This window comes from Leucoraja erinacea, chromosome 3 (assembly GCF_028641065.1).
Source record: "Leucoraja erinacea ecotype New England chromosome 3, Leri_hhj_1, whole genome shotgun sequence".
Taxonomy (NCBI): Eukaryota; Metazoa; Chordata; class Chondrichthyes; order Rajiformes; family Rajidae; genus Leucoraja; species Leucoraja erinaceus.
Window position 1 is genome coordinate 99,935,031 of NC_073379.1, and position 72,089 is coordinate 100,007,119.

Genomic DNA, 72,089 nt, shown 5'->3' on the forward strand with positions numbered 1-72,089 from the left:
CAAGTCACAAAACACACAATCTAGCCCAGAGCACCATTACCACCCTGGGCAACCACCAAAATACGTTTAGCTGTCTGGTGTCACCAGGTTGCAGTCTTTCTGTGCTGTGTACTCATGTTCGCGGTTTCTGCCAGTGATTCAGATTCAGATTCAGATTCAATTTTAATTGTCATTGTCAGTGTACAGTACAGAGACAACGAAATGCATTTAACATCTCCCTGGAAGACCGACATAGAAAACGATTTGAATAAATAATAATAAGTGTTCCGGGGGGGGGGGGGGGGGATGATTGGCAGTCACCGAGGTACGTTGTTGAGTAGAGTGACAGCCGCCGGAAAGAAGCTGTTCCTCGACCTGCTGGTTCGGCAACGGAGAGACCTGTAGCGCCTCCCGGATGGTAGGAGAGTAAACAGTCCATGGTTGGGGTGAGAGCAGTCCTTGGCGATGCTGAGCGCCCTCCGCAGACAGCGCTTGCTTTGGACAGACTCAATGGAGGGGAGCGAGGAACCGGTGATGCGTTGGGCAATTTTCACCACCCTCTGCAATGCCTTCCGGTCGGAGACAGAGCAGTTGCCATACCATACTGTGATGCAGTTGGTAAGGATGCTCTCGATGGTGCAGCGGTAGAAGTTCAATGGCCAATGGAGGTAGTGGGACTAGTACAGCTGGGATATGTTGGCAAGTTGGGCCAAAGGGCCCGTTTCCACATGACTCTATAAAGGCAGTTAATATTATCAAAGAACCACACCACCCTCTCATTTTACTCTTAACTTTGGGAAGAAGGTACAAGCCGGAAAATCATGATGTCCAGGATCAAGACAGCTTCTTCCCAACAACTATCAAGTTCTTGAACAATGCACAACACTAATCACAACCCTACCTTTTTAGTTGCACTACTTACTTCAGTTGGCACTGTTAAGGCCTGCTTACCTAATATTGGTGATTATTAGTTTATTGTATTTTTAATTATTGAATATTTACATTAAGTTATTGTGTTAATGGGCCTACAAAGCTGCATGATGTAAAGATGTCATTGCTCTATTACTGGTGCATATAATAATTAAACACTCTTGAGCTTTGAGTTTTGCATTTGTTCTTTCTATGCATCCTAAAACTACAAAGGAAGAGACTCCTAAAAGAAGCAGGGAATATGAGGTGGTACGCATGGTGAGGTGAAACATCAGCTCTTGGTCGCCTTTTCTCCAGGAATCCTCCCCTGTGTGTGGGTTTGAAAGTAACAGGAATAGATGTAAAAAACACATGATGCAGGAACGTCGACAGTATGGTATAAAATTATCTGCCTCATGGAATGATTGACGCCTCATGGATATGGATACTGAGGATTGACTGCACTGGCATCAAAACCGAGATGATTTTTTTCACACAGAGAGTGCCCAACGCTGTTGAGGCCAGTATCCTATATTTAAGGGGAGTAGATGGATGTGGCCAAGGGGATCTGATATGATCTGTCCATGATCAGCTATGATCATATGTGGCGGTACCTTCGAATAACTGAACTATGTTTCTATGTTACCTTAAGAGGAGTCACTCTCTGACTGATTTCTGTGCAAGTATTGCCTGTGTCTCTTGTGCTTATCTAACCCGACTTTTGTAGAAAAATCCCTACGATACATAGAAACATAGAAATTAGGTGCAGGAGTAGGCCATTCGGCCCTTCGAGCCTGCCCCGCCATTCAATATGATCATGGCTGATCATCCAACTCAGTATCCTGTACCTGCCTTCTCTCCATACCCCCTGATCCCTTTAGCCACAAGGGCCACATCTAACTCCCTCTTAAATATAGCCAATGAACTGGCCTCAACTACCTTCTGTGGGAGAGAGTTCCAGAGATTCACCACTCTCTGTGTGAAACATTGGACAATGGAAAGAGCCGGCTCTCTGCTGTCCAGAACTAATCTCAATCTGCTTGGTTATATCAACCTTACACTCAGCATAATGACAAGCAACTGCATCACTGCTGACCAGACACCAACAACGCTCTTCGCAGAAATCAAAAGGACTCAAGATCTCAGCTCCTGTTTAGATTGACAAAGCAAAGCTGTTCCACGGACTATCTAAATGGCATCAAGTTGGGAAAAGGGGAAGTACAACGGGATCTGGGTGTCCTTGTACATCAGTCTATGAAAGTAAGCATGCAGGTAAAGCTGGCAGTGAAGAAAGCTAATGGCATGTTCGCCTTTATAACAAGAGGAATCGAATATAGGAGCAAAGAGGTCCTTCTGCAGTTGTACAGAGCCCTAGTGAGACCACACCTGGAATATTGTGTGCAGTTGTGGTCCCCTAATTCTTGCTATTGAGGGAGTGCTGCGTAGGTTTACAAGGTTAATTCCCGGCATGGCGGGACTGTCATATGCTGAGAGAATGGAGCGGCTGGGCTTGTATACTCTGGAGTTTAGAAGGATGAGAGGGAATCTCAATGAAACATATAAGAGTCCAGGGGCCACAGTCTAAGAATAAGAATAAGAAGTAAGCCATTTAGAATGGAGACGAGGAAACATTTTTTCTCACAGAGAGTGGTGAGTCTGTGGAATTCTCTGCCTCGGGGGCGGTGGAGGCAGGTTCTCTGGATGCTTTCAAGAGAGAGCTAGATAGGGCTCTTAAAAGTAGCGGAGTCAGGGGATATGGGGAGAAGGCAGGAACGTGGTACTGATTGGGGATGATCAGCCATGATCACATTGAATGGCGGTGCTGGCTCGAAGGGCCAAAGGGCCTACTCCTGCACCTATTGTCTATTGTCTATTGAAAGAATATTTTGTGTGGAGGTCATGGTCATTTAAGCAACTTGCCAATCATCAGGTAATACTGGAATGTGGGAGCAATCTACTTCAAAAGTTGTATCAGGGATTTATTCATTGATGTTATATTCCTTGCAGATGTCCTCAACAAATAATTTTATTAAAAACGTTTCATATTTTGTTATGTCATTGAAGGAACCTATTCTGCCCCCTGAGTCTATGGTGTCTCAGAGCAATCTTATGTACCCTTCTATATCCTCCTGTCACCTACCAACTCCAAGGGGTTAAGTTACAGGGGCCAATTAACCTCCCAGCCGCCATATATTTAAGGTGTGAAGAAACCAGAGCAGCATATTTACCCATCATAAAATAACGAAGGGAATCAATGGGGGTGACTGCAGGAAACATTTTTCAGTATCAGGCATAGATAAAACGAAAGGACATGGATAAGTGCAAAGTGATTTAGAGGAGATCGGAGGAGGACATCGTTCACTCGGAGAGTGGCAAGTGCCTGACAGTCATGGAGCAGAGTCATTGACAGCATTTACGAAAAGTCTACATACTTAAATCACCCAGACAAGTCAAGTGAAAGGTGAGGACTAGGGGGACTCTGCCCTTGTTGCGAGTGCGGGGATGGGGAGAGAGAGCAGTGTTGCGGGGTATGGAAGAGACCCTGGTGCGAGCCTCATCTATGGTGGAGGAGGGGAATCCCCGTTCCCTGAAGAGCGAGGACATTTCCGATGCCCTGGTGTGGAACGTCTCATCCTGGGAACAGATGCGGCGTAGGCGGTGGAATTGGGAGTAGGGGATGGAGTCTTTACAGGGGGCAGGGTGGGAAGACGTGTAGTCCAGATAGCCATGTGAGTCGGTGGGTTTGTAGTGTATGTCGGTCAGAAGTCTATCCCCTGTGATGGAGATAGTGAGGTCAAGGAATGGTAAGGAAGTGTCGGAAATGGTCCATGTGTATTGGAGTGCCGGATGGAAGTTGGTGGTGAAGTGGATGAAGTCAGTCAGTTGTGTGTGGGTGCAGGAGGTGGCCCCAAAGCAGTCGTCAATGTAACGGAGGTAGAGGTCGGGGATCCATCCCCTACTCCCAATTCCTCCGCCTACGCCGCATCTGTTCCCAGGATGAGGCGTTCCACACCAGAGCATCGGAAATGTCCTCGCTCTTCAGGGAACGGGGATTCCCCTCCTCCACCATAGATGAGGCTCGCACCAGAGTCTCATCCATACCCCACAACACTGCTCTCTCTCCCCATCCCCGCACTCGCAACAAGGGCAGAGTCCCCCTAGTCCTCACCTTTCACCCCACCAGCCGGCAAATACAACAAATAATCCTCCGCCATTTCTGCCACCTCCAACGTGACCCCACCACTCGCCACATCTTCCCATCTCCCCCCATGTCTGCCTTCCGCTAAGACCGCTCCCTCCGCAACTCCCTTGTCAATTCTTCCCTTCCCTCACGTACCACCCCCTCCCCGGGCACTTTCCGTTGCAAGCGCAAGAAATGCAACACCTGTCCCTTCACCTCCCCCCTCGACTCCATTCAAGGACCCAAGCAGTCGTTCCAGGTGCGACAAAGGTTCACCTGTATCTCCTCCAACCTCATCTACTGCATCCGCTGCTCTAGATGTCAGCTGATTTACATCGGGGAGACTAAGCGGAGGTTGGGCGATCGTTTCGCCGAACACCTCCACTCAGTCCGCAATAACCTACCTGAACTCCCGGTGGCTCAGCAATTCAACTCCGCCTCCCATTCCCAATCTGACCTCTCTGTCCTGGGTCTCCTCCATTGCCAGAGTGAGCAACACCGGTAATTGGAGGAACAGCACCTCATATTCCGCTTGGGTAGCTTCCGTCCGGATGGCATGAACATTGAATTCTCCCAATTCTGCTAGCCCTTGCTGTCTCCTCCCCTTCCTTAACCCTTGAACTGTCTCCTCCCATCCCCCCCGCCCTCGGGCTCCTCCTCCTCCCTTTTTCCTTCCTCTCCCCCCCACCCCCTATCAGTCTGAAGAAGGGTTTCGGCCCGAAACGTCACCTATTTCCTTTGCTCCATAGATGCTGCTGCACCCGCTGAGTTTCTCCAGAATTTTTGTGAATGTTGGAAAAGGCGGCGCGACTCTCGTCAGCAGCGGCCTCTGCAGCCCGTCTGCGTTTTTATTATTTTTTGTCTATGTTTTTATGTAGTTTTTGTTATTTTTTTTAATCATCTGTGTGTGTGGGGGGGGGGGGGGTGGGGTGGGGGGAGGGGGGGGACTTTTAAATCTCTCTCCTGCACGGGAGACCCGACCTTTTCTGTCGGGTCTCTGTTGTCGTTGGGGCTGCAACGAGGAGCCGCCTCCAACAGGAAGACCAGGGGCTCTGGTGCCGACCACTCACCTCACCGTCGCAGAGCTGGCCGAGTCCGGAGCGGGTGGAGCGGTGGTGGAGCGCTGCTGCGGCCCGACCTCCGGAGATTCGGAGGCTGCAACTGCGGGTCTGGCGGACGGCGGCACCGGGAGCCTGCGGGTCCCTGGAGGGAGACCGCTTTTCAGGGCTCCCGCAATGGCGACTTCTCCCGCCCGAGTTGCGGGGTCGAAGAGCTCCTGGAGCGGGGCCTTACAGCACCGCCCCGCGCGGCTTGGAATGGCTGCGGGACTCTGCGAGCGCACGCCGGGGGCTCTAACATCAAGACCCGGTGTGCGACCTTGCATCACCCGACGTGGCTATAATGGCCGCGGGACAATCGCCATCGCCAGCCGGGGGCTTTGACTTTGACTCTGACATCGGGGGGGGGGGGTTAATTAGTGCAGTGAATAGATCTTCTTTATCCTTTTTTTATGCCTTCCATCACAGCAATGTGATGGATGTTTATGTAAATTATGTTGTGTCTGGGGTCTATGTGTTTGTAATGTATGGCTGCAGAAACGTCATTTCGTTTGGACCTCAAGGGGTCCAAATGACAAATAAATTGAATTGAATTGAATTGAATTGAATTGAAACTAAGTGGTTTGTTTTATTTTTCTATATTTAATTAATATTAATAATATAATTAAAATATATCAGTTATCAGTATTTAAACTATATTTGTTTCATTCTATTAGTTATTTAAACCTACTTCAGCAGATTTTAATCATCTCGGATTTGACAGCTTGAGCCGTTGAAAGGTCATCAGGGTGCTGTGGGGCAGAGCCTCAGGAAATCCAGCTGACTGGCTGTCAATCGCAGACTGTTTTATCTAACAGGATGTTAGGGCAGTGGGACTTCAACTCAAATGTACTTGTGCCGTTACGAGAAGTTAAAGGAGCGGTGAGTGCCGGGGTGATGGAGTGCATTGTGAATGAGAGGCTTGGGCCTTGTTGTGCCGTCTGTCCTGATATAAGTTGTTTACTGCAGAGTGAGGATACAATTTAAATTTCTGGTAATACTGCATTTATTGTGAAAGGGATTACTTGGGATTGCACTTCATTGCTTCAATTAGGTGATTATCATATGAAAGGGTTCAGTTTTTGAGCGTCAGCTATTGTATTATTATTAATAGCAGAAAGCACTGCCGCAGAATCTTAGAATTGGACTGCATAGGATGGCAGTAACTCATGTGTCCATACCTGACAAGAACAACTTATCCAATTCAATCCCTTTTCTTAGCTTTTGATCCAGTGTTTTGTAGGTTATAACATATCGTGTTAATTCATTCCACTTCTACCTTCCTAAAATATAATTTTACTCATATTTCCTAGTAGATTCCTTCCATCAATTATTAACAAACTCAACATCTAAGTTAATTATGCTAATAGTAATAGATCTTCTTTATCCTTCTTATTTATGCACATAAAGTCATAGAGTCTGACTCATACAGTACGAAAACTGGCCCTTCAGCCCAACTCGTTGATGCTGATCTTGATGTCCCATCTAAGCTGGACCCATTTGTCCACATTTGGCCCACAACACTCTAAACCTTTCCTATCCAAAAACCTAATTGTGTTATTGTACCTGCCTCAACTACCTCCAACGTTGCCCGTCAGGTTCCTATTAAATCTTGTTTAAGAAGGAACTGCAGATGCTGGAAAATCGAAGGTACACAAAAATTCTGGAGAATTCTCCAGCATTTTTGTGTACCTCCTATTAAATATTTCCTCTTTCACTTTAAACCTCTGTCCTCTGCTTCCTGATTGCCCCATGCTGGATAAAAGTTCACCGTATCAATTCCCCTCAAATTTTATATAGCTCACAAGTTCGCCCGATGAAAACCAATGTCCCAAAAGTCCTCTTGACCACCCTTGTGACATCACTTACAGGGAACTGTGCTCCTGTACTCCTAGATCCCACGCTCTACAACACTTCCCAAGGCCCTATCATTTATTGGGAAAGTTCCGACCTGGTTTGACTTCCCATAATGCTGCACCTCATGCTTATGTGCATTCAATTCCATTAACACCTCAATTGAATTTCCTTTGAGCCACTTTTACTTCAAAATAAACAATCCTGACCTGGTCGGTCAGTATTTACAGTTAAAAGTTTCTAGCCCTGACAATATCCTCATAAATTTCCTCTCTGGGTTTTCCAGTCCATTCATATGGTAACTAAGGTGCTGGGACCAGAGGAATGAAGTGTAGCCGGTAAAAGTCCTTCTCAATTAGCCGGGGAGATAAGGAGGTAATGAAATAAAACAAACAATCTCACTACTCCAAGTTAGTTGCGTTTTAAATATAGTCATTCATTCAGTATTTTATATATGATTTGCATCCAATGTGTAAGCAATTTAATTGTTTAACTTCTTATCTTAATAACAATCTTCATTTCAGCCCTTCAGCTGTCAATTCAACTTCTTACAAGTCACTAATTGGTAATTAACTGTATTTATGGAAACGCTCCATAACATGTTGGCTTTCACTTAAACCTTCCATCAAAGTCTGTTAAAATTTCACAAAATGCAAGTAGTTGTCACTAACCATTACTGCTGACTTCCATCAGAGTCAACGTAGTATTTATTGTATGGGTCTGGGGGTTGGCCAGAGCAATTGAAAGGAAAACACAATGCTCCCTTCTTTCCACTACTACTTTTCCTTTTCCTTGTCCAAGCAAATTTGTACTCTATCTTATCAAGAATACAGAGTTGTAAAATACCATAACATATTGAAGGCATGTGTGAACTTGGCAGTTAGCTGACCAATTGAAAGATGCCAGACCTAAACTTGTGCCCGCTGGTGTTTTGTTCACTGTTGGTGCAGAGGGGGTATACAGAGAGTCTCACATTCTGCCAAGTAATGCTTAACTTGATAGGATTGTACATATTATTTGTGGAAACATTTAGAATGCTTTTCTTATTAAAAAAAACACAAATAGCTGGTAGTGAGTTGGAATTCCAGCATATTCATCAACTACGAGAGTTCCCTTTGTGCTTCTCAACATCACAGGAACTGCTTGATTGAATTATACTCATAGAGCTCAAGACCATGTTATTTATTACCCCGCATCTGTTTTCACATTTGTGATCCCAAAGGTACAACTGGAACCTGGCACAGCCATATACCTCATTTTATTTCTTTGCGTGCTCTTGTGATGGAGACCATTTTGGAAAAAATAACTCCTGTGGGATATACAATATGCTATATTCCAGGATGAAAGTATTATCAACAGCTTTATTATTAACATACTTGCTGTTGGCCTATTGTATTCATAGCATTTTGACCAGCTGTGAAAATGCTTGAATGCATCTTTATATAGTCAACGAACTGAATAAACTGCAGCATGGGCTTCACCATAGCACACATCAACATTTTTCATTCTTTTCATCTTAAACTCTATTATCTTGGAACTCTTTTATAATATTCCCTTCCTCCAGCCCTATGAGAAAACTTCTCTTAAGCTCCTTCCTCACTAGATTTCTTCTATTTTTATGCCATACACCAAATATACAGAAGATGTCTATCCTCAAGTCTAAAACAATCCATCGAGCTCCCTCTAATAGTTTGTCCATTTTCTCACAATCTTTCATTGCCAAAAAAAATTAAGTTGTAGACATCTTCCCAATCATGCTCATGATTTACTTGAGACCAAGCCCTTTCTCCCTTGACACAATGGGCTTGTGGAGCTGTTGATCCTGTGACCCGGGTTTAAATCTGATGGATGTTGCCTATGTGGAGTTTGCATGTTCTCCAGGTTTTTTCCAGGTTCCAGTTTCCTTCCACATCCCAAACAGATGCGGATTGGTGAGTTGATGGACCACTATAATAAAACCTTCGTGTTGGGTTTATAGTAGAATCCAGGGGGATTTGAGTGGAATGTGGGAAAATAGAAATATGTTTTTCTAAGATTAGCATAAATGAATGGCACAAACTCTGTGGACCATGCTGTATAACACCTTGCAAATGCCTTACTAAGAGCCATGTAGACAAGATCCACCATTCTGCTCTATCTCCTCAAACTACACAATCAAGTTGGTAAGACACAACATGGTACGTCTAAAGCCATGCTGACTGTTCCTAAATAGCCCATACTCTTCCAAAACTTGTCAGGCCTATCCCTTCTCCCCACCTCTCACTCAAATCATTCTGAAGAAGAGTCCTGAAGTATCACCTGACCCACTGAGTTCCTCCAACACTGTGTTCTATTCAAGATTCGAGCGCCTCCTTGTGTTTCGTAATAACTAGCCTGGGTAAAGGGCTAGCAAGTCATTCAGTCTAAGGGCAATTAGTGACAAACAAAAGCATGAGTAAAAATGAAATCATTTTTTTGTTCAATCATAATTTCAATGTACCATCACATTGTACATTCTTACAGTTATGGAGATATAAATTTTCACTGCTTCATTAAATTTTGAGGTTGCCTGTGCGAAAGATGGAAGGGCTTCATGAGTTGGTTATTCTAACAATGGTCCAGGAATTAGTTGTGGTCCTGAGATCCTGAGAGCGATGCCGTCTGGAGCTATGTTCCTGGTAGGACCACCCGTGGAGGTAAGGTCGAGGGGGAGGTCTCTGACAAAGAGTAATCCAACCAAGACCTCAATGGTGGAACAGGCGGAGGATGATGGTTGACTTCAGTGGAGGGTCACAATAGCTGGGAAGGCGGATGAAGGCTGCAGCAGAAAAGGGTCTCCGGATGTCCATGCCACTGGATTCTGACCCAGATCTGTCAAGGACCGTGTGGTGGCTGTCTGTGCACCAGTCTCCTCATGTTAAACAAAGTCACCCACAGGCATCCTCCATGAGAGGACAGTCATACTCGTTTCTAGTGACCGCAGATTATTTGATAGTAAAATTTTTTTTAAAGTAGTAAAACTTAAAATTACATTCACAACACAATGAATTTGAAGCTTTTTCAAAACAATTGCAACTCAATGTATGGTGGAGTCAGACTCACAATCCAGATCAGGGCATTCTTACAACTTGATACCACCTTCAACATTTTAGGATCATTTTAATGTTCTTGTTTTTTGTTTAAAATGTCTTCTGATTTTGCTGCTGTTAACTCTGCAATTTTCTGAAGTCATCCATCTGCTAAATTAATTTTAACTTCATCTTGTAAAGGCGTCTCTACCCTCAGTCTCATTTTCAGTGGTGCAGAAATCTTAAACACATTCTCTTGAATTGCTTCTCTAGGTACGTGGGAATCCTTCCAGCTTTCATCCTTTTTGCAGGATCAAAGCTGTCTCAGTCAACGTTATAAGTTACTGATCATTCACTTTCTCATCTTATCCCCCCCATAATCATTTTGCTTAAAGCATTGTTCTTGCAACCTTCTCCTTCCAGGAGAAAGTGACCGAGTCTTCCCACAGGCCATAGATTTCCATGCTGAGAGCCTTGGAAATCCAGAGCCTGTGAATGCATTCTTCATCAGAAAGGTTTGGGATGGATGTGATGCTTTTGAGGATTCTCTGGAGTAGGTTCTTAGCTATCAGACACATCTTCGCTTCCTCATGGGAAACCTTTAACACAATGAAGTGGCCATCCACGTATATAAACTAATTCTCCAGGAATGGAGAAGTGTCAGCAATCTCACTATTGAGGCACCGTGGAATGAAAATCTCAGCAACTATTTGCTGGGGAAAATACTCTGTTACTTGAAAGATATGAAGGTCTCTGGAAGAAAGGTGAACAGCCAGCGAACAGTACACAGACACATAGAAACATAGAAAATAGGTGGAGGAGTAGGCCATTCGGCCCTTCGAGCCTGCACCGCCATTCAATATGATCATGGCTGATCATCCAACTCAGTATCCTGTACCTGCCTTCTCTCCATACCCCCTGATCCCTTTAGCCACAAGGGCCACATCTAACTCCCTCTTAAATATAACCAATGAACTGTGCCTCAACTACCTTCTGCGGCAGAGAATTCCAGAGATTCACCACTCTCTGTGTGAAAAATGTTCTTCTCATCTCGGTTTTAAAGGATTTCCCCCTTATCCTTAAACTGTGACCCCTGGTTCTGGACTTCCCCAACATCGGGAACAATCGTCCTGCATCTAGCCTGTCCAAGCCCTTAAGAAACTCACAGTTAGCTGCTCTGATGTCAGCTCAGTCTCCCTTTAAGTAGCAAGGAAAGTAGTGTGTTCCTACTTCCACAAAGACTGTTATGTGGAGCTTTGAGCTCCAAACTATTTTGGGTGGAGGGAAATGTGCAGTTTACTAATGACCAGTCATGAAGTGCACTCTGGAGTCTGGAAAACGATCAGGTGTATTAACATGGACGTTGCATGGAAATGCCTGAATCAATAATGGGGGCTGGCATTATTTCACCTGGAAATATTAGGTTTACATTTTCAAGTGCAACACAATGGCACAGCTAGTAGAACTGCCAACTTGACAGCCCCATTGGCTTGGTTTCGTCATGGCTTTTGATAGAAACATAGAAACATAGAATCATAGAAAATAGGTGCAGGAGGAGGCCATTCGGCCCTTCGAGCCAGTACCGCCATTCATTGTGATCATGTGTGATCGTCCCCTATCAATAACCCGTGCCTGCCTTCTCCCCATATCCCTTGACTCCAATAGCTCCTAGAGCTCTATCTAACTCTCTCTTAAATCCATCCAGCGACTTGGCCTCCACTGCCCTCTGTGGCAGGGAATTCCATAAATTCACAACTCTCTGGATGAAAAAGTTTTTTCTCACCTCAGTCTTAAATGACCTCTCCTTTATTCTAAGACTGTGGCCCCTGGTTCTGGACTCGCCCAACATTGGGAACATTTTTCCTGCACCTAGCTTGTCCAGCCCTTTTATAATGTTATATGTTTCTACAAGATCTCCCCCTCATCCTTTCTCTGTCAGTGTGGAGTGTGCACATCCTCACTGGGACTGCAAGCAATGTAAATAAGAGGTAGGACCTAGAAATGTTTTTGGGAATATGATGAGGGTTACTGCAAATGGCTAATTGGCTGTGCCAAAAATCAATGAGCTGAATGGCTTACTTCTATGCTACAAGACTGACTCAAAAGCCTAAAAATTGCCTCCAAAACAAACCGCTTCAAAAACAGTTTCATTCCCACTGCAATTAACATTTTAAACTCTGTACGATGAGGAATAAGAATAAGCATGGCCCTTAGTATTATGTAATGCGTCTGTTTGTATGTATATCTATGCTATATGTTTAATGTTTGATGAAATGTTGGAACCTGTACCGAGCTGTACTGATAACAAATTCCACCAGCCTGGCTGTGTGGTCATTAAAATACAATAATAATAATAATAATAATAATAATAATAATAATAATAATAAGTGATAGGAGCAGAATTAGACCATTTGGCCTATCATCTACTCCACCATGATCCAGGCTCTTGGCTCATGTTGCTTTATTTCTTGGCTCATGTTGCTATATTTTATCTGATCCAAAACTTCAAATTGCTTTTGAGAATGGATATTGAGTTTAAGACCAGACGGAATAAGAGCAGGATTCGGACAATTGGACCCCAGAGCATTCTCCATCATTTCCTAAGATCCAAACTTGGCCTGAACACCATTTTCCCACTATCCATCCAACATTCCCACTATCCACCCCTTTCCCTCGACTCCCTTGTAGCTTAAATGTCTATCATTATCCATCTTGAATATATACAATGATTGCCTCCACTGCTTGCTGGAAGAAAGAATTATGTCATACTCTGGTTACGACAGGATGAAGGGTTCATAGCCTAAACAGTTCACAAGTCAAAAATATGGCCACAAACATTCATTTGGATGAATGATCACATGACTGAAGATGCCTTTGAGACAGAGCAGCTGGCAAATTTATACCGCTGTTCTTCCAAACATTGTTCCTATCAATGGAATAAGCGGAGAAAAATTCACTATCTTCTAAGAAGAGAAGAAATTCCTCCTGCTCTTTGTCTTACATAAGTAAGCCTTTTTTTCCCATGAAACAACACCTCCTGGTTTAAGACGTTATCAGTAGGGAAAGCCATCTTCTTAGCATCCACCCTCATAATCCCTTATGTTTAGTGTCATTTCTTATTCTTCCTTGCTCCAGTATATTTTCATCCATCCAGCTTAATCTTTTAATTACATCTTTCATCCCAGAAACTAATGAAGCATCTCTGCACTTTCTCTCTTCCAAGCACGTATACCATTCTTTAAACATAGAGATCAAAATATATTCAATGCTCCCCACATTGCTCAGTACTAAAGTGTACAATGAAAAATCCCCGTCAAAACGTCACTATTTTATACTACTTTATTTCCACTTGCATTAAAAGCCAACACTCCATTACGCTTCCTAATTAGTTGCTGTACCCACATGCCAACTTTTTATGTTTCATCCCTTTGAACTACATATCCATTTGTATCATAACCTTTTGTACTCTCATCTCTGTTTAGTTGATAAGTTGCTTTTTTTTCAATTATCCTTCTAAAGCGGATAGCCTCATATTTTCCACATTACACTCCATCTGCCAACTTTCTGCCCACTCGATTAACCTATCTATCGATTTGCGAGCTCTTTATGTCCTCCTCATAACTTATTAGCACACTTATCTTGGTACTATCTGCACATTTGGCCATGGTATTACCTGTTCCCTTCAAAGAAATCCCATCAAAATAAATATAGTTAGCTGAAGCCCTGGCACCGGGTCCCTTTGTGCCTCATTAGCTGAAAATGACCTGATTATTTGATCTTTTATCTGAGAGTTAAGCCATTTCACTACCCATGCCAATATATTAACTGCAACCCTGTGTGCTCTTATCTGGCACTGCGACTTTTTTGTAGCATGTTATTGAATGCTTCCTGGAAATCCAAATGTGCTTTAACCATCCTGCTTGCTCAAAGTGCTCTGATACATTTGTCAATCATGCTTTCCCTTTCATAAAATCACATTGATTCTGTCTGAAGAAGGGTCTGAACCCGAAATGTTGCCTATTTCCTTCGCTCCATAGATGCTGCCTCACCCACTGAGTTTCTCCAGCACCTTTGATTCTGTTTGATCATCTGAGACTTTTCAAATGTGCTGCTATTATCTTCATTCTTAGTAGACTCCAGCATTTTCCCAATGGCAACGTTAGACGCAAGGGCCTGACCCACTTTGGCGACTTCAGGAGACTCTGTGCTCGCCTCATGATCACCACATGGTTGCCACATGTTCGCTGGTGGTCTCTGGTGAGCCTCCTTCATGGTTGCGAGGAGTTCCCGCATGTTGAACATTTTTCAGTGACCACAAATTGGTCGCCATGGAGAAAATCGATAATTCTGTAGTCATAGGTGCAGTGGTAGTGGGGTTGCCATGTAGTTGTAGGTAGTCGAGGTAGTAGTGGGTAGTTTTAGTTAATCTCCTTTGCTGAGCTGGCATTTTCATTGGCTAATTGAGGGAAAAAAAACGTAAGCACGAGTTTTTAGAACCAAGGAAAACCGACCGGTAATGTTAAATGCCCGCCAAACTTCACAGCTGTGTATCTCTGGCTTATTAAAAGTTGTCTGGCTTCTTAAAAGTGTCTCCACTCCTTCTCCCCCCTTCTCTCCCCCCTTCTCTCCTCCCCACTCTTTTAACGGACTCACCATACACTGTGCTAGACGTCTTAATAAACAATAGACAATAGACAATAGGTGCAGGAGTAGGCCATTCGGCCCTTCAAGCCAGCACCGCCATTCAATGTGATCATGGCTGATCATCCCCAATCAGTACCCCATTCCTGCCTTCTCCCCATATCCCCTGACTCCCCTATTTTTAAGAGCCCTATCTAGCTCTCTCTTGAAAGCATCCAGAGAATTGGCCTCCACCGCCCTCTGAGGCAGAGAATTCTGCAGATCCACCACTGTGAGAAAAAGTGTTTCCATACTAAATGGCTTACTCCTTATTCTTAAACTGTGGCCCCTGGTTCTGGACTCACCCAACATTAGGAACATGTTTCTTGCCTCTAGCGTGTCCAAGTCCTTAACAATCTTATATGTTTCAATGAGATATCCTCTCATCCTTCTAAACTCCAGAACGTACAAGCCCAGCTGCTCCATTCTCTCAACATATGACAGTCCCGCCATCCCGGGAATTAACCTTGTAAATCTATGCTGCACTCCCTCAATGGCAAGATTGTCCTTCCTCAAATTAGGGGACCAAAACTGTACACAATACTCCAGGTGTGGTCTCACTAGGGCTCTGTACAACTGCATAAGGACCTCTTTGCTCCTATATTCGATTCCTCTTGTTATAAAGGCCAACATGCCATTTGCTTTCTTCACTGCCTGCTGTACCTGCATGCTTACTTTCATAGACTGATGTACAAGGACCCCCAGATCCCGTTGTACTTCCCTTTTTCCCAACTTGACGTCATTTAGATAGTAATCTGCCTTCCTGTTTTTGCCACCAAAGTGGACAACCGCACATTTATCCGCATTAAACTTCATCTGCCATGCATCTGTCCCTCACTCCCCCAACCTGTCCAAGTCACCCTGCATTCTCATAGCATCCTCCTCATAGTTCACACTGCCACCCAGCTTTGTGTCATCTGTAAATTTGCTAATGTTACTTCGAATCCCTTCAACCAAATCATTGATGTATATTGTAAATAGCTACGGTCCCAGTACCGAGCCTTGCGGTACCCCACTAGTCACTGCCTGCCATTCTGAAAGGGACCCGTTAATCCCTACTCTTTGTTTCCTGTCTGCCAACCACTTCTCTATCCATGTCAGCACTCTACCCCCAATACCATGTGCCCTAATTTTGCCCACTAATCTCTTACGTGGGACCTTATCAAATGTTTTCTGAAAGTCCAGGTACACTACATCCACTGGATCTCCCTTGTCCATTTTCCTTGTTACTTCTTCAAAAAATTCCAGAAGATTAGTCATGCATGATTTCCCCTTCGTAAACCCATGCTGACTTGGACTGATCCCATTACTGCTATCCAAATGTGCGGCTATCTCATCTTTTATAATTGACTCCAGCATCTTCCCCACCACCGATGTCAGGCTAACAAGTCTATAATTCCCTGTTTTCTCTCTCCCGCCTTTCTTAAAAAGTGGGATAGCATTAGCTACCCTCCAATCCACAGGAACTGATCCTGAGTCTATAGAACATTTGAAAATGAACACCAATGCATCCACGATTTCTAGAGCCACTTCCTTAAGTACCCTGGGATACAGACCATCAGGGCCCTGGGGATTTATCAGCCTTCAGTCCCATCAGTCTACCCAACACCATTTCCTGCCTAATGTGGTTTTCCTTCAGTTCCTGGGCTAGAGATCCCCTGGCAAATACATCAGGAAGATTGTTTGTGTCCTCCTTAGTGAAGACAGATCCAAAGTACCTGTTCAACTCATCTGCCATTTCCTTGTTCCATAAATAAATTCACCCTTTTCAGTCTTCAAGGGTCCAACTTTGGTCTTAACTCATTTTTTCCTCTTCACATACCTAAAGAAGCTTTTACTATCCTCCTTTATATTCTTGGCTAGCTTACCTTCGTACCTCATCTTTCCTTCCCGTATTTTATTTTTAGTTCTCTTCTGTTGTTCTTTAAACTTTACCCAATCCTCTGGCTTCCTGCTCATCTTTGCTACATTGTACTTCTTTGCTTTAATTTTTATACTGTCCCTGACGTCCCTTGTCAGCCACGGTCACCCCTTTCTCCCCTTGGAATCTTTCTTCCTCCTAGGAATGAGCTGATCCTGCACCTTCTGTATTATTCCTAGAAATACCTGCCATTGTTGTTCCACTGTCATCCCTGCTAGTGTATCTTTCCAGTCAACTTTGGCCAGCTCCTCCCTCATGGCCCCATAGTCCCCTTTATTCAACACTAACACCTCTGATCTACCCTTCTCCCTCTCCAATTGTAGATTAAACCTGACCATGTTATGGTCACTGCCTCCTAATTGCTCGTTAACCTCGAGGTCCTTTATCAAATCCGGTTAATTACATAACACTAAATCCAGAATTGCCTTCTCCCTGGTAGGCTCCAATACAAGCTGCTCTAAGAATCCATCACAAAGGCACTCTACAAAGCCCCTTTCTTGGGGTCCACCAACCTGATTTTCCCAGTCTACCTGCATGTTGAAATATCCCATAACAACCGCAGCATTACTTTTGCTACATGCAAATGTTAACTTGTTCCTGTTCATTATGGTGTGTGTCTGTATCACCTTGGCTTTGCACCGTGTGAATTTCAGGCAGCGCTCCCCCGCTTTCCCTGGCCCCTGCCTTTGCGATGTGTTTGTGTTCCACTCTTGACACTCGCCGTTCCACTTCCCGGTTGTTCAGCGAGAGCCACGAACTTGACACTTGCCGGCATTCTGCTGAAAAATCGCCCAAGTGGGACAGGCCCTTAAGAGGTGCAATTTCCCATTTTGTGTCTCCTACTCGACATGAGAATAGTGGTCGTACATTTCTGGTTTCCCAATCCTCTGGAACTTCTTCATATTTCAGTGGACCCAATTTATTTTCTTCATCAATCTATTCATTACATTCTCAAGGAATTTAATTAAATTTGTCAGATGCAATATGTTTTCTTTCACCAAACCTGTGCCCTTTTTTACCATTGTCCTTCCAACTATGTAACTAACACTATGGGCTCTTAGCCACAATAACTTTTTTATTGTTTTTGTGTGTTTTAAAAGGATGATTTTATCTTTTTCTTACAAAAATCAATCCTCCTGGCCAAATGCCACTTCTAAGAAACATTGAAAGATTTTCTGTTCCCTTCTGAATTCCCTCAGTTATCAAGGATCCATGCTGTCAAAGTAAATCTCCCCCCTCGAGTTACAGCAAAGAATATAGTTCTATGTCTTCATCAAATTGTTATGTTGACTCCGCAATTTTTTCCCCCACAGCAACTCTAGTCTCAATCTGTGAAATATTCCCTTTGTTCTATCCATCACTCCTCCATTTCCACACAACATGACATTTTTATTTTGTCTTCCCTGCTGTAACAAAGGGTTCTTGACCTGAAGTGGTAACCCTGTTTCTCTTTCCACAAATGCAGCCTGATTTGCTCAGTGTTTCCAGCATTTTTCGTTTAGTTTACAGATGCAACATGGAAACAGGCCCTTCAGCCCATCGAGTCAGTGTCGACGAACCATCACCCAGACACTGGTTCGAGCCTACACAATTTACAGATGCCAAGTAACCTACAAACGTACATGTCTTTGGAATGTGGGAGGGAACGGGGGCACTTGGAGAAAACCCACATGCCACAGGGAGAATGTACCAACTCCAAATATATAGCATCCAAGGTCAAAACCCAGCTGAACCACTCTGCCACCCATCTTTCATCTGCTCTCTCTCTCTTTGTTAACCTTGATATTTAACTTAAAAATTGAAATTATGTCATGTTAATTATTCCCTGAATGATTGCTATATTCATGACACTGCAGCACAATAGGGGAGTGCTGTTGCTTTAGCTCTAGGGAGCTGGGTTAAATCCTGATCATGGGTGCTGTCTGTGTGGTGCTTGTATGTTTTGCCTGATAGAGTAGGCTTCCTAAATTATAAGGTGAGGAAGTATCAGCTTTCTTCCCCACATTCTTGCTGGTGGGTTAATTGACTACAGTAAGTTGCTCTTTAGTGTAGGTAAGTAGAAGTAAGTGCACGTTTATGGGCATGTGTGTGAGAGAGAGAGAGAGATTAGGCTGCAAAGGTAGGGGAATAAGATGAGATAGAGGGAGATGGGATTGGACCCGTTGGGCCAAATTGTCTCCTGTGCCATGTGAGTTTTGTCCCAGGGCCTGTCCCAGGCGGCGAGCGGGACCTAACGTGGTCGCTTCAGCCATACGGCCTCGCGGGACCGGTCCCACTTCGATCGCCGGAGCCGTATGGAGTTGTGCGGGGCTGGGCCCGACATCGCACGGGGCTCCAAAAAACTGACACTGTCCAAAAATTCCGTGCGGCAGCAGCCTGTCGGCCTGCAGCCGCATTAAGGCCGTACGCAGCGCCTCGACGGGCGTACGCACCATCTCGATGCCGTACGCACCGTCTTGACGGCGTACGCCTAGCGCGTGGCGTTGCGTGATGTCGTCACCGCCTGGCGCCATGCGACGTCCAAATTCAGTCGGCCCGCCTCCTGCCCAGCTGTTTGGTGAATATGATGTTGGGACCAGCTCCTGACGGCTCCGCGGTTGGAAGTGTGACCGGCCGCGCGAGGCCGTACGGCTCAAGTCACCACTGATCATGGGAACCCCCAGAAGGGATGTGACATGATTATGATTCTGCCCTTATCCCTTTTCCACCTCCCTTCTTAAGCAAGGGCCATGCATTACTGGTTTTATTGCCAATTGTCATTGTTGCTGCTCCTTTCAACTTTTCTATGTCATAGTGGAAGTTGTTTATGGGCTTCATAAACATTGTACTGATTAATCTAATAAATCTTGTGCAATTAAATCAGTGCTATAAGGAGGTGGAATGCTCCCAGTAAAAAATAAATCTCCAGTCTACAGCTATTACACATCACTTCCTTTCCATTTCTAAAAGTTCTACCACACTAACTACGAGTTTTGTTTTACAAGTCAAGTCGAGTTTATTGTCATATGCACAAATACGATGAGGTGCAGGTCCAACAAAATTTTTGCTAGCAGCAGGATCGCAGGCAATGCACAAAACATAAATTATATGCATAAATTATATATAAACTCTTCAGTGCGGAGAAAAGAAAAATATAGTGCATATTTTTGTGGTAGCGGTGTCTGCGGAGGGAGCTCAGCATCGCCAAGGACTGCTCTCACCCCAACCATGGACTGTTTACCCTCCTACCATCCGGGAGGTGCTACAGGTCTCTCCATTGCCGAACCAGCAGGTCGAGGAACAGCTTCTTCCCGGCGGCTGTCACTCTACTCAACAACGTACCTCAGTGACTGCCAATCACCCCCCCCCCCCCCCCCCCCCCCCCCCCCCCCCCACTTATTATTATTTATTCAAATAATTTGCTATGTCGCTCTTCCAGGGAGATGCTAAATGCATTTCGTTGTCTCTGTACTGTACACTGACAATGACAATTAAAATTGAATCTGAATCTGAATCTGAAATATAGTTGGTCTAATTTCGGAGACATCCACCTACCATTTACTTTTTCAAGGACAAGATATTTATCCTTGGATGGTTACCTTTCTTTGTTTTAATACCAAAATGTTCTCAAAAGCAATTGGCCAATATCATTTTAATACACAGTGTTTAAGAGGGAACTGCAGATGCTGGAGAATCGAAGGTTACACAAAAAAGCTGGAGAAACTCAGCGGGTGCAGCAGCATCTATGGAGCGAAGGAGATAGGCAACGTTTCGGGCCGAAACCCTTCTTCAGACTGATCGGGGGCAGGGGTGGGTGGGGACAAGAAAGGGAAAAGGAGGAGTAGCCAGAAGGCTGGGGGATGGGAGGAGACAGCAGGGGGGCTAAGGAAGGGGAGGAGACAGCAAGGACTAACAAAATTGGGAGAATTCGATGTTCATGCCCCCGGGGTGCAGACTCCCCAAACGGAATATGAGGTGCTGTTCCTCCAATTTCCGGTGCTGCTCGCTGCGGCCATGGAGGAGACCCAGGACAGAGAGGTCGCACCCGCACTCGCAACAAGGGCCGAGTCCCCCTAGTCCTCACCTTTCACCCCACCAGCCGTCACATACAAAAAGTAATCCTCCGTCAGTTTTGCCACCTCCAACGTGGCCCCACCACTCGCCACATCTTCCCATCTCCCCCCATATCTGCCTTCCGCAAAGACCGCTCCCTCCATAACTCCCTTGTCAATTATTCCCTTCCCTCTCGGTCCACCCCCTCCCCGGGCACTTTCCCTTGCAACCACAAGAGATGCAACACTTGTCCCTTTACCTCCCCCCTCGACTCCGTTCAAGGACCCAAGCAATCGTTCCAGGTGCGACAGAGGTTTACCTGCATCTCTTCCAACCTCATCTATTGCGTCCGCTGCTCTAGATGTCAGCAGATCTATATCGGTGAGACCAAGCGGAGGTTGGGCGATCGTTTCGCCGAACACCTCCGCTCGTCCGCAATAACCAAGCTGACCTCCCGGTGGCTCAGCACTTCAACTCCCCCTCCCACTCCGCCTCCGACCTCTCTGTCCTGGGTCTCCTCCATGGCCACAGCGAGCAGCACCAGAAATTGGAGGAACAGCACCTCATATTCCGTTTGGGGAGTCTGCACCCCGGGGGCATGAACATCGAATTCTCCCAATTTTGTTAGTCCTTGCTGTCTCCTCCCCTTCCTTAGCCCCCCTGCTGTCTCCTCCCATCCCCCAGCCTTCTGGCTACTCCTCCTTTTTCCTTTCTTGTCCCCACCCACCCCCGCCCCCGATCAGTCTGAAGAAGGGTTTTGGCCCGAAACGTTGCCTATCTCCTTCGCTCCATAGATGCTGCTGCACCCGCTGAGTTTCTCCAGCTTTTTTGTGTAACCATCATTTTAATACAGCTTAGTTTACATCTCCGAATACAGATTTGAAAAATTCTCTTTTAAGGGGCCTTCTCTTCTATTTCTACTTTCCACTTTTTCTTTTATTTTTTATTTTTTATATACACACTTCACGTTTTTCTACTCTCTACCATCTATTTTTCCATTTTTTCCTCTTTCTATTGTTTTCTTTCTCTTGTCTTGCTTACTTCCTTTTCATAACATAAAACTAGAGGTTGTACATAGAACGGATTACGGTATGACATAGTTGGCACCTAAAATTAGGTTCCACTGTACTGTTTTGTACTGTATTAACTTCTAATAAAATAAACAAAAAAAGAAGAAAAAAAAGAAATCACAAAATAGACTTGCTCCCTCGTGTAGATTGCATGTGAATAATAATCTTACATTTTATCAGCAAATAGACATATTCTTGTTAGATTACAATATAACTGATTGCTGAAGGTGATGTGAGAATTTGAGATGATTGTAGAATGATAAGGAAGGAAAGGACTTGCATTCATATAGCCTCTTCTACATGTCATCAACATATGTTTAATTAAAAATATACTGCCATTAGTCAGCAGGTTAGGCAGCATTTATGGAGACAGAAACATTTAATATCTCAGGGCGATTATCTTGTGAGTTCTGCTACACCTTAATTTTTTACTCCTTCACCTGGAATTTAATGAGAAAAGAGATGCATAATTAGAGTTTAATGAGAATAAATCTGACTCCTTTTGGTTCATGCCTATTTTGAATGGATAAAAGATTTACTCTTTCAAGATTATCTTTTTTTTGGTCCATATGTATCGATATTTCAATAAATCTATAAAACTACCCCATATTGGAATGACACTGTGATTAGCACCGATGGAACAAAATAAATCAGATGCCGAATGCATACATCAATACAAATTGGAAATCGTATCGAATGATATGCCTGTTTATTGAGGTGGGGGTTTGTAAAAATATTTTGTGCTTGATAATAGTACCAGATGTAGCAAGTTATTTTATTCCATATAGAGTTGTCCAAGTTGAAGGTTTATAGTGTTGGTAAATTGTCTGGAGCTCTATAGATACATAGATCTGAAGCTACAGCCTGTCATGGATTTTGAATGAGATGTTGTAATAACATTGCAAAATATATCAATGAAATGTCAGCATATGATGAAAACTTTTCATCTTGGACTTTCATATGAAATAATTTTACAAATTATTACAGAGCAGCTGGTGAGCTAAGTCAGAGTGCAAGGAAATAAGATCTTGTCTTCAGGAAGAAGTTATTTTTAAAATTAGATGTTTTACAGGCCAACCTGAAACTGTAAACACCATTCACTTGTCACTAACATTAGAATATCAGTAGTTCGAACAGATGGTATAGATGGAAGTTAGATACAAAATGCTGGAGTAATTCAACGGGACAGGCAGCAACTCTGGAGAGAAGGAATGGGTGACGTTTCGGGTCAAGGCTCTTTTTCAGACGGTAGAGATATCTGGATAATATTGATCATATTGAATGGTGGTGCAGGCTCGAAGGGCCGAATGGCCTACTCCTGCACCTAATTTCTATGTTTCTATGTTTCTATAATGGTAAGCCAACAAAAGAACACACTTTTGTATGTAAAATGCATCTATAATATATCCTAATATAACTTTAGTTTTGTGCAATAGAATTATCTTGTGTTAAGAAAAATAATGGTGCCTAAACACAGCTCTATCATGGAATCCAAGTTATCTTTAAACTTTCCCACTCAAGATAATAGATTTAAGACCCATGACATTGACAGGAGTTTGTCCTTGTAAGTGTGCCCCCTTGCACAAGGCCACAGAGCAAATAATATGTACAAAATCAAAATACAACAATGCTGGAAATCAGCCAGTCAGATATTGTTTTACGCTATCCCCCACTCTTTGTCTCTGCTGCATCTGCTCCCATGATGAGGCTTTCCCTTCCAGGACATCTGAGATGTCCTCTTTCTTTAATCAAGATATTCCCCTCCACAGTCATAGGTGGATCTCTCACTTACATTTCCTCTGTAGTTCTGCCCTCGCTCCCAGTAGTCCTTACCCTTCACCCCACCAGCCACCGCATCCACCACTTTATTCTCTGACATTTCCCTCATCTTTAACATGATCCCACCACCAGTTACATCTTCTCACCCCCTCTCCTCTCCGCTCACTGCAGGGACTACTCTCTCCGCAACTCCTTGGGTTGCTCTTCCCTTTGTACACAAACAAGCTACCTATCCTGCAGCCACATTAGATTAACACGTGTCCATATCTGCTCCCTCACAGTCATGCAGGGATCTCAGCAGTCATTCCACGTGACAGGGGCTCACTTCCTCTAACCTCATCCATTGTATTCAGGATTCCCGATGTGGCTTCCTTTACATTGGTGAGACCAAACGTAGACTAGGCAACCATTTTGCCAAACACTTGCACTCTGACACTTTTACACCCCTTCCCAAAGTGACATTTCTGCCCTGGACCTCCTCCATTGCCAGAATGAGGCCACGTGCAAACTGGAAGAGCAGCACCTTGTTTTCCATTTGGGCAGCTTACAATCTAACATTAATTTCCCCAATTTTAGATAACAACCCCCCTTCCTTTCCTTCCACTTCCCCACCCTCCTCTTCCCTGTGCCCCACCTGAATTTGTACGCATTTCACCCCCTCCCCTCCCATCGAAATTCCTGCTGCTGGCTTCACAATTCACACTTTGTCTTTTCATCTCTGGTCTTTGTCCAAAAAATTGCCTATTAAAGCCCCTCCTCACCTGTATCAACCTGTCATTTGTCAGTTTTGGTCCTGCTTCCTCCTTGCTTTGTCAGCTACAATCATCTGAAGGACCACAGTCTGAGAATAAAGGGGAGGTCATTTCAGTAATGTAATGTTAAAATTGTACAAGGCATTGGTGAGGTCAATTTTGGAGTATGGTGTACAATTTTGGTCGCCTAATTATAGGTAGGATGTCAACAAAATAGAGAGAGTACAGAGGAGATTTACTAGAATGTTGCCTGGGTTTCAGTAACTAAGTTACAGAGAAAGGTTGAACAAGTTAGGTCTTTATTCTTTGGAGCGCAGAAGTTAAGGTGGACGATAGAGGTCTTTAAAATGATGAGAGGGATAGACAGAGTTGACGTGGATAAGCTTTTCCCATTGAGAGTAGGGAAGATTCAAACAAGAGGACATGACTTGAGAATTAAGGGACATAAGTTTAGGGGTAACATGAGGGGGAACTTCTTTACTCAGAGAGTGGTGGCTGTGTGGAATGAACTTCCAGTGAAGGTGGTGGAGGCAGGTTTGATTTTATCATTTAAAAATAAATTGGATAGGTATATGGACGGGAAAGGAATGGAGGGTTATGGTCTGAGTGCAGGTAGATGGGACTAGGGAAAAATAAGTATTCAGCATGGACTAGTAGGGTCGAGATGGCCTGTTTTCCGTGCTGTAATTGTTATATGGTTATGTATGGTTATAAGACTGAGGTGAGAAAAAATCTTTTCACCCAGAGAGTTGTGAATTTGTGGAATTCCCTGCCACAGAGGGCAGTGGAGGCCAAGTCACTGGATGGATTTAAGAGAGAGTTAGATAGAGCTCTAGGGGCTAGTGGAGTCAAGGGATATGAGGAGAAGGCAGGCACGGGTTATTGATAGGGGATGATCAGCCATGATCACAATGAATGGCAGTGCTGGCTCGAAGGGCCGAATGGCCTCCTCCTGCACCTATTTTCTATGTTTCTATGTTTTAAGAAGGGTCCTGCTCTAAAATACTGCATGCCCAACTACTCCCCAGATGCTGCCTGACCTGCTAAGTTAGTCCAGCACCTTGTGTTTTACGCTGATAGTGATTTACAGTAGCTAATGAATGGGCCAATGAGTACATCATTGGAACGTGGGGGAAAACAGCTGCATCTAGTGAAAACCCATGCTTTCATAGGAAGAACATCCAGTTGAAACCTATGTTTTCATAGGAAGAAGATGCAAACTTCATACTGACAACACCCAAAGTTGGGATTTAACATGAAACATTGGAGCTGCAAGGCAGTGGTACTACCTGCTGTATCACTGAGCCATGGTTCAAGGGAGGTGGATCTCACTAGCAATAGCAGCATTCATTCTCAATGCCCAGTTGATGCTAAACCAAGCAGGCTGTCAAATGCCAACCACACTGGCGAATGGGGGATCACATAGAAATAGAAATTAGGTGCAGGAGTAGGCCATTCGGCCCTTCTAGCCTGCACCGCCATTCAATATGATCATGGCTGATCATCCAACTCAGTATCCCGTACCTGCCTTCTCTCCATACCCCCTGATCCCCTTAGCCGCAAGGGCCACATCTAACTCTCTCTTAAATATAGCCAATGAACTGGCCTCAACTACCCTCTGTGGCAGAGAGTTCCAGAGATTCAACACTCTCTGTGTGAAAAAAGTTCTTCTCATCTCGGTTTTAAAGGATTTCCCCCTTATCCTTAAGCTGTGACCCCTTGTCCTGGACTTCCCTAACATCGGGAACAATCTTCCTGCATCTAGCCTGTCCAACCCCTTAAGAATTTTGTAAGTTTCTATAAGATCCCCTCTCAATCTCCTAAATTCTAGAGAGTATAAACCAAGTCTATCCAGTCTTTCTTCATAAGACAGTCCTGACATCCCAGGAATCAGTCTGGTGAACCGTCTCTGAACTCCCTCTATGGCAATAATGTCCTTCCTCAGATTTGGAGACCAAAACTGTACGCAATACTCCAGGTGTGGTCTCACCAAGACCCTGTACAACTGCAGTAGAACATCCATGCTCCTATACTCAAATCCTTTTGCAATGAAAACTAACATACCATTCGCATACACATACAAGCAAACTGAGTACAGATGGCAGGATTTCCTCCTCTGAAGGATATTGATGAAGCAAATTGGTTATTACTATAATCTGGTGGTTTCATGGCCCTCATTACAGAGAAAAAGCTTTTTATTAAATTCCAGATTTTAAGGTAATTATTTGTATTCCCCAGCTGCCACTCTTGGATTCAAACCCTTGTGCCTGAATCAATGTTCCAGGACTCTGGTTATCAGTCCAGTGAAACAAACATCACATCACTTTATCCCTGGCATTCCAAAGATTGACATAGCTACTTTTGGCCAGAATACTGTGGTCACATTTTGTAAGGTGAAACAGAAAGCTGCAGCTCAAGTTAACCAATACCATAAGAGAAAGGTTGAACAAGTTAGGTCTTTATTCTTTGGAGCGCAGAAGGTTAAGGGGGGACTTGATAGAGGTCTTTAAAATGATGAGAGGGATAGACAGAGTTGACGTGGAAAAGCTTTTCCCATTGAGAGGAGGGAAGATTCAAACAAGAGGACATGACTTCAGAATTAAGGGACAGAAGTTTAGGGGTAACATGAGGGGGAGCTTCTTTACTCAGAGAGTGGTAGCTGTGTGGAATGAGCTTCCAGTGGAACTGGCAGAGGCAGGTTCGATTTTATAATTTAAAAATAAATTGGATAGGTATATGGATGGGAAAGGAATGGAGGGTTATGGTCTGAGTGCAGGTAGATGGGACTAGGGGAAAATAAGTGTTTGGCACGGACTTGTAGGGCCGAGATGGCCTGTTTCCGTGCTGTAATTGTTATATGGTTATATGGTGGAAATATTAAAGACTCTGACTGTGGTGGATTAATTTTTGTTAGAATGGAAAACAAACTGCTTTTATTAAAACTGCAATTCTTTTGTACTTCTTAAAAATAATTTTCAAAGCATAATTTTTCAAAGACATCAATAAATGAAGATCAATTTGAAAGGATGAACAGATGGCTGTCAACCAACAATGCTACAGGTCACAAGCTAAATATGGTGTGAAAATAATTTTATTCAATATCTGTCAAAGAGTCCGTTAAAATGTTTCAGATTTAAGGATGGCATGGTGCCAGAACACAGTGGGAAGGAGCTCATTTTACTGTTTTTCTGAGGTCTTGTCCAACCCATAACAGAGTGGGACATTGTCAAGGAGACTGAGTGTATAGTGAAGAGTGAATTGTGAATTGTGGAGGGCACCTTTTATCTACTTCATACCTCAGAGGGGAAACTGGTGAGGGAATGAGTGAAAGCTGACCCGCTGAGTTTCTCTGGCACTTTTTTGCTCAAAATTCCTAAAACTGCAGTCTCTTAATAAAATACAATCTCTCAAATAAACTGACAAACATTTCCCCAACATTTGACAAGGCCCCGCATGGTAGGCTGCTATGGAAGGTTAGATCGCATGGAATATAAGGAGAGCCTGCTGACTGGATAGAATGTTTAAGAAGGAACTGCAGATGTTGGAAAATCGAAGGTAGACACAAAGGCTGGAGAAACTCAGCGAGCAAGGCAGCATCTATGGAGCAAAGGAAATAGGCAACGTTTCAGGGTCGAAACCCTTCTTCAGACTGATGTGAGGGGGGGGGGGGGGGGGGGGGGGGGAGAGAAGAAGGAAGGAAGAGGTGGAGCCAGTAGGCTGAGGGAGAGCTGAGAAGAGGAGGAGAAAATAAGGACTATCTGAAATTAGAGAAGTCAATGTTCATACTGCTGGGGTGCAAACTGCCCAAGCAAAATATGAGGCGCTGCTCCTCCAATTTACAGTGGTCCTCACTCTGGCCATGGGAGAGGCCCAGGACAGAAAGGTCGGATTCGGAATGTAAGGGGGAGTTGAAGTGCTGAGCCACCGGGAAAATAGGTTGATTAATGCGAACCGAGCGGAGGTGTTGGGTGAAACAATCGCCAAGCCTGCGCTTGATCTCACCGATGTAGAGCAGCTGACACCTAGAACAGGGGATGCAATAGATGAGTTTTGAGGAGGTGGAGGTGAACCTCTGCCTCACCAGGAATAGACTGCTTTGGTCCTTGAATGGAGTCAAGGGGGGAGGGGGTAAAGCGTCAGGTGTAGCATTTCTTGTGGTTGCAAGGGAAAGTGCCCAGAGAGGGGGTGGTTTGGATGGGAAGGAACAACTTGACTAGGGAGTTATGGAGGGAGCGGTCTCTACGGAAAGCAGACAGGGGAGGAGATGGGAAGATTTGGCAAGTGCTGGGATCACATTGGACGTGGCAAAAATGTTGGGGGATTATTTGTCGTATGTGACTGGTGGGGGGGTGGAAGGTGAGGACAAGGGGCACTAAATTGGCTTCATGGAAGGAAGCAGACTGGAGCCCTGTTACTAATGCCGTGCCTCAGGGTTCGATGCTGGGTCCACTGTTGTTTGTCATCATTATCAATGATTTGGATGAGAATGTACAAAGCATAATTCGTAAGTTTGTAGATGACACTGAAGTGGGTGGTGTTGTAGATAGCAAAGATGGTTGTCAATAATTGCAGCAGGTTCTTGATCGGTTGGACAGGCGGCTTGAGAATGGTTAATGGCGTTTAAAACAGAGAAGAGCGAGATATTGCGTATTGGGAAGTCAAAACAGGGCAGGACCTTCCCCATGAATGGCAGTGCTCTGGGACGTGTTGATGGACATAGAGCAGATAGACATAGGAGTGCAGGTACACTGGTCCTCGAAAGTGAGAGCGCAGGTAGACAGAGTAGTCAAGGTGGCTTTCAGCCATTGGCCTTCATCAGTCAAAATATTGAGTATAGAAGTTGGGAGGTCGTGTTACAGTTGTACAGGACATTGGCAAGGCCACGTTTGGTGTTTTGTTCAGTTTTGGTTACCCTGTTATAAGAAATATATTGTTAAACTAGGAAAGGTGCAGAGAAAATGAATGAGGATTTTGCCAGGACCTGATAGCCTGAGCTGTAGAAAGAGGTCGTGCAGGCAATGAGTTTATTTCTTGGAACTAGGTCTTTAGTTTAGTTTAGTTTAGACAGGCCCTTTGGCCCACTGATTCCGCTCCGACCAGTGATCCCCGCACACTAACACTACCTTACACACACTTTTACATTTGTAACCTAAGCCAATTAACCTACAAATTTGTACGTCTTTGGAGTGTGGGAGGAAACCGAAAGTCTCGCAGAAAACCCACGCAGGTCATGGGGAGAACATTCAAATTCCGTACAGAGAAGCACCCATTGTCAGATTTGAACCCGAGTCTCCGGCGCTGTAAGGCAGTAGCTCTACCACTACGCCTTTGTGCCACCCTAGAGCGCAGGAGGATGCAGGGTGATCTTATAGACGTGTACACGATCATGTGAGGATTAGGGTAAATGCACAATCTGTAACCCAGAGTAGGGACATCAAGAACCAGAGGACTTAGGTTGAATATGAGAGGTTGAAATTTTATAGGAACAACTTTTTTTTTTACACATGAAAGGGTGATAGGTATATGGAATGGGCTGCCAGTGGTGGTAGCTGAGGCAGGTCTGAAGAAGGGTTTTGGCCCGAAACGTTGCCTATTTCCTTCGCTCCATAGATGCTGCTGCACCCGCTGAGTTTCTCCAGCACTTTTGTCTATCAGGTACTATCACAATGTTTAACAAATATTTTCATAGGTACATGGATAGGAAAGGTTTGGGCCAAACACAGGCAGGTGGGGCTGGTGTAGATGGGGCAAGTTGGTCAGTGTGGGCAAGTTGGGCTGAATGGCCCATTTTCATGCTGTATGACTATGATTCTAGCATCTAGAAATAAGACTGTAAATTCTTGCGAGGTTTCCAACAGCAAGCAATGTTGGAGGCTTTCAGATAGATATCTGGCATAACAGCAGTAGGTTTGTAGGACAAAATAGCCCTGAAGAGGCTCTATTGTATTACAGCCCTTATTAGCATGGAAACAAAGCCAATTTCCCAATAGATCCATGTCTGTGTTTCAGATGCACATGAACCTCTTTCGTGCTGCCATTATTCAACCATTATAAAGCATACAGGCAGCCCTTGGTTTACACAAGGGTTCTGTTCCTGAGAACTGTCCTTAAGCCAATCTTTTGGAGTGAGAAACATCTGTTTCCTGTAGTTACCCATAATGTACCACTCCACACACACTTGCTACCATTCTTTAATTTCACGAATAATCACCCCACACTATCACAATTAAACAAATAGAATATATTCTGTATTCAGTCAATAATGAAAACCACAAATCATTTATTATTACTATTACCACTAGACAAATGTTTTAAGATTTATGTGAGAATTTGCATAAAGTAAGATTTCCAGAAATCAGATCATCCATAATGCACAGAGCCCATGTACTTTATTTCAGAGGATCAGAGTAGTATAACAGAGAAATGCTCCTATTCACCATCTCCTCCATGCTGACAGTGATGCCTGTCTGGGTTAATTCCCTTTGCCTGCATTTGGCTTGTGCTCTTATCCAATCTAATTCAGTTCAGTTAAGTTTATTGTCACGTGTGCCGAGGTACAGTGAAAAGCTTTTGTTGCACGCTAACCAGTCAGCAGAGAGACAATACACGATTACAACCGAGCCATTTGCAGTGTATAGATGCATGATAAGGGAACAACGTTTAGTGCGAGATAAAGTACGTACACATGCCTTTTAAATGTGGTAATTGTATCTATCTCTCCCACCTACTCTGGCTAATTTCTCCATTCTCAACTTAAATGTGTGCCCTCTAGTCTAGCTTTCCATATCCTGAGAAAAAGAGGCTGGCTATCTATCCTCCACTTAATATTACCTTGGCATCGAAAACCTTCTAGCATCCTGATCAGACAACTAATTGTTTCTATTTCAATGGATGCTGACTGACCTGCTTAGCTTCTTCATTTTTTTTTTTTTTACTTACTTCTGTGCCTATGACCTTATTAGCTTCCTTCTCTTTCCTTTGATCCAAGTATGTCAAGCATGAGGTAAACACAAACTTTTGCAGGTGCCATATCCATGGTTATCCATTTTGGATATTATGTTCAACTACCCCACACGATACACAAAAAGCTTCAAAAAGCTGGTGGCCGATTAGGAAAAGGGGAGATGCAACGAGACCTGGGTGTCATGGTACACCAGTCATTGAAAGTAGGCATGCAGGTGCAACAGGCAGTGAAGAAAGCGAATCGTATGTTAGCATTCATAGCAAAAGGATTTGAGTATAGGAGCAGGGAGGTTCTACTGCAGTTGTACAGGGTCTTGGTGAGACCACACTTGAGTATTGCTAACAGTTTTGATCTCCTAATCTGAGGAAGGACATTCTTGCCATAGAGGGAGTACAGAGAAGGTTCACCAGACTGATTCCTGGGATGTCAGGACTTTCATATGAAGAAAGACTGGATAGACTCGGCTTGTACTCGCTAGAATTTAGAAGATTGAGGGGGGATCTTATAGAAACTTACAAAATTCTTAAGGGGTTGGACAGGCTAGATGCAGGAAGATTGCTCCCGATGTTGGGGAAGTCCAGAACAAGGGGTCACAGTTTAAGGATAAGGGGGAAATCTTTTAGGACCGAATGAGGAAAACATTTTTCACACAGAGAGTGGTGAATCTCTGGATTTATCTGCCACAGAAGGTAGTTGATGCCAGTTCATTGGCTATATTTACGAGGGAGTTAGATGTGGCCCTTGTGGCTAAAGGGATCAGGGGGTATGGAGAGAAGGCAGGTACAGGATATTGAGTTGGATGATCAGCCATGATCATATTGAATGGCGGTGCAGGCTCGAAGGGCCGAATGGCCTACTCCTGCACCTATTTTCTATGTTTCTATGTTTCATGTAGGTACAAGGCGACAGATACATGGATAGGCAAGGTTTAGAGAGATACGGGCCAAATGCAGGCAGGTGGGACTAGTGTGGCAGGGCAGGCTGGTCTTATGGGCCTGTTTCCAAGCAGTTTGAGACTGACTCCAAGCCAGAAATTTGAGGGGAATGTAAAGATGTAAAGCTCTAAAAAGATGGAAAGCCTCATGTATATCCCTCCTTTTATCCTAGAACTGACTACTTTGAAGCCACGGTGGACTGTTTCTATTGAAGCATATGGCTGAAATTCAATTTCATCCTTAATAACCATGCAAATAATTCTAAATAAAACAAAGCAACATATTGTAATTGTATATCAAATCCCTCACAATTAAATGCAAGTTGCAATTACAACATTGGCCTAAAATAATATGCCTGTTATGAAATTAGCTGTAAGCACTAGGGCCCCTGTGTATAGAAAGCTTAGTGCTGCAAACTCTGTAGAGAGGCTGTGTTTCTTCGCATCAAAATAACATCAAGCACTGACAAAAGCCAGCAGCTTACACATTGTTCCAACAATACTTCTCCTGTCCAGTCATGCAACAGTCCCTTATGAAGCATAAATTATGTATTTCTGTTGTCTTTCAAAGTGGGATTGCCAATGAATGGTGAAGTGAGGCAATATTTTATGCAGTGAGAATTATTTAAGTTGACTGGTCAAGCTCTTTTGATACACAGTTAACAGAGAGGAGCATTGAGATTTCATTCTGGGCTGGATTCAAACCTGGGTCACAAGAATAAATAGGGTGAAACTGCAGCATGGATTTCACATAGGCACACATACAATGAATTAACATTTGAGTGGCACTTCCATTGAAAAGTTCTCTGCAGCAAAGAAGGGTGCCTTTGGATTGTAATGCTAGTTTACAATCTTTGCACACAGTCTTCAAATGTCTAGTCTTGCTGATGAAATGCAAAGTTAGACCTGCTTTTGAAGTTGTTCATCTGACACCAAGTGAGAAACCACACAGATGGAATGGTTTCAGCTATTTGTAGTGAACAGTGCCAGCAGTTCTTTACGGCAACAAAGCACTCTTGTCAGCCCATCAAACAAACAACATGCAAACAAAAAGGCTTGGCTTTAAGCTGGAGGCAGAAAAAAAACTCAGGAAGATTTTTCACAAAATGTTAGATAAAATTAACACAGGCAATATTGTAACTCTGTGGGGGAAGCGTGGGCTTGGTGAGCTTGTTTCCTGCCTTGCATCTGGGATTGAATCTAGGGACCCATTGTGACTCTCAGGACCAGTCCTACCTCAGGTCAAATGTTAGATCGGTCATACATAAACTCTACATAACTACACATCTGTGCCAGAAATGCAGCTTTTGTGTTAAACATAGTGTGGCAGTAATTTCCCGATTCACTCTCTACAAAAATGGAAATAGTTGCTTAAGATACTTCATCATGAAACATTGGAGGAACTTAGAGCCCATGGGCATCCTTATAGCAGCATTTTTCCCAACTAGCTGAGCCTGTGATGTTGTACATGGTGAAATGAGCACTAGATGAGCCATAGATCTAAATGAAATTAGATTTGTTTGATATTAATGTTTCGATGCCTAGAAATTACATTTTATGTCTCTCTCGTGTGCTAAAATATTGTTGCTTTTGCACTACCTGGTCCTGTCAATAAACACCAAATTTGGTCAAAATGTTCGGAGCAACATTAGAATCATATGTACCCAAAATGAAGATGTGTAACAATCACACAAGGAGAAGCCCATGAAGGTACATTCCCAAGGCAGTCAGACTCTTGAAAGTGAATCTTTAGCCTGAGGGTAGTGAATCTGTGGAATTATTTGCCACAGAAGGCTGTGGGGGCCAAGCCAATCGATATTTTTAAGGCAGAGATAGATGGATTCTTGATTAGTATGGGTGTCAGGGATTATGTGGAGAAGGCAGGTGAATGGGGTTAGAAGAGAGAGATAGATCAGCCATGATTGAATGGCGGAGTAGACTTGATGGGCCAAATGGCCTAATTCTGCTCCTATCACTTATCACCTTATGACAGTAAAAAGGGGCAGGAGAAGACGATTCCACAATTTGCAGAAAATGACTTACAGAAATGTTGGTTCACAAAGCGCATGCCATTATCGTTCTTCTGTAGTGGATTGAAGAGTGGATTGGGTGACACCATCAGAAGAATCTGGCAGAATGAGATTGGTCATTTTCTCCAAGATCCCCAGACAATGAGATGAAATTTCATGAGTTAGCATGATGTGGGTTACATGTATACTCGCAAACAAACAGCTGAATATATACATCCACATCTCTGATACAAGTTAAGTCAATTCAAGAGAGTTTATAGTCATGGGATTTGAGTATAGGAGCAGGGAGGTTCTACTGCAGTTGTACAGGGTCTTGGTGAGACCACACCTGGAGTATTGCGTACAGTTTTGGTCTCCAAATCTGAGGAAGGACATTATTGCCATAGAGGGAGTGCAGAGAAGGTTCACCAGACTGATTCCTGGGATGTCAGGACTGTCTTATGAAGAAAGACTGGATAGACTTGGTTTATACTCTCTAGAATTTAGGAGATTGAGAGGGGATCTTATAGAAACTTACAAAATTCTTAAGGGGTTGGACAGGCTAGATGCAAGAAGATTGCTCCCGATGTTGGGGAAGTCCAGGACAAGGGGTCACAGCTTAAGGATAAGGGGGAAATCCTTTAAAACCGAGATGAGTAGAATTTCTTTCACACAGAGAGTGGTGAATCTCTGGAACTCTCTGCCACAGAGGGTAATCGAGGCCAGTTCATTGGCTATATTTAAGAGGGAGTTAGATGTGGCCCTTGTGGCTAAGGGGATCAGAGGGTATGGAGAGAAGGCAGGTACGGGATACTGAGTTGGATGATCAGCCATGATCATATTGAATGGTGGTGCAGGCTCGAAGGGCCGAATGGCCTACTCCTGCACCTAATTTCTATGTTTCTATGTTTCTATGTTTCTATGTGTCCCAGATAGAACAATGAAATTCTTGCTTGATGCAGCACAACAGAATATTGTAGGCATAAATACAGAACAGTTCAGTTCAATTCAATATACACATAAATAAACAGATAAAGTGCAATAGGCTGTTACAGTTCAGAGTCTGTTTGTTAGCGAGTTTAATAGCCTGATGGCTGTGGGGAAGAAACTGTTCCTGAACCTGGATGTACCAGTTTTCAGGCTCCTGTACCTTCTACCCGATGGTAGCAGAGAGATGAGTGCGTGGCCAGGATGGTGTGGGTCCTTGATGACGTTGGCAATCTTTTTGAGGCAGCGACTGCGATAGATCCCTTCGATGGTGGGGAGGTCAGAGCCGATGATGGACTGGGCAGTGGTCACAACTTTTTGCATTCTTTTTATTTCTTTTTTATTTTTTATTTACGAGAAGCAGTGTACAAAAATGTAACCAGCAGCATATGACATAATACTGTTATTGTACAGCTTCAATTTTAATTTTTAGCTAAAGTTAAGAGAAAAGGAGAGAGAGAAAGCAGGAGAGAGAAAAAGTGGAATGTGCAAGGAATAGGACCCCTAGACCACCAAATTGGTGTAGCCAAAGAGTGAGTAAGTAAAAGAAATAAGAAAAACGTAGAGAAATAAAAAGACAAAAACGGAAAGAAAATAAATAGTGATGATATACCAGCCTCGCATCCCTCCCCACACATCATCCGGATGAGCCAGCTGAGAATAGTGAATATATAATTTAATATCCTTGTGGAAATGTCAGACCTGATTGAGATGGAGAGTCAGGGGTTAGGGAAACGAGAGATATAGACGGTGATATAGAGAGATATAGAACAAATTATTGAAAGATATGAAGGAAATAAGTCATTGTTAGCTAAGGGCTAGGTGAAAAGGAATTACAGACAATTAAACTCATCAGGGCTACATTGAAACTAGTACAATGATAAGGGTGAGGAAGGGACAGAGCAGGGAAGCAAGGGTTTCTTGAAATTAGAGAAATCAATATTCATAAGCTGCCCAAGTGAAATATGAGGTGCTGCTCCTACAATTTGCGTTTGGCCTCACTCTGATAATGGAAGACGCCCAGGACAGAAAGGTCAGTGTGGGAATGGGAAGGGGAATTAAAGGAATTAAAGGAATTAATAGCAACCAGGAGATCAGGTAGGTCCAGACAGACTGAGCAAAGGTGTTCAATGAAACAATCACCCAGTCTACGTTTGGTCTCACCGATGTACAAGTCAATGGTTCAATGGTGTTTCAATGGTTCTTTATTGTCACATGTACTGAGGTACAATGAAATTTGATTCACCATACAGTCATACCAAAAAAGCAACAAGATACAAAACTACATAAAGATTAAACATAAACAGCCACCAGCGGCTTTTAGAAAATCCCCAGGACACACAGCATAAGTGGAGACCCACAGCCATGAGTTCAATGTCCGGGCCACACACACGCTCCTTCACTGTGATGTGGCCAGAGTTGTACCGACCACTGTCACTCTTTCTGCAGTCCCTGTCTGCCCGAACAGTCAGAAAGCCTTCCACACTCGCACCAGACTCCGGGATGTCCTCATGGCGCGATGTCCCGCAAACACCGAGATCACTGCACTCACGGCACTCCCTCCGAGACCTCACCAGTGCAGGCAGCACGTCCATCTTGTTTTTCAGCGACCTCACATTCCCCATGTGATGGAAGGTGAATAACTTTTAACTTCTTCCTCCTTTTCTCCCACATTCAGGGCGATCGAATCATCCGCCGTCGGGGCGATCGAAGCTCCCGCAGTCGGTGATCGAAGCACCCGCAACGGGGTGATCAAAGCTCCCGCAACGGGGTGATCAAAGCTCCCGCAATAATGGTGGTCGAAGCTCCTGTAGTTGGAGCTCCTGAAGTTGATCCTTAACAAAAGGACTGCCAGCTCCACAATGTTAGACGATACGGATAAAGTCCCATCTCTGTTGAGGGAAGAGATCAAAAAAGTTTCCCCCAACCCCCCCACATAATACAAAACTAAAGATACACTAAAACATACAAATGAAACGGACTAAAAACAACAAAAGAAGAAAGGGATGAGACAGGCTGTTGGCGAGGCTGCCACTTATGGCGCCACCCGGTGGTCCACACCTTGTGTGCAGTTTTGGTCTCCTAATTTGAGGAAGGACATCCTTGTGATTGAGACAGTGCAGCGTAGGTTCACGAGATTGATCCCTGGGATGGCGGGACTGTCATATGAGGAAAGATTGAAAAGACTAGGCTTGTATTCACTGAAGTTTAGAAGGATGAGGGGGATCTTATAGAAACATATAAAATTATAAAAGGACTTGGCAAGCTAGATGCAGGAAAAAATGTTCCCAATATTGGGCGAGTCCAGAACCAGGGGCCACAGTCTTAGAATAAAGGGGATATCATTTAAGACTGAGGTGAGAAAAAACGTTTTCACCCAGAGAGTTGTGAATTTATGGAATTCCCTGCCACAGGGGGCAGTGGAGGCCAAATCACTGGATGGATTTAAGAGAGAATTAGATAGAGTTCTAGGGGCTAGTGGAGTCAAGGGATATGGGGAGAAGGCAGGCACAGGTTATTGATAGGGGACGATCAGCCATGATCACAATGAATGGCGGTGCTACTCGAAGGGCCGAATGGCCTCCTCCTGCACCAATTTCCTATGTTTCTATGTTTCTATGAGGTTGGAGGAGGTTCAAGTGAACCTCTGTCTAACCTGAAAGGACTGTCGGGATCCCTGGACAGTCGAGAGAGGAGATATAGGGACAGGCGTTGCATCTCCTACGGTTGCAGGGAAAGTACCTGGGGAGGTTCCACACTGACCTTTCTGTCCTGGGCCTCCTCCGTTATCAGAGTGAGGCTAAACGCAAATTGGAGGAACAGCACCTCATATTTCACTTGGGCAGCTTGCAACCCAGCAGGATAAATATTGATTTGTCTATCTTCATGTAACCCCTGCATCCCCGCCTCTCCATCCCTCCCCACCCCAGCCATTGTACTAGTTTCAATGTCATCCTGGTAAGATTCAATGTCTGCAACTCACAACTTCTAGCCCACAATGAACAATGGCCTGTTTCCTTTATCATTGGTACTTTTTTGCATATCTTTCATTCATTTGTTCTATATCTCTATCCACGTTTATATCTCTTATTTCCCTTTCCCCTGGCTCTCAGTCTGAAGAAGGGTCTCGACCCGAAACGTCACCTGTTCCTTTTCTCCAGAGATGCTGTCTGACCACTGAGTTACTCCAGCTTGTTGGGTCTATCTTCGGTTTAATCCAGCATCTGCAGTTCCTTCCCAGACAATATTCTATCAGAACTGGACAGATTAGATGCAGGAAAGATTTCCCAATGTTGGGGATTCAGAAGCAAGATTCACAGTCCTTTCTTCCCCCAGCAAGTGAAACACTCTCAACACAAAGCAGCCAAAACCGAAACTGTTAACATAATACAAGTTGATTGGTAAGTATTTTCAGACAAGTGTAATAAAATGTTGTTTACCTAGTGCACCTCAAAACAAACCTGATGTGAAAAAATTAATTAAACAGGCAAATTTAATTTTATTTATAGCATTATAGCAAGATCAATATTAAGCTTCCCATATTTGCTTTGAGAGTCTCTATTTAGTTATGTAAATGACTGTTCTCTGTCTAACTAAATATTTCAACATTTGCTGACAGTTTAATCCACACGATAAACTATGTGCAGTGCCAAATCACTGATAAAAGTAGTAAAAGTCAACATTATAATAATATTAACGACAAAGACATTTGCACTATAAATTGAAAGAGCTAGATAAGCAAGTGAGTACGTTCTTGGTAATGCTAATCTCCATACCTTTCTACTTATCTCTGTTGGCTTCTAATTACTCAAATGACCCAGTTTATTTAGTGTTGAACACGCTGTTTGCATAAGAATTGTATTAACAGAAAAATTGAGTGGCGGAAGAATTATGAGTTTGTGATAGCTTTTGATTTAAAAGGTAAGGAATTATTGATGATATATATTCATCATGACGATGAAGTCTTAAATTGCTATATTTAAAAGTGTAAGCCAATAACACTGTAGCAAATTGTGTAATAAGCTACTTAAATATATAATTGTGAGGAACAGTTTAAAAGCATGTTAAATAGTTTTTAATTAGATACATTAAATGTATCTTTCTCTTGCTTTGAATACACCAAGACAGTATAATTACAGATTAGACGAGATCGGGAAAAAGGCAAGAAAAAAATGTCTTATTTAATCACCAGGAATCATTTTCCTTGCAGGCTTCCCAATTGATTTTAATTTTGAAACATCTTTCTGTCCTAAGTAGGACTTAGCCTTTGAGTTTAGCAACCATCGAATAGAAAGGTAAAACACTTCTCAATCAGTTGTCACCGCCAATAAGGAACGATTCAAACAGCAGAACGATTATTGTGAAGGGGTTGCAAAGTTGTTTACCGAACAGAATTGTTATAGAATTGGGCGAGAAATCTCAGTTAAAATGTGTGACTGAAGATCTTCGCTTGCAACTCAGCAGTGATTGGTGCACATTGGGAAATGGCAGAAAGATTGTCCTAATCGCAGTATGGGAGATGACTGGTGTGACATCCTCAGAGGAAGGGTTCACACTTTCCACAACCCAGGGTTATCTGTAGTCTCTAGAATCTTATTAGCTTATCAGTGAAACCCTCCAGCCAGCCAACAAGGGTTTCACTATCTTCCACTTGGGAATAAATTAAGAGGTGTTTCGGCATTGACATAAAATGGTAAAACTGAGATAAAAGCATATGTCATAGCATGAACGTATTGGAGATTTTACATATGACAATCTAAATTATTGCGCATCTTTCAAAAAGGAAAGTATCTACAACCCTTACCCAGTTTGTCCTGTCTGTCAATTGTCTTCTGAAATCACTTAGCGAGCAATTAAGTTAGAGCGCCAGTTAGCATGGCAATAAACATTGGCCATGACAGAGGTTCCCAGATGCCACAAAGATAAATAAATAAAATAGATTTAAAAGGGAAACTGTACATTGCAGCACCATTACCAATGGAGATGTAAATTGTAAATTCCAAGTTCACCTAAAAATGAAAATGGGCAGGAAGCGTTTTTCTTTGGGTGGCAGTTCCAAAAAGAAATGTTATAGAAAGCCAGAGTCAAAGCGAAACGGGTCACGGAAAATGTTTCAGCATTCATTCAGAAAATAAATTGGATAGGTATATGGAAGGAATGGAGGGTTATGGTCTGGGTGCAGGAAGATAGGACTAGGGGAAAATAAGTGTTCGGCAGGGACTTGAAGGGCCTGTTTTCCGTGCTGTAATTGTTATATGGTTATATGTTAGTCCAGACCCCCGCGTCCATCACATCACTGGCCGGTGCAGACGGGAGGGTGGGGGTCATTTTCCCACACAAGCCAGGGGTGAAAAATCGCCTAAGTGGCTGTGTCCCTCTCTGCTCCGACGGCTGAGAAGTTTCAAAGGGGGGAGGAGGGGTAGGAAAGCGTGCAGCATTTGTGTCATTTCTAACACCGGAACTCTGCCCCCATACTGTTTTACCCAGAGCAAGCGGTGAGGTCCAAGACATACCTGGTGTGGCTCAGCAAGGATCTGAGGAGGTTCAGAAGGGGACAGGGGAGGTTGAACACAGGGGCCGAAAAGAAGTAGATGGCAGTGTGGAGGTGGAGGACTCTTCCTTTATGGGGGTCACCGCACCGCCGCATGCCAGCGGGACTAATAGAAGGATGTAATGTTAAAATTGTACAAGGCATTGGTGAGGCCAATTCTGGAGTATGGTGTACAATTCTAGTGGCCTAATTATAGGGAGGATGTCAACAAAATAGAGAGAGTACAGAGGAGATTTACTAGAATGTTGCATGGGTTTCAGCAACTAAGTTACAGAGAAAGGTTGAACAAGCTAGGTCTTTATTCTTAGGAGCACAGAAAGTTAAGGGGAGACTTGATAGAGGTTTTTTAAATGCTGAGAGGGATAGACAGAGTTGACATGGATAAGCTTTTCCCATTGAGAGTAGGGAAGATTCAAACAAGGGGACATGACTTGAGAATTAAGGGACAGAAGTTTAGGGGTAACATGAGGGGGAACCTCTTTACTCAGAGAGTGGTAGCTGTGTGGAATGAGCTTCCAGTGGAAGTGGTGGAGGCAGGTTTGATTTTATCATTTCAAAATAAATTGGATAGTTATATGGACGGGAAAGGAATGGAGGGTTATGGTCTGAGTGCAGGTAGATGGGACTAGGGGAAAATAAGTGTTCAGCACGGACTTGAAGGGTCGAGATGGCCTGTTTCCGTGCTGTAATTGTTATATGGTTATCAGGTGTGGGCCCGGAGAGGGAGAGCAGTGTCGTGGGCCCAAAGTAAGGTGGGCAGCCTACTTTGAGACCTTCCACCCATGTTGAGGATGGTGGCCAAGAACTAGTGTCCTCTGGGCCAGAGGTCGGCCTTTTGTTTCAGGGACCTTCTGAGGGTATTACCATACCAGTTACTGTGGTTGAATCCCCTGGAAATGTGTCCTCTGGGCCAGTAATTGTCTCCTTGTCTCAGGGACCTTCCGAGGGTGTTATCTCACCGGTTGTTGGGGTTGGCTCCTCTGGGAGTGTGTCTTCTTAGTCGCAGGACATCCCTTCATTGCAGGGGCTTTCCAAGGGTGTTATCACACCAGATTTTGGGGTTGGCTCCCCTGGAAATGTGCCCCCCCCGGGATGGGGGATGAGCAGAGACAACCCGAAGGGGTAGTCTCGGCAGTAGGGGCAGTTTTCCAGTCTATGCTCCTTGTTAGAACCATGAGAGTTGCTGTGGGGCGTGCTGTCCCACTGGCTGAGGTAGTTGAGACTCCAGAAACACCAGCTCTTTCTATGGAACCTTGTAGCAGGGATCCTTGCGGTGTTGGGAGCCGGGATTTCCCCTTTGAATGCACCCTCGGTTTTGGGCTTCCCCCGAGCCGGCGAGGCTTAGTAAACGGGATTTCCCTCTTGGTCCCTGATAAAGGGCTTCCCCGCGATCTGTGATCGGCTTCGGATATCCCCGCAATTCGCAGCCGGGAGCATGTCTGAGGAACAGGTGCCGGCTGGGAGTTACCATGCACCTGGAAAGACATGGGTCCACATACACCAGCAGCCCTACGACCCAATCAAGGATGGAAATCGAACCCACATCGGGGGCCTTTAGGCCTTACCATAAAACCACTGGTAACCATGACGGTAGGTGGGTCTGGTTCTTTCCGAAACGTGAGGTTGTGGACCATTTACAAGAAGGTTGGATGAGATAGTTTATACTGCACAGTACAAGTGAGACAGTGTAGGAATATGGCTGGAGTTGCCTCTTTAGGCAGGCTTGCTATTATGACAAATGAGGCCTGTTTATTATCAACAAGCCCAACTCGCATGTGCAGTATAGACATTGAAACTTCATGACTATTAATTCCCATGGGGTCAGCTTCATTCACAGGGCATCGGAAATATCTGAAATTTAACTGGATGGGCAATGATACAGTTAAAACATTGCAAAATATGCTAACTTCAGTTCCCAGGTTATTTACTAAATGAGTGCTTCGGCTGCTCAGAGTTAACAAATATTGTTAAGAACTATCTGGATGAGATTAAATGATGTATTTTGCTAAGTTAGCTGTATCAGCCACAAAACCCATTTGAGAAATTAGGTTCTCATCTGTCCAGATAAATTTAAATTGATACCAACTGAATTTATTGATGATTGGGATTACCTTTAACTCTATTTAATCGTCTGGGACTCCGCCCTGAGGTAAGGGATTGGAATTAATTGAAGCCCGTAACAAAACTGATCAAGCAACCTTCTGTTCATCAAGTATAATTGGCTTAAAGCTGTACTATTTAGGTCTTTGCACAATCAGAACTATACAGCATGCAAAAGAAGTAAGCACTCAAGTACCATGTGGTCATTGTTACCAGCTCTATGCTATTCCACTAAATCAGTAAATCTTCAGTTAAATTACAAACTAATGCTATTGTTCAGGATGAGAAATTGCTCATGCCATCTAGTTACAGATGTGGATGGGAGAGTTACCAATTCCTCAGTTACATGGTATCAACTACCTATAGACACTGGGTGCATTCTGTGGATTAAAGGTTTATGCGAATATGCCTAATCTGCATGTTCTAGTCCAGGTTGGTACACTTCGGTGGTGGCAAATGTCTGTTTACATGGGTTCAAACAAGTCAAAATATCCGGTGATAGTTTACCCAAACCTCATTACGGTACACAATATGGGTGTTGGATGACAAAGTATTAAAATACATTGTGAACATTAAAGACCAAGAAGCTTGCATCCAGGCTCAATCACCAGTGGAGAATATATGGCATATCGGTAGTGTTGGTTACATTCTAGCTACACTAAGGAAGAATGGTCTTTTATGTCTTCCTCCATTTCTAGCTCATCAGAAAAATTCAGCAAGTTCCCGCCTCAGGCATTTTTATAGTGCCTGCCAGGCTTAGCCAGCCATGGTTCCCACCGATGTGGGGAATGATAGACCCATATATGGTTATTCTAGACACAAGTATTGGTCTAGCCGTGACACGGGAAACCATCCTCAGCCTCAGCATGATATAATCAATTCTTTGACTTACAGAGACTGAGAAGACCGTTCCTGCGGCTGGGGTTGTTAAACCAACCATGAACGTGCTCGCTGCAAATGCAGGGATAGCACCAAAAAATATCAATATTTCCTCATAAGGAGATGGGAGGTATTTGTTTTATAATTATATTACATATTCGGCACGGATGACTGACGTCTTGTAGTTCAGGCTCATATGAGGGCTTGACAAATCATGATGTCTAAAGTGCCATCTACCATACCTAAGTGCTTCATCATACTGGCTGAGAGGAGTAGAATCCACTCTGGGGGGTCACCCTCTGAGCTCTAGATTATGAAGGAAATCTGCAACTCGAAAACTCCCAGGCCTAGGGACGCAGAGATATGGGGTGTTAACGTTGTGCTACGTCGCTTCGCTGAAGGGCTCCAGCTACATCCCTGTCCTTGGGCTAACTCACTTATAAGTGGTTATGCTCATAGCCCTGCATGCAGCACTACGGGTCCAGTCATTACATAAACGTTGACTGGATAGGATGATTATATCTGCAGGCTAAATAACACTTATGTTATGACTTAGTCAAGCAGTATAGACCAGGGGCACCAGATCTCAAACTAGATGTTCACATATCCCATGAACCTTCGATTGTGTATGATCACACATCTACACCAGAATGTTAGATCACTAGAGCCTAGAGACTCTGAACTAGCAATATTGTTAGTTACATCTACCCTCAAAAGAAGGTATCACTTCAGACCATCTTCAGGTGGTTATGGGTCTGGCTTATACAAGAGTAAATACTGACATTTCAAATCACTCCACCAAGGCTGTAACAACCTAATCAGCAGGGTTATGGAAGTTAGCGGGACCGCATCCTAGCGGTTGCAGGATGGTCAATCTAGCAATTTTCCACACATTTAGCACTAACCCATTGCCAGATGGGGGGGTATTTACAAACTCTATGTTAAGTTCTGTTCATAGTTCCTCCCGGGTGAGGGAGGTTACTATTGTCATTATTCATGTCTGAATACGATAACATACTTCCTCCCCTGGTCAACTAAGGCAGTGAGTGAAGCATGGACTCGTTCCACGGCATGAAATCACAGATCTTTAAAATCTTCACTTAGTCACTCACGTGACTCCGAAGTAAAATAGTAAGATTAAACGAGAACTTACCAGTTTGAAGTTTGATCTTTATTTTATGAGGAGTTACGATGAGGGATTAAGTGCCCTCCACTCCCGCCCTCTATCATAAAGGTCAGCTGGTATTCTAGTTCTTCTTATCTTACTATGTTTATTTCATCTACTGTTGTCTGTGATTTCACACCGCTGCTTTGAAGATTGTCGCGCATGCGTGCTGTCGGGGTCTTCACATAATCCCTCATCGTAACTCCTCATAAAATAAAGATCAAACTTCAAACTGGTAAGTTCTCGTTTAATCTCTATCTTGCCTCTCACACACATACAAACACACATTTATACATATATATATAAGTAACATTTGTGCATAGTGTGTGTTAAAGCAATGCAAGGGAAACTGCACAAAGGAGGGGGCTGGGGAGGAAGGATTGGAGGGAAATGGTCAGAAACAGATAGATTAAGCAGGGGGAAAACATTTTAAAAGAAAATTAACTAAAATATGTGAATTGATAGATGAGCTATAACACACCCATACTGTTCCCCTACAACACTGATTACACTGCGAGATGCATAACGGAAGTCGTGTTTTGTATTCCAGGATGGCGGCCGTTAAGCTGCGTTACGTACTACACCTCAGTGCGTTAGATTACGCAGGAGTGCAGTATCTTGCTCCGCTCTATTATCTTTGCTCCTGGCAACATCCTCGTACATCTTGCAGCTTGAAAACATATTTCCTATAACATGGTGCCCAGAACTGAACACAATACTCTAAATGTGGCCTCACCAACATCTTATGCAACTGCAAAATGACCTCCCAACTTTTATAATCAATACTTTGGCTGAAGACGGTCAATGTGCCAAAAGCCTTTTCGACCACCCGATCTACAGTGGATTGCAAAAGTATTCATACCCCTTGAACTTTTCCACATTTTGTCACAACCACAAACGTAAATGTATTTTATTGGGATTTTATGTGGTAGACCAACACAAAGTGGTGCATAATTGTGAAGTGGAAGGAAAATGATACATGGTTTTCAAATTTTTTTACAAATAAAAAACTGAAAAGTGTGGCGTGCAAAAGTATTCAGCCCCCTGAGTCCATACTTTGTAGAACCTTTTGCTGCAATTACAGCTGCAAGTCTTTTGGGGTATGTCTCTACCAGCTTTGCACATCTAGAGACTGACATTTTTTCCCATTCTTCTTAGCAAAATAGCTCAAGCTCAGTCAGATTGGATGGAGAGCGTCTGTGAACAGCAATTTTCAAGTCTTGCCAGAGATTCTCAATTGGATTTAGGTCTGGACTTTGACTGGGCCATCCTAACACATGAATATGCTTTGATCTAAACCATTCCATTGTAGCTCTGACTGTATGTTTAGGGTCGTTGTCCTGCTGGAAGGTGAACCTCCACCCCAGTCTCAAGTCTTTTGCAGATTCAAACAGGTTTTCTTCCAAGGTTGCCCTGTATTTGGCTCCATCCATCTTCCCATCAACTCTGACCAGCTTCCCTGTCCCTGCTGAAGAAAAGCATCCCCACAGCATGATGCTGCCACCACCATGTTTCACAGTGGGGATGGTGTGTTTAGGGTGATGTGCAGTGTTAGTTTTCGGCCACACATAACGTTTTGCATTTAGGCCAAAAACTTTAATTTTGGTCTCATCTGACCAGAGCACCTTCGTCCACATGTTTGCTGTGTCCCCCACATGGCTTGTGGCAAACTGCAAACGGGACTTCTTATGGCTTTTTTTCAACAATGACTTTCTTCTTGCCACTCTTCCATAAAGGCCCAATTTGTGGAGTGCACGACTAATAGTTGACCTGTGGACAGATTCTCCCACCTGAGCTGTGGATCTCTGCAGCTCCTCCAGAGTTACCATGAGCCTCTTGGCTGCTTCTCTGATCAATGCTCTGCTTACCCAGCCTGTCAGATAAGGTGGACGGCCATGTCTTGGTAGGTTTGCAGTTGTGCCATACTCTTTCCATTTTCGGATGATGGTGGATTGAACAGTGCTCCGTGAGATGTTCAAAGCTTGGGATATTTTTTTATAACCTAACCCTGCTGTAAAGTTCTCCACATCTTTATCCCTGACCTGTCTGGTGTGTTCCTTGGGCTTCATGATGCTGTTTGTTCACTAATGTTCTCTAACAAACCTCTGAGGCCTTCACAAAACAGCTGTAGTTATACTGAGATTAGATTACACACAAGTGGACTCTATTTACTAATTAGATGACTTCTGAAGGCAATTGGTTGCACTGGATTTTATTTAGGGGTATCAGAGTAAAGGGGGCTGAATACTTTTGCACGCCACACTTTTCAGTTTTTTATTTGTAAAAAAATTTGAAAACCATGTATCATTTTCCTTCCACTTCACAATTATGCGCCATTGTGTGTTGGTCTATCACATAAAATCCCAATAAAATACATTTACGTTTGTGGTTGTAATGTGACAAAATGTGGAAAAGTTCAAGGGGTATGAATACTTTTGCAAGCCACTGTACATGTGACTTCACCTTCAGGGAGCTATGCATCTGCACTCCTAAATCCCTCTGCTCTACACTACTACCTAGAACCCTACCCTTCACTGTTTAGGTCCTGCCAATGTTAGACTTCCCAAAATGCAATACCCCATATTTTTCTGCATTAAATTGTAAGGCAAATGTTTAAATCTGACAACAAAGATTAATGTAGACTTTAAATATAAATTGTTATGTAAATAAGTTGTGGCAGGTTTATGATCACGCCAGGGGTGCTAGATGCAGCATGGGGTAATCTAAGCTGTTACTTTAATGAAATTGCTTGATGGGAAGGCAAATGGCCTTTATACTTCCAACTCATAAATCTTCTAATTATTTGTATGTGCATCACCCATTTATTTTGTGTGATGGTGGACCGTTTGTGAATTTATGATCAACTTTCCTCTGGATGTTATAACCATATAACCATATAACAATTACAGCACGGAAACAGGCCATCTCGGCCCTACAAGTCCGTGCCGAACAATTATTTTCCCTTAGTCCCACCTGCCTGCACTCATACCATAACCCTCCATTCCCTTCTCATCCATATGCCTATCCAATTTATTTTTAAATGATACCATCGAACCTGCCTCCACCACTTCCACTGGAAGCTCATTCCACACCGCTACCACTCTCTGAGTAACGAAGTTCCCCCTCATGTTACCCCTAAACTTTTGTCCCTTAATTCTGTTATGACAAGCACGTCAACCACAACTGCATTTTTTAAATAACCAAAAATGATTAACACTTTCTCCAGAAAGAGACACGTGCTAAGCCCATCTTTCTTTCTTTCTGCGTGCCCTGGAGCCATGGTGTCACAATTTCCAGTATTATATCTTCTGAGATGGGGCTATTGTAGAAGTAAATATAACTATACCGCTAATTACATTTCAGGGCGAAAATGGTTTGTTCAAAAAAAATGATCAACCCTGAAAATACTCATTCATCTTAAGTAAGTGCACATAGTCTTTATCGTACAAAGTGATACAAAGTGTAAAACATTTGATTCCTCTTGTGACTTTATGTAACTTTATGGTTTTCAACAAATACAAATGATCCAGTTCATTCCAATCAGTGCTTTGTTGACAGATAGGAAGGATGTTAAAACTTCAGCAACGCATCACATTTTTGTTTACTTTGTACCTCAGCAATACATTAGAGCTACTGATTTAAAACCAAGCAAATCTTTGGCAGGTCAAAATGGATCTGTTAACATTATTTACTCACTCCACCCTAATTCACTTAAAAGTCGCAGAGAGGAAGTCCGTTCATTCATTTATCTCTGATAAGAGGCCACCCTCAGGGCAAAAAAGACATGCGGCAGCATCCATCAGCAGTCCTGCATCAGGCTAACATGAATCAAAAATACTGACTTATCCACAGTCTTCAGAACAGCTCTAACCCCAGCATTTGGCTTCCTTTTTAAAGCAAAAATAAATGAGCTAATATACGTTTAATTTTATGAAATGTATCAAAAAGAAAATTAATTATTTTTCCCTTCCCTATATGTCATGTTGTTACTTGTGGGCGGAGCACCAAGGCAAATTCCTTGTATGTGAATACTTGGCCAATAAACTTACTTATTTACTTACTTATTCTACTGAGCTATTGAGATGTGGTAAAAGTATCACCATTGCTGTTATGTAGGACAAAGACACCGATGTCCACTGTAAGTGTATGTAAAGAGTAAAGAGGTAGAAGACCACTTTTAGGAGTTTAGATGAATGATGAAGAATACCCGTAGTCATATTTAAGGTAGACAAAAATGCTGGAGAAACTCAGTGGGGGAGGCAGCATCTATGGACAGATGACGTTTCAGGTCGAGACCCTTCTTCAGACTGATGTCGGGGGGGGGGGGAGGGCAGGAAAAAGAAAGGAAGAGGCGGAGACAGTAGGCTTGTGGGAGAGCTGGGAAGGGGAGGGGAAGGAGGGAGAAAGCAAGGACTACCTGAAATTGGAGAAGTCAGTGTTCATACCGCTGGGGTGTAAACTACCCGAGCGAAATATGAGGTGCTGTTCCTCCAATTTGCTGATGGGCCTCACACTGACAATGGAGGAGGCCCAGGACAGAAAGGTCGGATTCGGAATGGGAGGGGGAGTTGAAGTGCTGAGCCACCGGGAGATCAGGTTGGTTATTTTCGAACTGAGTGTAGGTGTTGGGCGAAGTGATTCCCAAGCCTGCGGTTGGTCTCACCGATGGAGAGGAGTTGACACCTGGAATAGCGGATGCAATAGATGAGGTTGGAGGAGGTGCAGATTAACTTCTGCTGCATCTGGAAAGACTGCGTAGACTTGGATGGAGTCGAGGGGGGAATTAAAGCGACAAGTGTAGCATTTCCTGCGGTTGCAAGGGAAAGTACCAGGGGAGGGGGTGGTTTGGGTGGGAAGAGATGAATTGACCAGGGTGTTACTGAGGGAACGGTCTCTGCAGAAAGCGGACAGGGGAGGAGATGGGAAGATGTGGCCAGTGGTGGGATCACGTTGGAGGTGGCGAAAATGTCAGAGGATTATATGTTGTATGCGACGGCTGATAGGGTGGAAGGTGAGGGCAAGGGGGACTCTGCCCTTGTTCCGAGTGGGGGGATGGGGAGTGACAGCAGAGTTGCGGGATATAGAGGAGACCCTGGTGAGAGCCTCAGGAGGATGCAGATTAACTTCTGCCCCATCCGTTCCTACTACTTGGGGACATCTCCGATGGAGTCGAGAGGGGAGTCTTTCCAGATGAGTGTAGCATTTCCTGCGGTTCCAGGGGAAAGTACCAGGGGAGGGGGCTGTTTGGGTGTCAAAGAGATGAATTGACCAGGGATTAGGAGGGCAATCGCTCTCACCCAACAAAGTGGACAGTTCGGAGATGGGAAGATGATGGCCAGTGGTGGCTCAGCACTTCAGGTGGCCCTCCCATGTCGAAGGACCTATCTGTCCTGGGCCTCTGCGACGGCCAGAGTGGGGTGGCAAGGTGAGGACACAGGGGGGTTTTGCCCTTGGGTAGTTTACACCCGAGCAGTATGAACATGACAACAGAGTTGCAGGGATCCTGAGGAGACCCTGGTGAGAGCCTCATCGATAATAGAAAAGGGGAACCACCGTTCCCTAAAGAATGGGGACATCTCCGATGGACATCACCTGGACAATCTTTCCAGATGAGGCAGAGGTTCACCTGCACCTCCTCCAACCTCAGTTTCTCCAGCATTTTTGTCTACCTTTGATTTTTCCGGCATCTGCAGTTCTTTCTTAAACACAGAATCATACTTAAATAGCTTCATGGGATATTTGATCTCCACTGGAGCAGGCAAACAGTCTCGGCTTAAACAAGAAACAAACTGCTGGAGGAAATCAGTTGGTTATGCAGCATATGTGAAGGGAATGGACAGACAATGTTTCATGATAGGACCCTTCTTTTATGAAGAAGGGTCCCAACCCACCGAGTTCCTCGAGCACATTGTATTTTTGCTCAAGATACCTGCATCTGCGAATTTTTCTATCTCCAGAGTCTCTGTTTGATTTGGTATCTGCATTCATATCTGAACCAACTGGCTAAGGTACTACTTCTGTGCATCATAGATGAAATGCTTGCAATCCTTAGTGTTCCTGATCACAGACTTTTACCCTTTAAGATTCAAGATGAGCCATCAGCCTCGGCACGTGAAAAGTAATCTAACCTTGGGATCAGAAACCTATGAATTGAAGCCGCACTGCAAAAGCATGAGCATCTGGACTGGGATCATCAATCAATGAAGCACTGAAGGAGTATTGCACTATCGTCCAGGTGGGCTGACAAATTAAACTCCAGCCTGACTTCTCAGATAAGATAGCAGAAACCAATTCAATGGAGAGCAGATAATTTTCCCAGACATTATACCTCCAATCTATTCCACTAAAAACAAATCAATTGTGTCTGCAGTTTTCTGATCTTGCCCCTGTAAAGAAATGGCAGAGGAATTTAATAACTTTTTTGCATCAGTCTTCACAGTGGAAGATACCAGCAACGTGCCTGAAATTCAAGTGGAAGTTAGTGGAGCGGCTATTACGAAGGAGAAGGTGCTTGGGAAAATGAAAGGGCTGAAGGTGGATAAGTCACCTGGATTGGAAGGACTGCACCTCAGGCTTCTGAAAGGGGTGGCTTTAGAGTTGTAGAGGTATTTAGAAGACTGAGGGGGGATCTTATAGAAACTTACAAAATTCTTAAGCGGTTGGACAGACTAGATGCAGGAAGATTGTTCCCAATGTTTGGGAAGTCCAGAACAAGGGGTCACAGTTTAAGGATAAGGGGGAAGTCTTTTAGGACCGAGATGAGAAAAACATTTTTCACACAGAGAGTGGTGAATCTCTGGAATTCTCTGCCACAGAAGGTAGTTGAGGCCAGTTCATTGGCTATATTTAAGAGGGAGTTAGATGTGGCCCTTGTGGCTAAAGGGATCAGGGGGTATGGAGAGAAGGCAGGTACAGGATACTGAGTTGGATGATCAGCCATGATCATATTGAATGGCGGTGCAGGCTCGAAGGGCCGAATGGCCTACTCCTGCACCTAATTTCTATGTTTCTATTAATAGTGATATTTCAAGAATCACTAGAGTCAGGAGTGGTTCCAGACCATTGGAAAATTGCAAATATTACCCCGCTGTACAAGAAGGGAGCAAGCAGATGAGTGGAAACTTTAGCCAGTTAGTCTGACTTCAGTGGTTGGTAAGATTTTACAGTCCATTATAAAGGATGAGAGTATGGAGTACCCTCATGATAAACTAGGCCAAAGTCAGCATGGTTTTGTGAAGGGGAGGTCTTGCTTGACGAATCTGCTGGAATTCTTTGAAGAAGTTAACAGAAGGGCAGACAAAGAAGAGTCAGTGGATGTTGTTTACCTAGATTTTCAGAAAGCTTTCGATAAGGTGCCACATGTGATGGCAGCTAAGGAAGATGAGAGGTGGACACAAAATGCCGGAGTAACTCAGCGGGACAGGCAGCATCTGTGGAGAGAAGGAATGGGTGACGTTTCGGGTCGAGACCCTTCTTCAGACTTGAGTCGGGGAAAAGGGAAACGAGAGATGTAGATGTAGAGAGAGATATAGAACAAATGAATGAAAGATATGCAAAACAGTAACGATGATAAAGGAAACAGGCCATTGTTAGCTGTTAGCGAGGTGAGATGAGAAGCTGGTGTGACTTGGGTGGGAGAGGGAATGCCGGGGTTACTTGAAGTCAGAGAAATAAATATTCATACTCCTGGGTTGTAAGCTGCCCAAGCGATATATGAGGTGCTGTTCCTTAAATTTGCATTTAGCCTCACTCTGACAATGAAGGAGGCCTAGGGAAGGGGAATTAAAGTATTTACCAACCGGAAGATCAGGTAGGTTCAGGTGGACTGAGCAAAGGTGTTCAGCGAAACATTCACCCAGTTTATGTTTGGTCTCACCGATGTATAAAAGTCCACATCTTGAACAACAAATACAATAGATGAGGTTGGAGGAGGTGCAAGTGAACCTCTGCCTCACCTGAAAAGACTGGACAGGGTCGAGGGAGGAGGTAAGCTGAGAGCCCATGGTATCAAAAGGTAGATACTAGCATGGATAGCAGGTTGGCTGGATGGCAAAGGCAAAGCGTGGCAATAAAGGATTTTTTTTTCTAGTTGGCTGCCAGGTGACTAGCAGAGTTCCACTGGGGCCGGTGCTGGTGTCACTGCTCTTCACATTGTATATTAATGATTTGGGTGTGGGGTTTGAAGGTTTTGTGGCCAAGTTTGCAGATGATAAGTGGAGGAGCAGGTCATATAGATAAAGCAGGGACTTTCCAGAAAGACTTGGATAGGTTGGGAGAGTGGGCAGAGAAATGGCAGATGGAATACAGCGTAGCAAAATGTGGAGTCATGCATTTTGGTAGTAGGAATAAAGGTGTAGACTATTTTCTAAATTTATATTTAGTTTTAGAGATACAGCGCGGAAACAGGCCCTTCAACACACTGAGTCCGCGCCGACCAGCGATCCTCGCACATTAACACTATTCTGCACACACTAGGGCAATTTACACTTATATCAAGCCAATTAACCTACAAACCTGTACGTCTTTGGAGTGTGGGAGGAAACCGATGATCTCGGAGAAAACCCACACGTTCACGGGGAGAACGTACTAACTCCTTACAGACGGCACCCATGGTTGGGATTGAACCCGGGTCCCAGCGCCTCAAGCATTGTAAGGCAGCAACTCTACTGCTGTGCCACCGTGCTGCCCTTGGGGAGAGATTCCAGAAATTGGAGGTGTAAAGAGACTTGGGAATGCTGGTGCAGGATTCCCAAAAGGTTAATTTTCAAGTAAGTCGAATTGCTAGTAAAGAAAGCAAACTCAATACTAGCATTTATTCCAAGGGGACAGACAAAAACAGGGATGTAATGCTGAGGCTCTATAAGGTGCTGGTCAGGCCACATTTGGAGTATTGTGAGCAATTTTGGGCCCGATATCTGCGGAAGGATGCGCTTACTCCGAGAGGAGGTTTACAAGAATGATCCCAGGAATGAGTGGGTTAACACATGATGAGTGATTGATGGCACTGGGCCCCTACTTGCTGGAGTCCAGACGAATGTGGGACCACATTGATATTTAGAGAATAGTGAAAGGCTTGGATAGAGTAGATGTGGAGAGGATGCTTCCACTAGTGGGAGTGTCTCAGACCAGAGGTCCTAGCCACAGAATTAAAGGAGGTTCCTTTAGGCAGAGAGAGGTTGAATCTGTGGAATTCATTGCCACAGAAGGATGTGGAGACCATTTAACCATATAACAATTACAGCACAGACCAAGTTAGTGGATATTTTTAAGGCAGAAATAAATTGATTCTTAATTAGTTTGGCTGTCAGGGGTTATAGGCAGAAGGTAGGAGAATGGGGTGAGGAGGGAGAGATAGATCAGCCATGAATGAATGGTGGAATAGACTTGATGGACCGAATGGCCTAATTCTGCTCCTATTACATGTACTTATGTACTCTTCCTATCTCATTTTTAAAACCCTACCACTTGCCAGTTGTCCCTTGACCTGCTAACAACCTCTGCCAATCAATATTTGCAAGTTCCTGTCTAATGCCATCAAAATTAGGACTTTAATTTGTGGACTAGTTCTGTATTTTTCCATAACTATTTAAAAATTGTCAATGTATGATGAGCATTTGATGGCATTGAACCTGTACTCACTGGAGTTTCGAAGAATGAGAGGGGACCTCATTGAAACTTACTAAATAGTGAAAGGCCTGGATAGAGTGGATGTGGAGAGGATGTTTCCACTGGTGGGAAAGTCTAGGACGAGAGGGCACTGCCTCAGAATAAAGGGTTGTACATCTAGAAATGAGGACAAATTTATTTAGTCAGATGGGGGTGAATTTGTGGAAATCATTGCCAGACATTTGAGCAGGCCACATTATTGGACATTTTTAAGGCAGTGATGGACAGATTCTAGATTTGCAAAGGTGTCAGGGAGTATGGGGAGAAGAAGATGGGGTTTTAGAGGGAAAGATAGATCAGCCATGATTGAATGGGTAGACCCATGGGCCAAATGGCCTAATTCTGCTCCAATGGTGTATAGAAATGAACAACATTTTGTTCACTGTTCTGAAGGTGCTCCTCCACTGACACTTCAGATGCATGCCCGGCCTCATTTACTAATAGGAAGTCAAATGCTGCCCACTCTCTACTAAGATCTTTTACCTAGTTTTACCTTTAAGAGACATTTAGACAGACATGTGAACAAGGCAGGGAATAAAGGCATATGAACCATATGGAGGCATGTGGGATCAGTTATAATAGGATCGTGGTTAGCACAGCCACGGTGAGCTGAAGGGCCTGCTCTGTTTTGTACTGTTTTATGTTCTATGTGAATGAATCGTTCAACTTCCTAGCTATAGCACCCATTGAAGTCCTCTACCCCAATCCTATTAAAAAAAACACAAGACGTTGGGCTTATGGAATAAGGCCCTGCAAGGTTATCCCCTTATTGTATTAGATAATTCTCTCTTACATCGAGATAAGGGATAGAATCATTGGCATTTGCTTCTCCTGGATACTTGCTATGTTTCTTTATGTCACCTTATGCAGTCCCACTGCTGTACCCAATAAGTCAACATACCCCTGATATTGACATGATACCATTAACACAATGATGTCCACCATGTTTCTTCAAATCAGACTCTGCCCATCCAGAGAACTGCACTCCTGATCTGGATGTCCATATTTCTGATTAAAAATTAATGCAATTCACCCCTCTCAAACCTTCTGAAAGTCATGTCAGTTCCCACCTCTGTTCCTGCATCCCTCTCCACCATCAGCCAAGATAAATGCACTTTCCTTATAATGTGCTGCCGGACAAAAGCCAGCAGTAACCTACATTTAGTGAATCCCTAATATACGGCCTGCCTATCGCAACTGTCCTAATGTCCACAATTTACCCACAAAATGTCAGGGAGCGAGATACTGGACTTAACGTCTCGTTTAACCTCTGCACTTGCATGATGCTGTCCAGTCAGTCTCCCACTGATCCCAATCAACTTCAATTCAGATCAGCACAAAATGATCTGCCTGTTCAAAACTGACAACTGCAAAGCAGGAGGCTCGATGGACATATAATGGAACGTAATCAGTCAAGCAAACGCAATTATCTCCCAACGGGAAGCTAATGAATAAGAACAGGATGCGGCAGAATCATTGTTACCATCACGATTATTAAGGAGCAAGTTTTAAAAAAAAATGTTATAGACTGTCTGAATATCAGTTGTGGTTCAGTTGGCAGCACTCTTGCTGACAAACTGATTGGCTCAGAGGTCAAATTGTAATCCAGAGGTATGAACAGAAACATCTATTGCACTGGTGGAGTGCTGCACTTTTGGGAATGCCATTTTTTGGATGAAGAATGAATTTAAAACCTACTTTGCTCTCAGAGGGAGAAGAAAGAGTGCTGCAAGGTGCTTGTCACTGTCGGATTGCTGAGACAATGCATGCAAAGCGGATGTGGAGCCAATGTCTGCTGTGCCATTCGAGCGATAAAAATGATTGTAACTCAGAGTTTGTTGCTAGGTGACCACATGGAACAGTGCAGAAAGTAATGATGCAGATGTTGATGTATTTGTAAATTATGGTTGAGCACAACTCACCTAAGATAGACTCTTCAGTACCTGCTGAATTATGGACCGATACAGCTTCCTGAATTCTTTACTCCGCTCCACCCCACCCCACTCCTCTATGAATGCAGAGGTGCTTCAGAAAATTGGGGTGCCTGGTGTTTGCTTTCATCCATTGAATCTTAAAGAGACCTTTCCAAATTTGGATGTGTCATTCAGCGGATACTGGGCCAAAGGCCACAGCCTCTTTAGGAGGTGAAGATGTAGTTTCAATCAGAGCAGATGGATTCCATCTGTTGCTAACCATTCATAAGATTAAACTTAGTGTACATGCACCAATGCAATAGCAGTGTGGTTGGTGTTGATGGGATATTCAACCTTGATAATGATATCGGAGCCGGATGTGACATGGTCTGGGTGAAACTAATGTGGCAAATCAAGCATCACTATTGCAACGCTGGTATCCCAGCACTGACTAATTTCCCTCCCTCAATCTCTTTTGATAACATTTGTAGGTTAAATATAGAATAATACAACTTATAATACATTCTTGTGTTGGACTGCTCTCAAAAATGTTACCACCAATATTTTCCATTGATGTGGACCAGTCTACACTTAGAGGGATAAATTTACATTTGCACCTGTCCAACTTAAAAGAAAATCAAAATTAAAAAGTGCTTGGATCTACATGCCAAAGGATTTTTAAAAGGGATTGCATTGTCTCCATGCTTTCATTTAATTTTCCTTCGAGAATACTGTGAAAAATAGATTCTCTTTGACATTTAATCTGATTTTCTCAATACTAAAAATGAATCCTCCTGGGTTTATATGTCCCTGAGCATTCTGGTTTCATTAGCCAATTGCCGGTTTCATAGTTTACGCTTCCTTGCTTGCGCCTTTAAACCAAGATAGACTGATATCATTCTAAAATCCACAACTCTGTCTTCTGGGAAATTCTGGAAAGAATAATGATACATCCAATATGGCCTAATATTTCATGAACTACTTTAAAATATTTTAAGGATATACTTTCACAAGCAGCTGCATGGCATGTTCCAAGCATCAGAGTTGAAAGGTAACATTCCCCAAGGAATAAAAGTATTTTAAATCAAATTTAGTTTCATTAATAAAATAAGATGGAAATGTTAATATATATTGTCAGGTCAAAAAAATAGCTAGAATAACCAGCATCTGAGTTGTACTGCTTATTAAAGCGATAGCTGAGATGGAAAAGATATTGAAACCTTGAGATAATGTTAATTACAATGTACTTTGAGATTTATTAATATTGTCCAAAATATTATACCGAGAAAACCCCCCAGAAAATGTGCAGAGAAAAAAACACAATTTTTAAGGTTTAAGACCTTTTGTTCTGCATCTGCATCTTTAAAAACAATTAATTATTTTTAATTGGAAGACAATTAATTCATTAAATTGGAAGAATGGAATGGATAATGCTACGCAAATTAAATCACTAAGGTATGCCTTGGTCTGGGCAAACCCATTATGATTAACTTTGCTATTGTGGTATTTAGAATAGAATAGAATAGAATGCAATTTATTGTCATTCAAACCTAGGTTTGAACGAAATATCATTTCTACAGTTTTTTACATTACAAAACAATCCAAGACCCACATTTAACACAGTTTACATAAACATCCATCACAGTGAGTCTCCAACATCTCCTCACTGTGATGGAAGGCAAAGTCTTTATCTCTTCCCTTTGTTCCTTCTCCCGTGGTCCAGCAGTCCAACTGCAGTGTCGAGGTGAACTGGGGCTCCGATGTTAAAGCCCCCGGCGGGCGATGGCAAGTCCTGAGGCCGTTTAAGCCGCGCCGGGCGATGTTAGGCCCCGGCTCCATGTCCTTAAACCCGCGATTCCAGCGGGAGAAGTCGCCGTTGCGGAGCTCGGAAAAGCGGTCTCCCACCAGGGACCTGCGAGCTCCCGATGTTCCCGTCCACCAGGTCTGCGGCCGGTGCCTCCGAACTCCAAAAGTCGGGTCGCAGCCGCACGCCGCCACAGCTCTTCCCGCTCCGAAGTTGGCCAGCTCCGCGATGTCAGTTCCGCAGGCTCTGCAACTGGAGCCCTCAGGTTAGTCCCGGCCGGAGGTCGCCGCCGGCTCCACGATGTTAGGCCCAACGACATCCGAGACCCGACAGGGAATAGTCGGGTCCCCGCACAGGGAAGAGATTTAAAATGGTTTCCCCCCCACCACCCCCCACATATACACAGCTAAAAAAAATTAATAAAAACTAACTCAAGACATACATTTAACAAGACAAAAATAAAAAAAGACGGATGAATGTGGTCGAGCCGCTGCTCTAAATAACTCTAAATAAAATTGATTTAGAGTAAGGGACAATAAATGGAATGCCTGGTCAGATGCTGCAAGATTAACACGTCCACATTTGTTATCATGCCATCAACCATATAAATGGAACCAGAAGCCATCTCGGAGACTTGGAATGCAGATGCAGAAGTATCCCAGATGGCACAGGAGACCTACCACCAACATCCAGTGACACTTTCATTTGCAACTAATGTGACTCAGTGATAACAATACTGCGAAGGGCCTCGGCCTGAAACGTCACCCATTCCTTCTCTCTAGAGATGCTGCCTGTCCCGCTGAGTTACTCCAGCATTTTGTGTCTATCTTCGATAACAATACTGCCACCTTTCAAATGAATAACGTAATATCAGTCCATTAAGAAACATAGAAGCATAGAAAATAGGTGCAGGAGGAGGCCATTCGGCCCTTCAAGCCAGCACCGCCATTCATTGTGATCATGGCTGATCGTCCTCAATCAATAACCCATGCCTGCCTTCTCCCCATATCCCTTGATTCCACTAGCCCCTAGAGCTCTATCTAACTCCCTCGTAAATCCATTTGATGTATTGAGTATCAACCATTTGACTGATACATTATTAAACAAAGCCAACACTTTCTCCAAGCAATTGCATCAGATGTGCCACAGGGTTGACCCGTTTAATTGTGTTATTGAATATCCCAAAGCACAGAGTGTGTCATTGATACATCCGTATGGGCTTCTAGCCCATTTCCAGGTCTTACTCAATACTCCCACTTCATGCTCTATATCTGTACATTGTAACATACTCTGTGCCATCTCCTCAAGCTGTTGATGCAGAGATTGATGATGTCAATAAAGAATGCTGAGAGATTACCTACTCATGGCCACAACTTAATGGAGACAATCTGCAGATGCTGGTTTACAAAAGAAAGACACAAAGTGCTGGAGTAACTCAGCAGATCAGGCAGCATGCCTGGAGAATGTGATCCAACAGAACAGCACCTTCAATGTGATCGCACCACCAGTCACATCTTCCCATCCCCACCCCTTTTCACCTTTGGCAGAGGCAATGCAACATCTCCGAGTTTGCGGATGACACGAAGCTGGGGGGCAGTGTTAGCTGTGAGGAGGATGCTAGGAGACTGCAATGTGACTTGGATAGGCTGGGTGAGTGGGCAAATGCATGGCAGATGCAGTATCATGTGGATAAATGTGAGGTTATCCACTTTGGTGGCAAAAACAGGAAAGTAGACTATCATCTGAATGGTGGCCGATTAGGGAAAGGGGAGATGCAACGAGACCTAGGTGTCATGGTACACCAGTCATTGAAAGTAGGCATGCAGCAGGCAGTGAAGAAAGTGAATGGTATGTTAGCATTCATAGCAAAGGGATTTAAGTATAGGAGCAGGGAGGTTCTACTGCAGTTGTACAGTGTCTTGGTGAGACCACACCTGGAGTATTGCATACAGTTTTGGTCTCCTAATCTGAGGAAAGACATTCTTGCCATAGAGGGAGTACAGGGAAGGTTCACCAGACTGATTCCTGGGATGTCAGGACTTTCACATGAAGAAAGACTGGATAGACTCGGCTTATACTCGCTAGATTTTAGAAAATTGAGGGGGGATCTTATAGAAACTTACAAAATCGTTAAGGGGTTGGACAGGCTAGATGCAGGAAGATTGTTCCCGATGTTGGGGAAGTCCAGAACAAGGGGTCACAGTTTAAGGATAAGGGGAAAATCTTTTAGGACCGAGACGAGAAAAAAAAAATTTCACACAGAGAGTAGTGAATCTCTGGAATTCTCTGCCACAGAAGGTAGTTGAGGCCAGTTTATTGGCTATATTTAAGAGGGAGTTAGATGTGGCCCTTGTGGCTAAATGGATCAGGGGGTATGGAGAGAAGGCAGGTACAGGATACTGAATTGGATGATCAGCCATGATCATATTGAATGGCGGTGCAGGCTCGAAGGGCCGAATGGCCTACTCCTGCACCTATTTGCTCTATGTTTCTATGTTTCTACAATTCCTTTGTTCACCCATCCCTTCCTACCCAAACCACCCTCTCCTTGGGTATTTCCCCTGCAACTGCAAGAGATGTTCTTATACCTCCTCCCGCACATCCATTCAGGAACCTCAGCAGTCCTTCCAGATAAGACAGAGGTTCACATGCACCACTAACCTCATCGACTGCAAATCAGTGTTCCAAACGTGGCCTCCTTTACATCGGCACGTGGTCCTCCAAGACCTGGCTGCTAACCATCTTAACACCCCTTCCCATTCTGACTTTTCTGTTCTGGGCCTCTTCCATTGCCTGAATAAGGTCACATGCAAATTGGAGCATCTCATAGGCGACCATCAATCACCCATTCACACTAGTTCCATGTTATCTCACATTCCCATCCACTCACTACATAGTGTTTAGCACATCAATGCAACTCTGCTCTGAATGAAAATGCTGTCAGATATGGTAATTTTGTTTACAAACAGATTATTAGGACAAAACTGAAGTCCTCATTAAAGTACATATTTATATGGTGTTCCAGATATAATTTTATTTGAAGTACACAGAAAATTATCAAAAATAATTATAAATGTTACCAGGACTAAACAAATTAACAAAATGACATTATTGTTTAAATACATTTTATCAAATGCATGCAGAGAACAGATGTGCAGTCTTCAACAACAATCCCTGTAATCCTGGCTCAGGATGCTAATGTATTCACTGAAGACTACAAAATTGGCTAGGTACTCAATATTTATCATTCACAGGTTGAGGCACTTCTAAATATTCATACTTTACTTCATTACACATTCAACTCTCTGATTTCCATTTTGCTGCATACAAGTAAAAGTAAATGCCATTTGTGTCTGAAGCAATTTTGATCAGACACAATTAGAAGTTATATTTACACCAGCATCCCCCAGAGTTTGTTAAGACAAATGTAGCATGTATGAGCTGGGAATCTTGCTTCCCATATCACTGAGCAGCTCAACGATTGCAGGGATTACTTTGATATATCAGTTTTGTGGCATATGCTGGGTATGTTTTAATGAATGCATTTTTGAAAATGGTAATTATGTATTGTTATCGGGAATAGTTTGTTTTTCTGACATAGTACAGTAATTTCTGAGCAAAATTCTGTTCTGGTTAATTAAACAAGCTAATGGATAACAAGCTAGTGACTGATAAAACAACATGGGACTATTTATATGAAGAATGGTTTCAGATAAACTAGAAGAGAACAACTATCTTTGCGGACACAAAAATAACATGTTAAATAAATTAACATTTTTTAATGTTGGCGGCTCAGTAAACTTTATTTACATATAATTGTTATTGTATTTTTGTCTGTCTATATGCCTGTGATAAAGCTGCACGCAAGAGTTTCATTATCCCTGTATGATATGATAATAAACTTCACTGGACAAAGGGATAGAAACATCTAGGAAAAGTTGTCAATAAAAAGGTGGAGCTCTGAGATGCCTTAAGTGGGCTCAAAGGTAAATAAATCCAAGGGAGTCAAGGTCAAAAAATGTTACATCTTTATTCAAGAAGGGCAAGCATAATAAAACAGGTAATTACAGGTAAAATCTAACTAGACTTAAACCCCCTTTTCACGGGGCGACTTGACACAAGAGGTAACCAGAGTTTAACATCGTGGGAACCTCGTGTGGTAACAGTACGGCATTCGTGGACCACCGTGGCGCTAACAGCAGGTAATCGTGTAACTTGGGTACTCGGGAGAAAATTCAAACATGTTTGAATTTGTCCAAGAGTGACTTGTACACTTGTGGTTGAACATTGCAACATTTTATGAACGTAGTGGCCAGTGCGATATCCGTAGTAACTCTTGCGGTTACCGTGGGAACTCCTGCGAACGGTAGGAGGAACTCCGCAGGCCAGGCAGCATCTACGGAGGGAAATTGGCAGGCGAGCCTTTCCTCAGGCTGCCTTATCTCTCTACCCCCCCCACCCCCCCCCCCCCCCCCCCTCCCACCCACACACACACACACACAAATGCTGGAGAAACTCAGCGGGTGCAGCAGCATCTATGGAACGAAGGAAATAGGCAACGTTTCGGCCCGAAAAGTTGCTTATTTCTTGTGTATGTGTCGGAAGGAACAGCAGATGCCGTTTAAAGAGAATGAGTTCGACGGCAGGCAGCATCTTTGGGGAGAAGGAATGGGTGACATTTCGGGTCGAGACCCTTCTGATATGCTGCTTGTCCCGCTGAGCTACATGTTGTGTCTATCTTCGTTTTAATCCAACATCTGCAGTTCCTTCCTGGCCGAACCCGATTGAAAGATAAGAGGCTGGGCGATAGAAATCATTAATTGAATTAAATAACTAGATACCTGTCTAATCGTATCTACGGGATTGGACAGGCTAGATGGAGGAAGAATGTTCCCGATGTTGGGGGAGTCCAGAACCAGGGTCCCAGTTTTACAGTCTACCGTGGGAACTCTTTAATTACAGCGGGAAACCTTCAGTTTCCCAGGGGGTCGGGACGGGACTGGAGTTGGGAGGGAAAGGTGGGGGAGTCGAGGGAGAGGATGGGGAGACAGATGGGGGTGTCTTCATTTACTGGCGGTGGGTGTCTGTCACTGAAACAGGCAGGTGAGATTTCGCATCCACCTTGTGTGTGCCTCTCTCTCTCTCTCTCTCCCTCCCCCTCCCTCCCTCTCACACAGGCATGAATGGAGGAACTCCGCGGGCCAGGCAGCATTTACGGAGGAAATGGACAGGCGACCCATTCTTCAGGCTGCCTTATGTCTCTCTCCCCCCCCCCAACTCCCACCCACACACGCGAATGCTGGAGAAACTCAGCGGGTGCAGCAGCATCTATGGAACAAAGGAAATAGACAACGTTTTTGGCCCCGCTGCACCCGCTGAGTTTCTCCACCATTCATGTGTGTGGGTGGGAGTTGGGGGGAGGGGGGGGGAGAGAGACATGGCAGCCTGAAGAATGGGTCGCCTGTCCATTTCCCTCCGTAAATGCTGCCTGGCCCGCGGAGTTCCTCCAGTCATGCCTGTGTGAGAGGGAGGCAGGGAGAGAGAGAGAGAGAGAGAGAGAGAGAGAGAGGCAGTCCTGGTCAGTCCTTTGAAGATAGACACCAGTTGCTTGGAGCAACTCAGCGGGACAGGCAGCATCTCTGGAGAGAAGGAACGGGTGGCGTTTCGGGCTGAAAGTTTCTTCAGACTGAAAGTTTCACCTCTCAGTAGATCATAAAATAACACAATCATCACGGTCAATGTGAGACACAGTCTTTATTCATATTTGACAAAATAAAAAGACGACTTCTTGCACATATTGAGAGAAGGTGCATCACACCAAACAACATTTGTCTAAAAAAACAGATTATTCTTCAGCTCATTAAAGAGCTCGGGTGAAAAAAACGAATAGAGTGTGTGACAACAAAGTAACATCATTTGTGCCACGTGATTAACTACACTACAGTCCACGATGTTCATTCACGATTAACGGGAAAGATCGGGAGACGGACAAGTCACTCGCACAAATGACAGAATTGCCGAGTACCGTGGGAACTCTTTACTCTACCCCCGTTATATCGTGTGATATCGTGCTAGACCACGACCACTCCACTCTGGCTACATCTTGCGTCAAGTCGCCCCGTGAAAAAGGGCTATAAGTGTCATACGAGAGGCCTTGTCCCCCAACACAATCCGTTCCCCCAACGCAATATTCCACCACTAACCCGTAGCCCCCCAACTGTGCAGGCGCGGCTCATTTCCCTTCATCCCCCAGCACCATCCCCCTCCTCTTCAGCCTCCCTCTTCTTTCCCCTCTCCTCCTCCCCTCCCCAAATCCCTCAATCACTCCCTCCCTCCCTCCATAACTACTCTCCCCTCCCTATCCCCCTCCTATCCCTATACCCCCCACTCCTCACCTCCCCCTATCCCTCCCACTATCCCTCCTCACCAGTAACTGACAGCGGAGGATTTTAAACCTTAGTAACTTTTAAAATATACCACCGATCGGAACAAACATAGTGCATTTGCAGCACAGGACAACGGTGAAAGGTGGAGAAAAATCGTAGCGTTATCGCATACCATTTTTGTGCAAATGTTATAAACAACGCTAACCGGAAGATAAAAAGATGAGTTTAATTATGTATAGATAGATAGATATCAGTGGCAGCTAATTCATTGCGGAAAAAAAATAATTGAAGGATAAATAGCTAGGGATTAATCAACAGTCGTGTACATGGCTTTGTTTGTGGAGATACCGTTTGAACAATTTACATTTTTTTTTAAAGGTAGCAAACTGTATGATGAGGATAATGTGGTTGAAATGCTCTACCTGGGCTTCAGGAAGGCCTTTGTCAATAGAAACATAGCAAAAAAACATGGAAACATAGAAAAATGTGGAAACATAGAAAAATATGTGCAGGACTCGGCCATTCAACCTTTCGAGCCATTCATTATGTTCATGGCTGACCATCCAAAATCAGTACCTTATTCCTGCTTTTTCCCCACATCTCCTGGATTACTTTAGCCCGAAGAGCTAAATCCAATTCTCTCATGAAATGGGAGAATAGATGGAGAGTTTCAGCTTTGAATAATTGGGTTAGATTGTGTTGGTTTTCCCTCGAGCAGAGGAGGCAGAGGGAGGCCTGATGAGGTATAACAAATTGTGAGAGACATAGATGTGGTAGAGTGAGAGGCCATCCCATAGCAGAGGGGTTTCATATTAGAAAGACAAAGGGTACATATAAGAAAGGTTTAGAGGAGTCTGAGGAATATTTTCACCCAAAGTGTAATTGGAATCTGGATAATGGACTTACAACATTTAATAAATATCTTCAATTGCAAAGCCATGGAAGGCCACAAGCAAATGATAGAACATGGGGTTAGTGTAGATGGGTCATTGGCATGGCCATGATGGATTGAAGGACCCATTTCTGTACTGTAATATTCTATGACTTTAACACAAGAAAATACAGCCTTCTGCTTTAGAGTCATAGTGTGGAAACAGACCCTTCAGCCCAACTTGCCCACACTTACCAACATGTCCCAGATACACTAGTCCCACCAGCTAGCATTTGGTCCATATCCCTCCAAACCAGTCCTATCCATGTACCTGTCTAACTGCTTCTTAAATGCTGGGATAGTCTCTGCCTCAACTACTTCCTCTGGAAGCTAGTCCATACATCCACCACCCTTTGTGTAAAAAATGTACCCCTCAGATTCCTATTAAATCTTTTCCCTTTCACCTTAAACATATGTCCTCTGTTCCTCAATTCACCTACTCTGGGCAAGAAGCTCTGTGCATTTACCCGATCTATTTCTCTCATGATCTTATTCACCTTTATAAGATCACCCCTCATCCTCCTGTGCTCCAAGGAATAGAGTCCCTGCCTACTCAATCTCTGCGTATAGCTCAGACCATCTAGTCCTGGCAACATCCTCGTAAATCTTTTCTGTGCCCTTTCCAACTTGACAGCATCTTTTCTATAACACAGTACCCAAAACACAGTACCCTAGAACACAATACCCAAAACACAATGTGGCCTCACCAACGTCTTATACAACTGCAATGACCTCCTAACTTCTATGCTCAATACTCTGGCTGATGAGGGCCAATATACCAAAAGCCTTTTTGACCACCCGATCTACCTGCGATTCCAACTTCAGGGAGCCAACTATGCACCTGCTTATTTAAATTTGCAGTCATTTGAGAATAGAAGATCCCACAATCTTGTTGTAAATCCTTCATCGTACTTTGAAAGTAAGTGCCTAATTTCCAAATGTTTCCACAACTTACTGCTCAACCCCATATTTCCCACCTGCTGGTTGCTTGCAACTTTTTCAAGTCATTTGCAATCCCATTTTTCTGCCCAAACATCATGCATCTTTCCTTTGCTCCTCTGAAATCATCTGCTTGCAGAACAATTATTTTATTCTTTGGAGCGCAAATCATTTGCACGAAGAGGTCTTATGATGATCAGAGTGCGTGGAAAAGCTTTTCCACATAGGGATTCAAACAAGGGGACATGACATCTAAGGGACTGAAGTAGAACTTGAGGGGGAACCTTTACTCAGGGTGGTCCTCAATGAGAAGTGATCATCTCGCTTTATACAGGCTTTATGGTCCACTTACGCAGTTCTGAGCTGCCCCTGGGTACTAATGAGTGTTAGGCCCTATGCTTTCTGTGCTTTGTGCGTTGCGTGAATCCTACTAAAAAAATGGTAAAAATACCATCAAGCCCACAACAAAATCCTATTTTCTGCACACATTCTTCAATGTAGAGACACATGCAGTTGCAATATAGAAACATAGACACATAGAAATTATGTGCAGGAGTAGGCCATTCGGCCCTTTGAGCCTGCACTGCCATTCAATATGATCATGGCTGATCATCCAACTCAGTATCCTGTACCTGCCTTCTCTCCATACCCACTGATCCCTTTAGCCACAAGGGCCATATCTAACTCCCTCTTAAATATAGCCAATGAACTGGCATCAACTACATTCTGTGGCAGAGAATTCCAGAGATTCACCACTCTCTGTGTGAAAAATGTTTTTCTCATCTCGGTCCTAAAGGATTTCCCCTTTATCCTTAAACTGTGACCCCTTGTTCTGGACTTCCCCAACATTGGGAACAATCTTCCTGCATCTAGCCTGTCCAACCCCTTAAGAATTTTGTGAGTTTCTATAAGATCCCCCCCTCAATCTTCTGAATTCTAACGAGTGCAACCCGAGTCTATCCAGTCTTTCTTCATATGAAACAAACTGCTGTTTTATATACAGTGGATATTTATTTATTTCTTCATCACCATCATGTGACAGTTAAACAATCCGGTTTAATTCCAAGCATTTATCAGTGCTTCAATTAAACAGGTTGGTTTGCCAGACTGAAAAATAGAAACAAGCTCTCCAGGCTGCAGAAGAGTCCCGTGGCTCTTCAGTTTACTTTGCAGGCGCAACTAAAACCAAATACATTTTATGCATCATGCTCTGTATATGTTGCACTAGGGGAAACTTGCAGCATTTTCTGTCAGACTCCATTTACAAAATCTGCCATGACGGCAGCCCCACCATCAGCTGGGAACTCTGCAATCACAATAACGTTTTGTTTTCTCACAGATCTTTTTGTCATCACTTTGATCAACATTACACATAAGGCCACCAAGAGCTGGAGGAACTCAGCAGGTCAGTCAACATCGCTGGTGAACATGAACAGGTGACATTTCGGGGCAAGACCCTTCTTCAAATGTTGGAAATTGCTCCTCAACTTGCGGATTTTCTGTGCATGTCACGCAAACTGCCTTTTCATTTGTTAAAACTGCATGCCTTGTCAATAACAGTAATAAACCCATCCCTATGAACTTTGAGCAATATTACTTTGTACCTCACGAGGAGCAATTTGCAAATGCTTATTTAAATTTGCAGCCATTTGAGAATGGAAGCTCCCACAGTCTTGTTGTAAATTCTTCAATAGGCAATAGACAATAGGTGCAGGAGTAGGCCATTTGGCCCTCCGAGCCAACATCGCCATTAAATGTGATCATGGCTGATCATCAAGAATCAGGTCAACAGAGGGCCTAGATTTCCTCAGACAGCTCAAAAAAAAAAGAGTCCAGAAACCCCAGCGGGTCCAGCAGCATCAATCAAGCGATTGAAAGGCATCATTTCCTCCTCAATCCAGTCTGGTACGGTTTCGGCCCGATAGTCACTCATTTCCTTGCTCATAATACAGCTGCATTGCTGAGTTCTCAAGGCTTCCAGGATCATCCCCAATCAGTACCCCTCCCCTTCTCAATATCCATTCCGTATTTGATCTCCATGCTTAATTCAAAACGGGCAAAAAACTGATCATCTGGGACCACTCCCCATCCAGCAAATCACCTTTTTCAGTCTCAGTCCACTTCAGGGAGGCCCACCTCATCCCACTTGCTACTAAAACTGACCCGCTTTAAAAACAGTTTCCATTCCCTGCAGATCCAGCAATAAGAACTCTCAATTCCGTCCAATAATCAGACAATAATATGACTTTTGATGTATACAGTGTCTTGTCTATGGTCTTTGTTTGTTCTTTTGTACTATGTATTGTTGGTGAGATTTGTGATTTGTGATGTGGTATGGATGCACTATATTCCGGTGATCTGTGTTATTAGTGGTATGTAACTAAAGCAGTGTATCATCATGTACCGAACCCAAATACCACCAACCCTGGTTGCGTGGCAAATAAAGATTCTATTCTATTCTATTCTATTCTATCCCCAATCAGTACCCCGTTCCTGCCTTCTCCCCATATCGTACTTCATCGTACTTTGAAAATAAGTGCTTAATTTCCAAATGTTTCCACAATTTACTGCCCATTATGCCTCCAACAACCTGCTCCCCAAACAAATTCCTTCTTTAGCCAAGAGAAGATAAAACATAGAACATAGAACAGTACAGCATAGGAACAACCCCTTTGGCCCACAACATCTACCCCAAACATGGTGACAAGACCAACTCATCTGCATGCATGTCATACATGTCCCTCCATTCCCTGCAGATCCATGGGCCAATCTAAAAGTCTCCTAACTACCACTTTCATATCTGTCTCTGCCGCCATTCCTGGCAGTCAGTTCAAGGCACCCACCCTCATCTGTGAAATATACTTGTCTCGCACATCTTCTTTATATGTTCCCCCTCTCACCTTACAGGAATACCCTCTAGTACTTGATATTTCCATCCTGGGGAAAGAAATTCTAATAATCTAACCTATCCAAGCCTCTCACAATTATATATACTTCAGTCAGGTCTCCCCTCAAAGCCCTGCATTTCAGAGAAAACAATCCGAGTCTCTGCACTATTTCTGTGTAGCTAATATAGAAACATTGAAAATAGGTGCAGGAGTAGGCCATTCGGCCCTTCGAGCCTGCACCGCCATTCAATATGATCATGGCTGATCATCCAACTCAGTATCCTGTACCTGCCTTCTCTCCATACCCCCTCATCCCTTTAGCCACAAAGGCCACATCTAACTCCCTCTTAAGTATAGCCAATGAACTGGCGTCAACTACCTTCTGTGGCAGCGAATTCCACAGATTCACCACTCTCTGTGTGAAAAATGTTTTTTCTCATCTCGGTCCTAAAAGATTTCCCCCTTATCCTTAAACTGTGATCCCTTGTTCTGGACTTCCCCAACATCGGGAACAATCTTCCTGCATCTAGCCTGTCCAACCCCTTAAGAATTTTGGGTTACACAGAAAAGCTGGAGAAACTCAGCGGGTGCAGCAGCATCTATGGAGCGAAGGAAATAGGCAACGTTTCGGGCCGAAACCCTTCTTCAGACTGAAGAAGGGTTTCGGCCCGAAACGTTGCCTATTTCCTTCGCTCCATAGATGCTGCTGCACCCGCTGAGTTTCTCCAGCTTTTCTGTGTAACCTTCGATTCTCCAGCATCTGCAGTTCCCTCTTAAACCCTTAAGAATTTTGTAAGTTTCTATAAGATCCCCTCTCAATCTCCTAAATTCTAGCGAGTACAAACCGAGTCTATCCAGTCTTTCTTCATAAGACAGTCCTGACATCCCAGGAATCAGTCTGGTGAACCTTCTCTGTACTCCCTCTATGGCAAGAATGTCCTTCCTCAGATTAGGAGACAAAAACTGTATGCAATACTCCAGGTGTGGTCTCACCAAGACCCTGTACAACTGCAGTAGAACCTCCCTGCTCCTATACTTAAATCCTTTTGCTATGAATGCTAACATACCATTCGCCTTCTTCACTGCCTGCTGCACCTGCATGCCCACTTTTAATGACTGGTGAACCATGACACCCAGGTCTCGTTGCATCTCCCCCTTTCCTAGTCGGCCACCATTCAGATAATAGTCTACTTTCCTGTTTTTGCCACCAAAGTGGATAACCTCACATTTATCCACATTATACTGCCATGCATTTGCCCACTCACCCAGCCTATCCAAGTCACCTTGCAGCCTCCTAGCATCCTCCACACAGCTAACACTGCCCCCCAGCTTTGTGTCATCCGCAAATTTAGAGATGTTGCATTCAATTCCCTCATCCAAATCATTAATATATATTGTAAATAGCTGGGGTCCCAGCACTGAGCCTTGCGGTACCCCACTAGTCACTGCCTGCCATTGTGAAAAGGGCCCGTTTACTCCTACTCTTTGCTTCCTGTCTGCCAGCCAGTTCTCTATCCACATCAATACTGAACCCCCAATACCGTGTGCTTTAAGTTTGTATACTAATCTCTTATGTGGGACTTTGTCGAAAGCCTTCTGAAAGTCCAGATACACCACATCCACTGGTTCTCTCTTATCCACGCTACTAGTTACATCCTCGAAAAATTCTATAAGATTTGTTAGACATGATTTACCTTTCGTAAATCCATGCTGACTTTGTCCAATGATTTCACCACTTTCCAAATGTGCTGCTATCCCATCTTTAATAACTGACTCTAGCAGTTTCCCCACTACCGATGTTAGACTAACTGGTCTGTAATATCTTCTAATCCAAGCACAGTTCTGGGAAATCACCAATGCAACCTTTTCAAAGCCTTCCAACTGCATGCAATACTCCAAACGCAACCTAACCAAAGTTTTATAGGGACCGCATCATGGCTTTCTGTCTCCAATATTCAATGCTTGACCAAATATGGCAAGCACTCCATATGCCTTCTTTACCACTCCATCTAATTTTGTTGCCAATGCCAGGGAGGTATGGACTTGGACCCCAAGATCCCTCTGTACATCAATGCTGTTACGGGTCTTGCAATTAATTTTATTTTTCCCTTAATTTCTACCTCCCAAAGTGCAACACCTCATGCTTGCTCAGATTAAAATCCATCTGCCTTTGCTCCGGCCATTTCTGCAACTGATCTATATCCCACTGTACAACCTGACATCTTTCCTCACAAGTGTCAACTTCAGCAATCTGGTGTTACCAGCAAACTAAATAGCCAACCCATCTACATTTACATGCAAACCATATTTTACATGTCACAAACAACTGTGGTTCCAGCCACAATTCCTGCGAAACTCAGCTCTTCCTAGACTTCCTGCCTGAATAACGACCTTTCACCATAACCCTCTGTCTTCTATCAGTGGGTCCAGAATGAATCATAAGTTCATAAGTTCTAGGAGCAGAATAAAGCCATTGGACCCATCAAGTCTACTCCACCATTCAATCATGGTTAATCTATCTTTCCCTCGCGACCCCATTTTCCTGCGTTCACTTGATACAGCCAATTTTTTGTTAATGCTGTGCATCTTAATCTTATGGAATTAATCAATAACATTTGCAGCCAATATCTGTTTATTTGTTTTGGAGAATGGCCAAAGAATGAAAGCTTGAC